Source organism: Lissotriton vulgaris, chromosome 5 (genome assembly GCF_964263255.1).
Source record: "Lissotriton vulgaris chromosome 5, aLisVul1.2, whole genome shotgun sequence".
NCBI classification, from domain to species: domain Eukaryota; kingdom Metazoa; phylum Chordata; class Amphibia; order Caudata; family Salamandridae; genus Lissotriton; species Lissotriton vulgaris.
In genome coordinates, this window is record NC_141693.1 from 1705304756 (window position 1) to 1705376844 (window position 72089).

The window sequence follows — 72089 nt, forward strand, 5'->3', positions numbered from 1 at the left end:
AGCTACCGGGGACCGGTTTCTGGCATTTCAGCCGTCTTCGGCCCGGCTTGCTTGAATCCTGATGGTGCAATGAGCAAGGGACTCACATCTGAGTATACCCTTCCACGCTTAGGGTGGACAAAAATATTTACAACAAGGGGTGGTGAGGGACAGAGTCTCTGAATTAAACAGAATACTCTCACCCAGTCAAAAGATCAGTGCTAGATCCAACACCGTTTTTTAGCTCACTGCACCATCCCAGTTTCAGATCCTGGCTGTATGCAAATTAGTCTGTTCCTGTCCCAGTGCATGATGGGAACAGGGCAAACCAAACTACAAAAGCCAATTCTTACACTGGGAAGGAAACAAGCTACCGGGGACCGGTTTCTGGCATTTCAGCCGTCTTCGGCCCGGCTTGCTTGAATCCTGATGGTGCAATGAGCAAGGGACTCACATCTGAGTATACCCTTCCACGCTTAGGGTGGACAAAAATATTTACAACAAGGGGTGGTGAGGGACAGAGTCTCTGAATTAAACAGAATACTCTCACCCAGTCAAAAGATCAGGGCTAGATCCAACACCGTTTTTTAGCTCACTGCACCATCCCAGTTTCAGAACCTGGCTGTATGCAAATTAGTCTGTTCCTGTCCCAGTGCATGATGGGAACAGGGCAAACCAAACTACAAAAGCCAATTCTTACACTGGGAAGGAAACAAGCTACCGGGGACCGGTTTCTGGCATTTCAGCCGTCTTCGGCCTGGCTTGCTTGAATCCTGATGGTGCAATGAGCTAGGGACTCACATCTGAGTATACCCTTCCACGCTTAGGGTGGACAAAAATATTTACAACAAGGGGTGGTGAGGGACAGAGTCTCTGAATTAAACAGAATACTCTCACCCAGTCAAAAGATCAGGGCTAGATCCAACACCGTTTTTTAGCTCACTGCACCATCCCAGTTTCAGAACCTGGCTGTATGCAAATTAGTCTGTTCCTGTCCCAGTGCATGATGGGAACAGGGCAAACCAAACTACAAAAGCCAATTCTTACACTGGGAAGGAAACAAGCTACCGGGGACCGGTTTCTGGCATTTCAGCCGTCTTCGGCCCGGCTTGCTTGAATCCTGATGGTGCAATGAGCTAGGGACTCACATCTGAGTATACCCTTCCACGCTTATGGTGGACAAAAATGATTCAGAAAAGGGGGTGGTGATGAACAGAGTGTCTGAATTAAGCAGACCAGTCTTACCCAGTCCAAAGATCAGGGCTTTATCCATCACCGTTTTTTAGCTCACTGCACCATCCCAGCTCAGAACTTGGCTATATGCAAATTAGTCTGACCCTGGCCCAGTGCATCATGGGAAGCGGGGGTTTCTAACTTCTGCAAGGACCCCTATTACTAATGGAATGAGTCTAGAAAACCTGCTGAATGCACTCATGCTACCGTTTACATATGCCACTGTGAAATATGCTGACCATTAATGTATGCAAGATGAAGTGTCCCCAGGAAATGCATTCTCAGGCCAAGTGACTCGAGAGGCTGCACTATCTTCCTATAGAGACACTACAATTTATGTTTTGCTAACTGCTTAACCCCTTCGATGCTGATGACGAGCTCAGCTCCCCAGTGCACTCAATAACAATTATTCAATGAAATTAGGAAATCAATTAACGTGTGTACGCTGTAGCGTGTACCAGCTAAATTTAATGTTAAACGTCTTTAGTTTCCTAACGCTACGGGACTCACCGAGTGAAACGTTCACGACGTGTTGTCAATCCGTCCGTTCAAAAGTCGGCGCTTGGCCGGTGTGCTGCGTTCTCAGTACAAATACGGAGTCACATGACTCGTGAAACTGTGAAAACGAAGCTGATTGGCGGGAGTTTCACACGTTAATTGATTTCCTAATTTCCATGTTACAGAGTTATTTTCACCCGCAATCAGCGAGGAGCCCAAAGCGTCAGAATAGGTTTGAATCTCACGTTCTTTAAGGCACTTTTGAGCACCGTCGTTGCCGACGCCTTCTATCACCGCACTTTTATAATTCACACTCCTTTGGAACATATCACATAACACACATTAAATACCCCGTTTATGTTAGTGAAAATGGCATTCTGAATAGTAGCATTGAAATCGCTCTTCCGTTGCATGTGTACAATTGTAGGAAATGTACATGAATGTTTAATAAGACATGTTTATGAATTCTTTGTTGTTGAAACTGTACTTAACTATTTTCACAGAATTACACAGGGCCCCCGAAGAAGGGCTAAGCCCGAAATGCATTGGGCCAACGAGTAAAAAATTTTGCAAAACATGAGATGAATCATGAAATGAAACCAATATGAATAATTAAAAAGACTTTTTTCGAAACTGCACATAAGCATTTGAATTTTCATTGAATAATTGTTATTGAGTGCTCTGGGGAGACACTTTTTCTTGAGGAAACAGTGCGTCAATACAATTTTCTCCAACCCAAGTACAGAGGGTTTGACCCCACGGGCACCACCCACTTTTCCAAGAAAATCTTGAGCACATCAGATTACCTAGGAGTGCGCATCCCAACACCGAGACGAGCTCAGCTCGTCATCAGCCACGGGTGGCGTGTGCTGATGACGAGCTGAGCTCGTCATGTAACGCGGCTTTTAAAAAAGAGCAGCACAGCGCAAAAATCGCCGCAGCAGCGATGCGGTTAATTTCCTGTGCCTACTCTTAAAGACCTTTTAGTGTTACAAGAACGGGCATCCAATGTTAAAGGACAGATATTTATCAAACAGAACTATAAAAGGGACCCGAAGGAGTGTGGAGGAACAGCAACGGGAGAGCGGTAGTCCAGAAATGTTTGCTTCCCAACCTGGTCTACCTGCATCGCTGTATTGGCCATGTTGAAAGAGATGGTATAATTTGTTCCACAGCAACCCATAGTACTGGAAAAGGGATTAAGACCATCCCTGCTCCGCATCCTTTTCAATGGATGCCAGAATGTTGTTCCTATTCTTATGTGATTTATACACATGTTTTTGGGGTAGATTGAAACTTACCCCTGCATTCACTGATGCTATCAATATGGTCATAAAGCTATTGAGAGATTTAAATCTGAGGTTTAGTGTGCACCTCCACCTTTCCACTTTGTCTCCTGTGTAGGTCAGGAAACTTGCAGAGCTTGAGGGATTAAGCAACATTTCCTCTGTAACACCCAGAATCAGCTGCCAATGTGGAAAGGCAAAATTGCACCTTAAGGGACAAGTTATCCAAAATATGTTCAGATACACCTGAAATGGCCTGATGCTCTATCCTTGGCACGCTGGTTAATCCAAGTTATTCCCTCACAAAGAGCTGGACTTGAGCCCCTTCGAAGTGGTAACGGGCTGACCCATGATGCTTCCTTCAAATCCCCCAGTTCACCAACAAAAGTCTGTCACAATGGAAAGAACACTACAGGGTGCTGCTCACCACCATCTCTGCTGTGAAGTGACAAGGACTCCCCACCCGGGTGTGTTGTTCCCATTGCAAACAAGCACCTGCACCACTGGATACCATTCCTGCCACCTCTGATGCGCTTCCGCCAGCCAGCCTCCAGCACTGGTCCTGCTTCTCCCAACCCCTCTGAGCTAAAATGACAGACAGGTGCTCCAGCGTCTGCATTTTCACAGCCTCAGTGGTGACCAGTTGGCTATCCATTACCTGATCCCACTTTGGTTCTGGACTTCCTTCTGTAGAAAGCCGTGTTCTCTTGATCTCCTCTCTGGTACCTCCTTGACGCGAGGAACGACACTTGTCTAAAGAAATTGAGCACCTAATGTTGCCCACTTGAGAGACCACCCCTCTATATGCCAAGACCCCACTCATCTGCAGCTGCTGGAAGGTTACAGAAAGGGCTTGAATACTTTTTCTTGCTTAGTCTGCACTCACTTGCCCATTGATGGTCAATAGTGCTAGCCCATTATTCCTGCACCCCTCAGCAAAGAAGACACTTGTCTTGACTTGCACTTTCATGTGCATCTCATAGAGGAATGTGACCTATTCCCTAGAGACATTGCTGTGCATCATGAGGGCCTTTGATTTCAGGATTCAAGGCTGGAGAATGAAGAACTTTCTAATAATAATTGCAATACTTATTCCTTCAGTGTCCATTTACGTTTCTATACATTGTCTCACAGCAACAAAAAAAGACAATGCCCATTTATTTCCTTTGCTGAGGGCAATGAAGGCAATGAAAATACTTATGAATATACTGTTTAAATGCAAAGAAAGTGAAATTAAAATTGAAACAATTCCCATGTTTATTAAACTGCAGCCATTTTGCATGCCCATGTAATATTAACAACTGGAGTTCTCTCACCTCTGACCACACAAGCTTAATTTTTTTAAACTTAGCACAGGAAAGCAATAACTCTCAATTAAGCCAGCTCAATGTCTGAGATGTGTGGGCGTTTTTGTGCGCACGCCCTCGTCATATAAAATCCAGAATAGTGAATGAGTAGTATCAGAAACAAGGGGCCAGAGAGAGGGACCAGACACGAATCAAAACGAAACACCCCCACAAATAAAAATTCCTGGAGCCGGGCCTGCCCCCATTGAACAATGGCAGGGATATTCCTGAGCCAGTAGCCCGGCAGGGGAAGGTGAGTACGGACGACTTTTGCCAGAGATACCATTGTTTTATGTTCACAGTCAGTGTTTTGGCATCTGTTTATAACTGTGCTCTGCCTGCCATGAGACTCAAATGCCAATTGTGAGCGACGCTTTCTTTGCTGTACCAGTATTCATGTCTGCCACCTATGTCTTCATGTAATTAAACCTGTATACAACACAGTTGGAAAGGTGTTTACATAACTATGAATGAGGTCCACCATGTTTGTTTTCAGTTCATCAGTTTCTGGGTCAGCTCTGGTGTGTAATTGATTACTATAACATGTAGTTAATATGGTTAGAATATGGTTAAAATAGACTCACAAGTATACCAGATATGTTAGGTCAGTCCTTGATGCTGATTAATCAAAGACCAGTAACCAAGTGTACAATATGTGAGAGTAGCAGTGCAAACTAACTTTTCTGTTAGCTGAGACACACAAACGTCCTCTTTTCTGTGCCTGTCTAAGCCTTCTGACCTGGTCTTACACAACAGTCCTTTTTAAGCAAAAGAGAGGTGCCTAATGGTTTCATAGAATGAGCTGAGGGCTGGTTGTGGACGTTTATTTTTTTATTAAATTAACAGAGTTTTGCTTCTTCCCTTAAAAGTTGATATTCTCAATTAATAGAGCATTTGAGACATGATTTTTTGTTTTGTTTAATATTTGTATTAGGTATAAGTCTTTGTGGCATTGTTTAATCCTAGTAGTATTACATAAGTAATGTGTCCAACTTAATTACCGTAAAGTTACCAAAACAACTCATAAAGTCATACATATGTAAATGTATTGCGACTTATATAGCGCACGCATCACCCGAAGGCATCAAGGCGCTTGCCTTGGGAACCCGTCCCGGCTTTTTCCCTGTGAGATAACCCCTACTAGGCATCCCCAAGGTGAAAGCCAGGCATCCCGCAGCGGGTGGGCCGCCGTAGTGGAGATTAAGCAAGCTATTGCCCAGAGTTGCAGCGTGGGACCCCATGATTAGAATAGGCACCGAGGCGGGAATTATCGAGTCCGTGGACATTTTTGGGCTCAGGACCCTGCTGCGTCAGGAATTGAACCTGGTCCCGGGCCAGACCTCTGCATCAGGGTCTGCCGCTCTAATCAGTGAGCCACACTCCTCCACTCCCATCACTGAAGAAAACACACTTGGACCCACTAAACCCTGACCACTACAGACCGTTTACAAATGGACCTTTCGTGGGCAAACTGATAGAAAGATCAGCATTCACCCAGATGTCACAATTCATTGAAGATAATACCATACTTTCAGACTTCCCAATGGGATTCGGTCCAGGAAGAGGTGCAGAATCTGTCCTCGTTGCCATCTGGGGTGACCCAAAGAACAGTTGACTGCAACGGGGTTTCTGCGCTACTTCTCTTGCACCTCTCAGATGCCTTTTTGACACGGTTGACCATGACACTCTGATAAAAAGACTCTACGAAGCCGGCATAGATGGGACTGCTCTATACTGGATCACATCCTTCCTTTGCAACAGAACTAATGTCATCCATAACCCCCTTTCTCGTCCAAACCGTACTTCATGAAAGCAGGGGTCACTCAAGGCTCTATGATCTCGCCCATGCTTTTCAACATTTACATGAAGTAACTACCAGCACTCTGGAGCTGAGGTTTCTTTGTTGAATGTGTTTGGTGATTTTATTCCTGATCCTCCGCTCTAGAGTGGCACCTCGTGTCAAAATACCAAAATACAAGAAAAAAACATGGGAGGTACATCCTTCTCTGTTCAAGCAGCCAAACTATGGAACTACTCAAGAATAGGCTCTTCCCCACATAACCACCATACGCAAACGGAAACATACAGCATATACCTCTGTATATAAGCATTTATTTGCACTATAGTCATGTACCCATATATGTGTATTGCTTTGCATAAACATGTATTATAATTGTTTAAAAAATAGAGATATTCATTAGTTCTGCTTAACAAATGTACATATTACTGGTAGTTACATTAGTCTATGTTTTTAACATGTATATAAGTGGCTGCATAAATAAGTACATTTTTTATCATAACTATTTATCTACAATTGCTAAACTATTGAATTAAAAAAAAATTAATTTAAAGTACAACAACGCATGAAAGCCGGATTAAATGCATCTTTAATCTACATATACTACCTTGCTTATGCATATGTATACCTTCCATGTACTTATGTATCTATATATTTATTACTTTTCTTCTAATTGAACATATCCAATGCACTACCCTATTTCCTTGTCTATACCGCTCTCAATATATCCTCTACCTTAACTCTCTGACTCATCTCAAACCTCATTCTACTACTCGGTCCAATGCACTACCATATTTCTCACCCTATACCTTTATCAATATATCCTCTACCTCCACTCTCATGTATCCCAAACCCCATAGCACTACTATCAGCCCCAAAATAACCCTTTCTAGACTCTTCCCTACTCTACTCCTCTTTGCATCATCTCATACCTCTTTACTATTCAGATCTCCCAAACAAGCCTTTTTTAACCCTTCCCTCTGACTCTTGACCCTCCACCTCTCCTTTACTCTTCCCAAGCCTTCTCCTACTGCTATGAACTCCAAAAAAACCAAATCTAAATCCTTCCCAATACTATCTCTCCACTATCCTTTTCAATCCAAATAACAGACTAACATGTCCTCTACTTATAATTATTTTCATATTTCACTATACCAATTCACCACTAATCCTTTATGGGTTCTGGAGTAGCTTGCTTCTTACCGAAAAAGGCGCTTCAACACCTCATCAGGGGTAGTAAGCGCTCTATAAATGTAATAACAATACAATACACCTACGTCTTTATTGGGGTATGAGTGTGCACATGTTAAAATCATATATTAGGCGTCTTCACCAGGATCATGTAAGTATGCCTTCTATGGGTCACTGCACCCTTTTTGCTTGCCACCACCCTATAAGGTGAGGAGACCCTAAATCCGTATTACCGGATTATTATCAAACATGATGTCATCCTCTCCTTTGGAAGAGGTGTGGTGCAGCGGCCAGGGTGCCTGACTCCGGACCACGAGGTTCACAGTTCTATCCCCGGTGACGGCAGCAGGTTGGCCCAGCACCATGTGGCTCTGGGCAATAACTCGCTTAATCTTCTCGACGGCCCCCAATGCCGGGACACCTCTCCGGAGGTAGCTGTGCGCTTTACAAATGCTGGTATTTCATATTTCATTTAATTTCAAATAGTGTTGTTGACCTGCTATGTGGTCCAAAAAGGAAATATCAGTATAAACATTTATGCTGACAAGCCCAATATTTTGTGCTGCACACTGACCTTTGGAACCGAAATTAAAATGACATTAGTCAATCAGATGCATACTACATGCAGCTTATGACCTTGCACTCAAGGATGGGAAGTAGATGCAGCAGTTAACGCCAGATAAGAATTGGATAATTACGAAGTAAAAGCCCGCTCCACACTGCCAGATTGATCGCAATCGCTAAAAAGAAAGGAGGCTATTCTAGCCAAATAAGACAGTTACCGCCTGATTCATCATGCTCCCGTTTTGCGAGGCCCTAATAGCGATTCATAGCGAATCGCTATTAAGGACTCACAAAACGGGATTCATGTAGGAATATGCAAAGAAAATGCGATTCCTTACAATTCCTTATTTGCGATTAGCTAATTGCTAATCGCAAATAAGGAATAACTCCCCATTCATTCCTATGGGCCAAAAGGCCCATAGGAATGAATGGGGAGTATTCCTTATTTGCGACTAGCAATTTGCTAATCGCAAATAAGATAGCAATTTGAAGGGTGCCAGGGGTGTCCACAGGACACCCTGTAGCACCCCTCAAATGAAATTTTACACAGGTGTTGCACACACACATGTCCAAAGGACATGTGTGTGTGTAACATGCAACTCAGAAAAATGCAATTAAATGCATTTTTCTGAGTTTTCGCAATTTACCACGAGGTCTGACCTCGCGGTAAATTGCACCTAGAAATTGCGAATTCGCAAAAAAAAATAGGATGATGAATTGCATTTAAGGAATCTCAAATAGAGATTCCTTAAATGTAATTCCTCGCAAAATTGCGAGATCGCAATTAGCGATTTTTACATTTAGGATGCTGAATCCCAAATGCAAAAATCGCTCTCGCAAAGGGCCAGATTCTCAGAATCTGGCCCTTTGCGAGCGCAAAAAAGCTTGATGAATCAGGCGGTATATCCACAGTCTTCCGTCTAGAATTCGACATAAAGAAAAAAGGCCCTTATGAGATTCCAGGAACTGGTTTCCTGGTTTCGAAACGCGTCGGCAGGCTTGGCACACTTGAAGGAATAATTTGTTCATAATAGCTAGCAAACATTAGTTAGCTTAGATAGTATCAACTAGTTTCATCAATTTGATTGTATTCCTCAGTTTGCCACCAAAAAAACTCCCTTTTTTCGGATTTGTCTCTCATTTATTGAAATCAATTGTATAGAAATGTTGCTATGGTTTTTGGTGTTGAATAAGTGTTTTTTATGGATAATGTTATGTATTGTTTTCATTTTTGTAAATTGTCATGTATAGTATTGTAAATATATGTACAGTTGGTCCTTTTTTGCTAAGCAATGTGTAAAAAACTTTGAAAAGAAAAAAAAGAAATTGAATAGGCATGAAAAAAGAATACCGAGTCAGATTCAAATAATAAATCATTCTGGCCTTCTAAAATCTTGTCTGTGTTAAATAAAAGTTGTTTAGGCATATTTTGTGCTTTACATTTGAAAAAGGGTCCAGCCTACTCCACGCCCAAGTACGGACCTAACTCCTTTGTGTTCCAAAATTAGTCGAACTGAGGGCACTTAAATTTGGTTTAAAATGCCCGTCGGGCGCATTGCTGGATCAGGTCTTCAGAGAGGGCTTGAGAGAGAAGGGAGAAGACTACTTTACGCTAAATGAGGGATCAGTGGACTCGCCTGGGGTTCTCATACATTACGGAACTGAAGGTAGCTGATGGGGAGGTGGCTAGGATGCCACGGATATTTTGTCTACAATCTCCCGATACTATCAGCGCCTATACCCGTCTAACACATGCCCATCGGAGAAAGACATAACGGACTACTTAGACACAGTGGCACTAGCGTGGTTTAATGATGGGGCACGTGAATACATGAATCTGCCGATCACGGTTGAAGGCATGCGTCAAGTCATCAGTAGCATGCCGTCTGATAAAGCCCCCGGTGCGGATGGCTTGACAGCTGCATTTTACAAAGAATACATTGGTTTACTGGCCCCCCGCTTATTACATGTATACCTGGAAGCAATGGATACGGGCATGCTCCCCCCTACCCTGAGATTAGCCACGATTATAGCTCTGTTAAAACCAGACAAGGATCCTACTTCCCCTGATTCCTATAGACCTTTGTCACTAATAAATCTTGACGCAAAGACATATGCAAAACTCTTGGCGAACAAGTTGCAGCCAATGCTCCCACAGATCGCGCTTCCGGACCAGTCCGGATTTATACCAGGGAGGTCGACGTCGCACAATCTGCGCGCGCTGTTTGGAGTACTCCATTACTTAGCACCTCACGTACAGGCAGTTGTGGCATTGTTGGATGCCACCAAGGCCTTTGATTCACTGGAATGGAGATTCCTATTTGTATTGTTGGCTCATGTGGGCCTTAGCACTGCTTTCATCCAACAAATCCAAGTTTTATACTCTAACCCAATGGCAAGAGTGCGAGTCAATGGACAGGTGTCAGACTCCTTTGGCATTACACACGGTATGAGGCATGGCTGTCCTCTGTCGCCGTTGCGTTTTGTCATCGCCACCGAGCCTTTGGCGGCGAGACTTCGCCAGCACCACACACACAGGAGCATTGGATTCACATCCAGGGGCCTATTAATCTCAATGTATGCAGACGACATGACTATTTATATGATTAACCCTAAAGATAATTTTAATGCTATAATGAGAGAAGTGATCAGGTATGGGGGTCTTACTGGGATCCAAATCAATTGTACTAAATCCACAATACTAGCACTCTGACCCATGCGTAATAGACTACCCCATTCACTGGGTGGAGTCGGAGACACAATACCTGGGTATTATTATAAGTAGATCTACGCAGGACCTGTGGATGGCTAACTACAGGAGTGTTATAGACTGGATCAACACTAAGGTACAGAGATGGAAACAACTCCCCCTCTCGATACTGGGGCGCATAGCAATCACAAAAATGGTTCTGCTTTCTAAACTGTTATACCTTTTTGTCAATATACCAATGCCACTTACGGTACATTTCTTCAGATGACTCAGGACGGCCGTGCTCGAATTAGTATGGGCAGGTAGACAGCCCCGCGTTTCCTGGAATTATTTGACGCTACCTTTTGACCAAGGAAAGTTGGGCACCTCTGACTTTGAGCTCTACGTGTACAGTGCGCAGGCAAAGTTCCTCCACTTTTGGCAGCACCCAACGCCGTTCCCACCACATGTCGCAATAGAGATAGATAAAGTCGCACCGATTCCACTGAATGCGGCAGTGTACCAGAGCTACAAAAGACCCCATCGAGAAATTGACACGGTTGAGCCGACGAGATGGGCATGGCGAGGTATAGCAAAACGGGCAGGAGTAAAAGAATTGTATGCCCCATCTATGCCCATAGGCGGCAACCCACTACTGACCCCTCTGACAAATAAGGCTACCACCTTGCTGGCAAAAGCACACGGGTTGGTGACGGGTAGTGATCTATACCCGGATGCTACATTCTTAACACTGCAGCACATGTGCAAGGAACAGACGCCTTCAGTCTCAGACTCACTACTATTTTACCAGCTTAGGGCAGCCTGGAAAGCACGGTACACTGGAAACCCCCAAGAACCACAGATCCTCCCTGCGCTGGAGAATATCCTGTCTAAACTGATTACACGCATATACAGTACCACGCAAAAGACATCTCCCATAGCATCATACACTTCAAAGGTAGACTGGGAAAGGGACATTGCAACACCAATTACAGAGCTACAGTGGATATATTGCTGTTCGCAGCGGGAGCACTTATCACCGAACTACAGGCTTCGGCTAATACATTTCAACTACATACATAGGTTGTACCGCACGCCAGTACAGTTGCACCGTATCGGCCTCTACGCAGACACAAAATGCAGGCAATGTGGACACCAAGATGCAACATTCATACACTTGGCATGGTCCTGTAGACTGATAGCTCAATTTTGATTAGAGGTGGTCAGACACAATGGAGACATTACCGCCGTTCAGGTGGCACTCACACCACTGGTGACACTGTTGGGGTATGTCCAAGAGATCCCAAGAGGATCTCGTAAATTGGTATCAATGCTATTATTGTTGGTCAAGCGTCAAGTGGCAATACATTGGAAGAGAGCGAGGCCGCCTGCAGTTGCTGGTTGGCTGCATACAGTCACTTATTGTAAGGGTCAATTGACTCGATACTGGGAATTGATGCCCAGTCGATCCAGGCCAGTAGATATATGGGAGCCATATGTGACATGGTTGGAAGCGGGGGGTGCAGATCATTGTTCTGACACGATTGAATGTTGGGAGGGTGAACACTATGGAGATCATGGTGCCGCCACTGGACCCAGGATGTGCGCTAATGTTGCAGACACCAGAAATAATAGGCATTCATCAGACGTCACCAGATAAGCAATAAAGAACCAGATGTGGATGGATTGGGCAGATGTAGGCAGACGGGGTGGGGGGTGGATGGTATATATAAAAGTATTAGCTCCTGGTAAGAAGATATCAGTAGGAAGAACTTGACATCCTTTGAGATCACTTATTTTACTGTTATTGTCACAGAAGCTTTAACACAGGTTTGTTATTGACTTACGTTTGCTGCCGGGCCCCCGGGATGTCGGCATTCAAGCTGTGTGTTTCATTATCGCTTGTTGATATTTCACACTGCCGGCCCCAGGGTTGTAGGAACACTACAGCTGTGTACGATTATCCAACTGTAATAAATTCTTTTAAAATCAAAAAGAAAATTGCTTTAAAATGTCACTACTTTCTGCACAAATATCTTATCAATCTCATACCAGTGGCCACATTTGTACTTACCATTGGTTGGGCATATTTAAGAGATTTGAGAGGCAGCCCTGGACTTCGGTCCTTTCTGCTTGATGAGATTGCACTTAGTATCTAAAATGTTGTCAGCTTCTTATGTGATCAAACAGGATGCTCATTTTGAAAACAAATTCCATATAATGAGAGTGATCTCCCTCTTATAATATAGAGGCATGTATTGTTACTTGCTGAGGAGGAAGATGTTTCTTTGATAACACCAGGGTGTGTGTGCTTTCTTAGTACAGCACTCTCTTCGCTTTGTAAATGCCCACTTTCAATGTCCAGCCATTTACGCCAATGCATTGCCGTTCTCAGGAGTGGATTGGAGTTTTTCAAGTTCTCAGTGATATTGCAACAAGCCAATAGCAGAGCTATATCTATAAACTTTCCAGCCATATTATCATGTTTTGGGTGTGTGAACTGTACCAATATGCCCACCTGAAGGGGATTACGCACTCGGCAGCCCGTAATTTGGGTCCATGCAGAGGTGATATCCTCTCAGTAACATAACACAAGACAAGATAAGGTGTATTTGTAAAGTGCACACTCACACAGGGTATCTTGGCGCTGAGTAACAGATGTTTATTGTTACCCAACTCAATGGTACAACATTAGAGCAGAGCATTGCAGGACCATATGATGCGGAGCATCAAGTGGAAACAGCATTGCTGTGGATGTTGCTAAATCTATATGGTGTTAAATAAGTGTAGGAAGGTGGAATCTGACTGCATGGTTACCCCCACTTTTTTCCTGGTGTTTTCCTGGTTTTTGACTTAGTTTGACTGGGATCCTGCTAATCAGGACCCCTGTCTATCTGCTTTGTCCTATAAATTGATTGCATGTACTGTAGGTACACACCAGATTGGATTCTGGGGTACCCTTATAAGTCCCTCGTATATGGTATACTATATTCCTGGTGCATAGGTATCCCTAGAGGCCTCTCAGGGGCTGCAGCATGTATTATGCCACCCCTGGGAGACCATTCAAAATGACACAACAGGTCTGCTACAGCAGCCTGTGTAAGGTGGTGTATGCACCCCTTTTTGATACTCCGGAGCTGCAACGTTGTCATGGGGTCACCAGGGCTTTAAGTTGAAGCTTTTTCAATATTATACACAGGCCATAGTTGCTGCTTATTTATTTTCTGCAACTAACAACCATTGACAAAGTCAATAGTCCTGACTTGTTATGGGTATGATGTTACTTGTTGTATAATATATCTGGATGCAATGACAAAATAGAAAAATACTAGTCGGCAGGCACTCTTTTCAAAGCACAGTTTTTTAGCTTATGTGTTTTTAAGCTATGCCCTTAATTACATTGGCCACGCCCCTTTGAGAGATCCCCAAGTTTTTTCATCCCACTTAAAACCCTACCTATAATGTACATAATTGCAATGTTGCCTGTGTGTTGGGTTCTGTTGTCCGTGAATTCCATAAATCGAAAATTGCTGATTTAATGTGTCAATGCGTGAGGGCCACCTATGTCTTTGGTACACTTTTTGCTAGCCGCCTGATGGGTTTTTTCCAAATTGTTTTTTATTTGAATGCAAAAAAAGACGTAACAAACAAAGAAATCAAAACGAAGAAGCAAACAATTGGAATGGTGAGTTACAATCACACAGTAAATTGTTGAACCTGTCCCAGTTCCTGGTGTAAACACCTAATCGTTGCAAAGGGAAGTGACCCCACAAGTTGCGTCCCCACAGGCCAATAGGCAAACCAGGCAGAACAGCACGAAAACATATCACCAAAGATGTAATCTTTGCCGGTACACTTGAACAGGAAGCTGCAGGGAGGGCGCAGATCATCCCGCTGGCCGCCTGATCTTAGAATTTGAGACACTTGTACAACCATATCAAGCCCACATTCATGCCAAGGATATAATCTCAGGGGTGCAAGTCATCCGAAGTGCATGGGAAACCCTCCTAGAGGCTTCTATGGTACATAAAGGAGTGTAGGCCTGATCCAGAAACAGGTAATCCAACACCATATACTCACCATATACTCACCTGGGCCCATACACACATTTCACAACAACCTGGCTAAAACCGCTGGGGTCATGTTTTTATGAATTTCTTACCATACCAAGGTTAGTTATTTCTGTTTCCTAACTAATCTTTCACTGATCAAAAAGTTTTTTCCTCTGGTCGATGGACCATTAGTTGAACTAGTGGATGGTGAAATGACTTAAATCAACTTACTTGTAAATATTAAATGATCACAGAGTCAGAAAGTGTTTTAAAACTTTGTCTAAGAAATAATTTCATGTGAACCACTTACAAAGTACAGATCAGACTGTGTCTCCTCATAGGAAGTAAATTCAATAAATCAATTATCAAATGCATTCAGTTATACTACGCAATGACTATGCGTGGAAAGGAGAGGATAGAGAGAAAAGGACATAGGCACATAAACAGACATATAAGTATAATTACCCAGTATGGTGTGAAAAACAACCCCCCTGCCAAGGAGCTGGGAAGGGTCCCCCGGGAAAAATCAGGCGACAAGGGCTTCAGGACAGGAATCAGGACAGGATAGATGACCTCTCTACCACCGACGCCTGCGTAGCACCCCTCTCTGACATTCTTTTCCTCCTCGAGATTCTTCTGTGATCTTCTTCTAATTAAATTCATTTAAGATAAGTGGCTCTGCATTGGATTCTTCTTCAGCTTCTCTCGTCACTCCGACAGCATCCTGACCTCTGCAGCATTCAGCATCATCGTCTCATCGGGCAGCATCTCGGTCTCTAGCTTCTCAATGCTCTGCTTCTAACTAACTAACTAAGAAATAACCTCAATTATACCCTACAATATTCATGTACCTCCCAAAATTATTTCAATATCAGGGGAGGTGATCATCACACCATGCTTACATATCACTCTTTTCTGTTAGTCCTTTGTTAATAAATCCATCTCCTTAATTCTTTATTCAAACTTTCAAATTTCCCACCCGCATTCACATTATTTAGCAACATTTTATAATAGCTTCCACAGATTCTGCCATCCTGGTGAACTCTTCACCACTTGGTTCCCAGGCCAGGATACTCAGTGGCCTAGGCTTGTATTCAAGTTTGTAATCATTGTTCCGGATTCACTCTCAATAGGCATGCGCGGGTGAACATTTCAGTTACATGACTTAGCTTACTTCTGCCATACTCGAGTGGCCCAAAAACGCACTGGTAATAAAGTCAGAAACACAGATGTTATTTTCAAGAATAAATAATAACTTGTTTTAGTTTTCCGCAAAGCAAATGCCAAGCATGTGAGTGTCAAAGCAGCCCTCTTGTTAGCAACTGCGCAAGCTCAAGGAATTCCCTCCAAGCATAAGTACGTCATACTACGTAGATGCAGTAGACGCATGCGTACTAACGTTTTTAAGTTGCCAGCCATTTTAGAATCGTACTCAAGTTATTTGTCAGTAAAACACATAGGCAAGCTTCTTTTTCTATAGTGTAGTCTGTTGTGCATATTAATTTAGACAATACAAGGTTAATACAGGGTTAAAAGTTACGTGAGAGGATTGCGTCTGAGCAAGTCTCTTTTCTAGAGTCCTCGCTCCATCAGGCCTGATGAGTGAGTGTGCTTGCTTTAAACATGCTAATATGATGCACATGCAAATGTTGTCTTGGTGTTGGGACATTTCTTAAAGTACATTGATATTGGCAAAGTGCTGTCAGTGAAACTGACCCCTTGCAGTTCAGTTTCAGTCCCTGAGTGGCTATTAAGACATCTGCTTAACCACTTCAGTTGGGATGCTAAATAATATTTTTCTAAATTAGGAAGGCCAAGTCGCCCTGCCTCTACCGGGAGCTGCAATGTTTTAAGAGATACTCTGTGGTGCCTGCCAGTCCAAATCAGCCAGGTTATAATTGGATCTAGCTCTTTAAAACAGGAGGGGGTAGAATCAAGGAGAGCTTCATAAAATAATAGAGCATCTGAGGGAGCGCTATCATTTCAAACAGGACCGTTCTGCCCATCGCTGATATTTCTAGACTCTTCCCTCTTCTATCCCCACATAATCCTTTTCAATCCAACTAACAGACTTGCATGTGGAGAAGTGTGGCTCAATGATTAGAGCGGCAGACCCTGATGCAGATGTCTAGTCCGGGACCAGGGTTCAATTCCCCACCTCGGCGGGTCTTGTGCTCAAAATTCCACGGACCTGATAATTCTCGCCTCGGTGCCTATTCTAATCATGGGTCCCACTCTGCAACTCTGGGCAATAGCTTGCTTAATCTCCACAACGGCCCCCACAACGCTAAGGATGCCTGGCCTCCACCTTGGGGGTGCCCAGGAGTGGACGCCTCACAGGGAAAGCCAGGATGGGTTCCACAGCAGTATTCGTACAAGCGCCTTGAGACCCTTGCGGGTGAGTAGTGCGCTATACAAGTATCAATTTACATTTACATGTCTACCGTTCAAATGAACTCAAATTTCACTATACTAATCAACCACTAATCCTTTTTGGTTTCCGAGTAGCATGCTACTCGACAAAAAGCGCTTTGACGACTCGTCAGTGGTAGTAAGCGCTAAATAAATGCTATTAAAATATAATAGAATATAGGCAGAGTAGTGCAAAATGTAATTTGCGACGCGGTAACCCCTTTCTCTTTTATACACGGGCTTAGAATATTGGATTTCATTACAAATGTTATGTGAACACATGATGTTATTTCATATTTGTACGCTATTAACTTCTTTCTAAAGTGGATAAACTGACTGACATACTTTACCGCAATGTCGTGTATCTATTACAGCTTCATTACCATGTGACCGCAAATAGGGACAGGAAATTACTGTATCAGCAGTTCAAATTGATGTTCTTTCTGTATGTTTTTCTTAAATTCATTATCATTGTATCATTCATTTCACATAAGGAGTAGCTTGTAAGGTAGAAATAGGCATGACCCAATAAGTGTTCTGAATATTTTTTTTTCTAAAATAAAAGTTGAGCAAATGGGAATCAGTATCAGGACTCCCGGAGCTCAAAGACAGAACCGGCTGACCCGGTAGCAATTTCTAATGCCAAACAAAGGCGAGCTCAAAGGAGAAAAGGCAGGAATCAAAAATCGATCACAAAAAAGGAGGACTTTGCCCGCCTTATCAGGCAATTGCCACCTGAAAAATCTGACCTTTCAAATCAGACATCTCCAGCGGAAACAAACCACAATCAAGTACATTGCGTCCTGGGCAAGGGTTGGTCTCAAACTCTAATCAAAAGCCTGCCTTCACGGGTTCCTTGCAACAAATATTGTTAGGGGAAGATGGAGGAACCCGAACTCTTAAGGATTGCAAACTATCCAGGGAGGGAGCTGAACACCAATTACTGCCATGCAGAATGAAACCAGAAGAAACTACCACACAGCGTCACGCTCTCAATCAAACATCTGCAGGACCCATGGTCAAAGATAACAAATTCTCTACAACCACCATCTCTACTAACCAGCCAGACCACCAAATAGAAAGGGCGTTAAATCATCCGCCCATCCCTGCATCCAATACTGGAGGAGATGAACATATAGAATTCAAACACGGTAGTATAAAAACTAAGTCCGCTCGCGTGGAAGCTATGGAGCTGCCCTGCGCTGGGCCAGTAATAAACTTAATTCCAGATGATCAGAGCAGGGCAGAAGGAATCACAAAACCACCTCAAGTAAGCACAAGCATTCATGAGCCATCAACAGACCACAATCAGACAACCGAGGAAAGGACCTCAATAGGAGTGTGAAAACATTAGAGTTTGCACCAGCATACAGATCAAGAGGGGCTCATGACATATTAAATCTAGGGAACAGTCTTTATTTATTATCACATATACCCTCACTATCGGAGGTAAACTCAACTGATCTGGGCTCAGTAGAGTTTGTAAGCCAAAGGGACCTTTGGGGGGGTGGGTGGGGGGTGGGGGTGTGAGGCCACTCGAACAACATGGAGGTTGGAAACCATTGCACTAAAAATATTACTGGAAAGTACGACATTTGAAAACTGGGGCATAAAAAAAAAAAACCATCAACTCACCTGGTTATCCAGCACCACTAATACAGTAGCAAGGGGACAGATGGATAACAGAATGGTCCAACACCTCTAAGTCAATACTGAGAGGGGCAAGGGGTTCCTCGCCAGTCACCATGAGACAGCCACAGGATTCAGGGAGACATCTCCTGAATCATTTAAATTGTTGAGAGAAGCAAATATGATCACGCCACTCCAGTTTTATGGGATCTTTACTGGCTACCTCCACATGTAACATCATCACTAAACATTCTTCCATTCTGAAAAGGTCGAAAAACGTAGGCTTTCCTTGGCATTCTAGGCTCCAAGACAACCCCTTGTCATTAAATTTGGTTTGTTTCCGTGGTCCTTTGCATTTAACTTTACGCTCAATGCTATTTCCCTTTGCCTCAAATTCACTGCTAAGCAAACAGGTATATATAGTTTTTCCCATGCATACAATACCCCCTCGGAGCCACTCTATCCCATTTATATAGGTGTTTGCTTCTGAATGAGCTCTTGGTTCATTTCTTCCCCCTGAAGTAATATTTTTCGCTTTTTGGCTCACATATGTATCCATCTCTTTAATGTAAAGCTCTCTATTTCAGTTTGGCACGTCACCACTATATACGTAGGGGGAGATTTACTATTATTAAATGTCCTCTACTTAGAGCTATACTATAGAGCGGCGCAGTGTTCAGCGGCGTTCCATTGGTTACCTGGCCCACAAGATTAGCCACATCTGCATATAGAACTTGATGCTGCCTATCCACTCGCACTACCCCAAGACGCTGTTACACAACTTGTCACAGTATCATGGTATTTTCGACTCACTTAACACTCTAATACATGCTTGGAGACTACTACTTAAGCAACAGGCTGGCTCCAATACTATACACCCCCCATATCCCAGGGGAGTGGTGCCACTGGTTCCTGCCGTGTTGGGAGAAAGGCGTAGTAATTGCATTACACAACTTGGGGGTCAAAGAGATGGGGAAGTTATTCCAAGAGGTGAAGGTAAAGGACTGGGACACTTTTAAAGATAAAAAGAGTGCGCAAAAACCATTTGCCCGCTTTCAATATTTCAGATTTCTTCACACCCAGAGGGAATTCTTGGGAGAAGATATGCAGGAACCCTTGGCCCTCCCTGCCCAATCAAACAACCCTGCTGGGCTGGTTATGAAAATCTACGCACTAACACAAAGCATGCAGATCCGACGTCACATTGGTGAGTCAGGATTGGCAGAAGGACCTAGGCAAGACCATAGTTGATAACGAGTGTAGAAACTGTTTCTCTGTGACCAAATCGGTATTGCTGAATGGGCAACACAGGTTCATACATTTAAAAAATGTAAGTCCTGTATACAATATCCCAGAAAGACTTCACAGATATGGGTTAGGAGAAACCGTGGAATGCCTGAGATGCCACATAGCTCCTGAGGCGGAAGCCGGGAGACTAGTCCTGATTTTAAAAAAACTTACTGCATTTGTGCTGCTTTTTAACTGTTGTCCTCACTCGGCACTGAGCACTTTCCCCCTCACCTCAGTCTTGCCGACTTCATCGCGCAGCCGACATAAACGCTGCCGCGGACTTGACAAAACTTACTCTGGCCGCCATTACCGAGGCCACATAGGCCACGCCCACCTGACGGAGGCCACGCCCCCGACCGCTATATAAGCCGCGCCAGCCCACGCACGCATTAGCCTACAGATAGCTCCTGAGGCGAAAGCCGGGAGACTAGTCCTGATTTAAAAAAAACTTACTGCATTTGTACTGCTTTTTAACTGTTGTCCTCACTCGGCACTGAGCACTTTCCCCCTCACCTCAGTCTCGCCGACTTCACCGCGCAGCCGACATAAACGCTGCCGCGGACTTGACAAAACTTACTCTGGCTGCCATTACCGAGCCCACATAGGCCACGCCCACCTGACGGAGGCCAAGCCCCCCGCCCTCCCTCCCCCCTATAAAAATGTGCCTTGGTCGGACGCGCAGCGGATGTGCGCAGCGGGCGCGCCGACAGCGCGCCGAAGGCGCGCCAAAGGTAAGCCCGTCTGCGCCCGTCATCGCCAAGACATCACCTCTCGCCTGTCCCCCTGGTCAATCTCCAAGGGAATCCCACTATTACGATAGGGAGTCACTCCTCACCCTGAACCCTGGCCAGAGCTGCCTCGGACAGACATGCCTACAATGTAAGTCATGTAACTTCACAACTCCTAGCCCCTGTCTATCTGGCTACAGTGTTAACTCACCTAAACATACCCCTCTTACTGTCCTCCAGCTGAACATTAGGTCGCTCGTGAAACACCATCTAGAGATAAATACCCTCCTAACTGACGAGACCCCTGACATTCTATTTCTATGTGAAACCTGGCTCCGTGATGATATGACCAGTTTTCCGAACCTCACGTTGCCAGACGGCTTCTCAATGAAGACTCTTAACCGAGATGCGAGAGGTGACGGCATAGCAGTCATCCATAAAAAGCAATATACCTGCTTCTTCACCAAGGAAGATATCTGGGGTTGCGAAAGTGCCCGCTTTAAGATCACTACGGGCCCCCACTTTACCCTGTCAGGGCTTTACATCTATCGACCCCCTGGATCTGCCTCCAAGTTCATCAAAGCACTCCTAGAAGTGGCAAACTCCTTAGTGGTGAGTTCGGCAAACTCCACCATACTAGGAGATCTTAATCTCCACTTTGACTCGACACTAGACCCTACCATTAAAAATCTCTTGGAGGACTTTGCTGCCTTACAACTAAACTCTCTAATCCACACTGCCACTCACACAGCTGGACATATATTAGACCCCGTCTTCACTAACATCCCGGAAGTCAGGTCTGACCTGCCCAAGCCTATGGGTTGGACAGATCACTATTTCATCAAAATCACTATGATGGTTAGGGAACTGCCCAACAAAGAAGAGCCAACTCGTCGCCTAAAAAGACCTTGGCATAAACTCTTAACCAGCGACCTCCAGTCTACCCTAGGAGAATTCCACCACGAGGCAAATATGAATATCAACACCACATATGCCGCCTTCCATGACTGGATTACTAGAGGATTAGACACTCTCATTCCAGCCAAATGGACTAAGTGGCGCTGCTCCCCCTCTAACCCATGGTACAACGACACTCTGAAATCCATGCGGCAAGAATGCAAAAAAGCCGAGCGAACTTGGAGAAGGGAGTACAACAATACGGATAAAGTATCCTACCTGTCTAAATTAAAACTCTACCACAAAGCTGTTCGCTCTGCGAGCGCCTCCTTCTACGCTGAAGAAATCAATTCCAGCCTGAATCCCACCAAAGTCATCTTTAAATTGGTGTAAGAACTGCAAAATAGTAGAACCCCTGCCTCCTGCATTACCTCCACGCAACAGTGTGAGGACCTTGCCACTTACTTTATAGAAAAAGTGCAAAACATCTACAGCTCATTCCCGCAGCACTTCCCTGCTCCACCTAACTCCATTAATGCAAGCAGAAATGGCACTATGCTGGCACTTATTCCTGAAATCTCTTATGATGACCTAAATAAACTTTGCAGGAAAGTCAAGTCTGGTTCTCCAGCCGACCCCAGAGACCATCCCAATTTCTTGAATCCTTGGATTTCTTCATACCCCCCCTAGCCTCAATACTCAATAGTTCCTTTTCCTCGGCTGCGGTCCCAGCTGTCTGAAAACAAGCATGGGTTTCCCCCATCATTAAGAAGCCGACTCTTGACCCTACCAAACTAGAAAACTACAGACCCATCTCACTGCTCCCATGGGTGTCCAAAATTGCAGAGGCCTATGTAAACAATGTGCTGTCCCACCATATGGCTCAAAACAACGTCTTGGACCCATCTCAAAATGGGTTCAGGCCGGGACATAGTACTGAGTCGGCCATCCTGTCCACTACCGAACATCTCCGGACTATCCTTGATGCCGGTCAGAGTGCTGCGCTGATATTACTTGATCTCAGCGCAGCCTTTGATACGGTTTCTCATAACATCTTGCTAACCCGTCTGGAGACAATAGGGATAACCGGTCTTGCCCTGGAGTGGTTCCGCTAATTTCTGAAGGACAGATCCTTCCGGGTATCAGCTCCCCCGTTTCTCTCCCAGCCCCATTCCATCGGCCAGGAAGTTCCCCAGGGCTCTGCACTTAGCCCATCCCTTTTTAATCTCTATGTGCAGCCACTTGCCGCAGTGGCTAAGGAGTGGGACCTAACGCTGGTGTCATACGCAGATGACACGCAGCTGGTCATCACCCTCACCGAAGGCCCTTCGATCTCGGCCTCGAGATTTAGGGATGGCTTGGCTGCAGTAGCCCAGTGGATGACGGACAACTGCCTGCAGCTTAATGCAGGCAAGACGGAGGTGCTGCTCCTCGGGAGGAATACCAGCTATTGGAATGGAATAACCAGCTGGTGGCCCTCTTCGTTGGGCGCCATCCCGCCACCCAAATCCTTGGTCAAGAATCTGGGTGTCTGGATGGACTCCTCGCTCAATTTCCAGACCCCCACGAAAAAAGTGGCTGCTACCTGTGTGGGCCTGCTGAGGAGCCTTAACCCGATACTCGGCTTTTTTGACCCAAAAATCCGCTAGCTCATTGTTCAGTCCATCATCCTTTCACGACTGGACTATGCCAGCATTCTACTTCTAGGCGCCAATAAAGCGGAGATAGCTCGATTCCAACGCGTACAGAACTCAGCGGCCAGAGCCCTGGTGGGTCTCCCCCTCAGGTGCTCAGTCAGAGCTACCATTCGGAAACTACATTGGCTGCCCATTGAATCTCGGATACAATTCAAAACCCTGACTTTGGCCTTCAAGATTCTCAAATCCGGATGCCCAGAAATCCTGCGCCCGCTCCTAACACCTTATGCGCCACAGCGCAACCTACGCTCTTCTGGCCAGCACCTAGTGACGGTATCACGTACTAGGCTCTGCCATATTGGTGGCCGATCCTTTAGGGTTCTGGGAGCTATGCTCTGGAACTCCTTGCCGCTAAACATCCGTTCCCTGGATAATCTGTCTGCCTTCCGGAAGGCTATTAAGACCCATCTGTTCCCCCCCTCCTAGGGCTTCCTCCCCCTCCCTTCCCCTTCCTTAGGATAGCTTCTGTGGTTACTCAGCGCCGGGACGCCTCGTTGCTGGGGCAGCTGTTTGCGCTTAACCAAATAGATAACATAACATAACAGATGTAGCAGATTTTATGCATGTGGCATGGTACTACGCAGAGGCGGCAGTGTTCTAGGAAGAGGTATTCTGAGAGATGAGTGTGATTACTGGTTCCCCTTTGAAAGCTGACCCCATGCTGGATCTTCTGGGATTTAACAAAGGAGTGGATATATCAGCCAGACCCGTGGTAGCCAGAGGGCTCCTATTGGCCAAGCGCTGGATAGCGATGCGCTGTGTCAGGCGGCTGATTCCTTACTGAGTGGCATGCAGATATGACCTACTGTAACACTCTGTCGGATCTATACAAAGAGCTTCTTCCTCTGCAGAGTCACCCTAAATGCATACATCTCAGGGTGAGACATGGATGAACAGCAAGCCACTTTAGGTAAAGATTAGATGAGATAGAATGGTGCTTATAGCCGGAAAGGGACGCGGCTCTCTGGGATAGCTGACCCGTGGCCATTGTTGTGCCGGGAGATGTGTATAGGGAAAGACCGCAAGTTTCTGGGTGAAGACATGGCCGTGAAATACCCCGAACCTGTATAATGTACAATGTGTCATAATATGTTGGCATGCTTGGGGGTCTGCTTACCCGCTATTGATGAATGTGTGTATTCTTAATAAGGTTATGATGTCATTGAGAATTCATGTACTGTTGTGTTTCAATAATTAAAAAAAAAAAGTACTGCATTTGCATTAGTAAGCACCAGGGGGCATCCCATGGGTGGAGCACGGGCATTCCCAAGGTTTCTGACGCTAAACCCAATTTCTTAAATAAAGTAGACAGGGTTTAGCATGAGAAAACTGCGCCCTTTTGAAGAAGGCGTAAGGAAGGAGAAATGCTTTCATTTCTCTTTCCTTTTCCGACTTTGCCTGTGTGCTCCTCTGTATGGCATGCATACAAAGAGGGAAAAGGCTCCAAGTCAGCCTAAGCAGAGTATTTTGCCCTGGAAGGGTTCCCTTCAAGAACAAAACCCAAGCTAGACTCACGGAAACACCCTTGCACCATGGCACAAAGCTCCCTTCAAGGGGCACGGCAGCTGATTTCAGCGGCGGCGCAAAGCAGAGGGGAGGAGAGTGACTTATTTTCGTATATTGGGTGCTCTCCTCCAATATCCTTGTCTGCTGCAATGCGCTTCATGACAAAATTGTAACTCTCCCCCATGATCTTAATTTATGAATATGTGTTTCAGAGGAAAGGTGGTTCGAGAGAAAGAGCCTGATGTTTGAGAGAAAAGAAGGAAGGCAAGAGGAGAAAGGAAGGCCAGTTATCTGAAAAGAGATCGAAACGCAGAGCTAAGAAAAGCCCCAGGTCTTTGTTATTGGAAAAGTGGAGACGGAGGAGGAGTGGTGAACAAGAAGTTATTCGCGTCTAAATGATTTGAAAGGCAAGGAAGACAAACGGGAGATGGAGAGGCCTGGGGTCCAGTTCACTGGGCGAGAGGAGAGCGCCGGAGGGGAGCAGCAGAACCGGGCCTGATGCTCGCTTGACACTGATGGTACGGGAGAGCACGAGGGCCAGAAAGGAAAGCTGATGCGCGTGCAATTGGCGAAGAAAGAAGAGAGCGGGATATGAGGCGCGCGTGAAGGGTCCGGGATGTGAGAGGTCGCCAAGATGAAAAACAAGCGCCAAGGATGGTGCGGTGGAAATCGAGACGGGGAAATAATGGAGGAAAGATGTTAAGAAAGATCTGAGACAAACTGGCAAGGAAAAAGGGAGTACGAAAGCAAGACGGAGGGCACGCTGTTCTGCTGCACAGCTATTCTTTTGATAAATAAAAAAGAGAGAGCTAGTCATTAGAAAATCTGCCCACATGCGCGTGCCTGTCTCCTCCAGCGGCCGTCTCGGCCCCAATCTCTCTGCACCCGTCACTGCGTCATTTGCCGGAAGTCTGTGGTACGGGTTTTGTGACAACAAGGTAGGCCTGGATGCAAAGCATGTCTTGTGCTAAAATCCGGGACCAGCCTTCTCTCTGCAGCAGGCAGGGCCAGCCAGCCCCGAGCGGGCTCATCTTTCAGCACCAGCGGCTGACGCTGATGCGATCTGACGCAAGCAACATCAGTCACAAACTTGCCAACATGCTTCTCGGGGTCCCGCCTGGAGACGTCACTCTAGCTTGGGATTTGAAAGGGAGCTGTCAGCCTGCTATCCTCGCGTCTGAAATAACATATTAACAATAATTCATCTGGATGTTTCTTGTTTGCTTTTTTTTCTAGGACGAGGAGCTCCCGGTGCATGGAGCGGAGGCCGGACCCGCCTACATTATTTTTAGTCGTTTTTGAACCACTGAGTGTCAGATCCAAAACGCCGTCCAAACACTGTGAAGCAATTTGTATCAGACTATATTATTCGTTCAGTGTCTGAAAGTGGGGAAAATAAAAAGTAGCACACTTTGTCACAACAGGTTGCCTGCCGAGAGCACCATGGACTTTCTTAAATCCGGGGCAGTATTCCCACCTCCAGGAAATACCAATTCCGCTGGTATTGGTAATTCTGGGATGCAAAACCTTGAAAGGAATCCTGAGAAACTCCGTAGAGTTGTCGCATTACTACAGAAATCACTGTAACTGCATCTAATTCCTGCTGTAATTTCCCTCTTGTTTCTTCACAGAAAAAAAATATTTTCCGCCAAATAGAAACCCCTTCTTCTACGCTCCCATCAGTTTTAGAGCGCTCCTTCCAGTGCATCCGAGATAGGAACTAAGGGCCATATGTATCAAGCCTTTTGCGATTCGTTAAGCGAATCGTAAAAGGCCTTTTTACCGATTTTGAAATGTAAGAAACATTAGCAAAATAAGGAGTCGCAAAAAATTGCGATTCCTTATTTTGCTTAAGCATTGAAGGAATCGCAATTTCGCGATTCCTTAAATGCTATGTATGAAGCTTTTTAGACTTGCGATTTCAGGTTTAGGAATCGCAAATTACCACCAACTTGTAGTTGGTGGTAATTTGCGATTTCTTGTAAATATGCACAATTGTGCATATGTGAGGGTGGCATATGACGCACATACATGCCCATTGGGCATGTATGTGCGCCATATGCACACACATGTAATTTACAGGGGTGCAGCAGGGTGTCCTTGAGACACCCCTGCACCCTTGCAATAATTCTCAAATTGCGATTAGCATATTGCGAATTCGCAATTTGAGAATTATTTCGCAATCATTCCTATGGGCCTCCTGGCCCATAGGAATGCATTGGTAATTATTCCTTAATTGCGAATTCGCAAAATGCGAGTTTGCAACTAAGGAAGATTAAGGAATCGCAAAAAAAAAAGCGATTTTCTTCATACATACCATTTTGCGATTCCTAAATAGCGATTCCTTAAAAATCGCTATTTAGGAATTGCAAAACAGAACTATGATACATATGGCCCTAAGGCCTTATTTATGGCAGCCCTACATTACTTTTGCACCACATAAAGTGGTACATGTGTGACGCAGGGCTCTCAGTCTGATTTTTGAATCCACACAAAGCCACCATGGGTGGCGTTGGGTGGCCTCATAAATCTTGAATAAGGCAATGCAACGCAAATCACTGTGTTGCCAAACTCTGCGCCAGGGAGACGTTCCATGGGTGTTGCGATGTGTTTCCCCAAGCAACACCCATGGACTGTGATACTGCCCCAGATTTACAAAATCATGTAAACTTAAGGAAGTGCCTAATCCGTACGCCTCCCGTGGTGAGGCATTACGAGGAGAAATGTTTGTTTCTCCTCATTATTTCCTCGTTCTATGTGTGGTGCATTGTGCAGCACACATAGAAAGAGGGAAACACCTCTTAGGATTGTTTTTGTGCAGGAAGGTGTCCACATCCTGTACAAAAACAATCCTGCATGTAACAGATGCACTCTTGCACCATGGTGCACGGGTACCTACGTTGGCACTAGGCTGTCAAAACAGCACACGCGCAGGGAGAAGGGACAGAAATGCACCACGTTGCCTAAATACAGTTCATTCTTGCCCTTTCACTTTGCCGTAGGGCAGCGCCTCGAGGTGCCTTGCTGCGCTGCCCTTCGCAAAAATCAGAAAATGAGGAGTTTAGTGCTGCACTTGAGAAACTTGATATATCCAGGATTGGAATGTGTTTGCCAAACATTTGAGAAAACACAGCTGAGATCTGGTGACGTGTTTGGGTAAATACCTGGAAAATACATGTAGTATTCCCAAATCTATAGTTATTCCGGATTTATTTATTAAAACCTTCACTAACTCCTATCAGTTACACATAATGGACCAATGTATAGAGGGCCTATGAGCCCTAGTCACAAAAGTATATACCACCCCTAAATTGAACCTAGGGTGTCAAATTGTTTCCTTTACAAATGTAAACGCATGTTTGTTATTAGCAAAACGAAAAATGAATTTACACATTAGTAGTAAATGGATTAAATCATACAAAACATTACACCAGTATGGCTCTATGCTACATTTAAGGAAATCTACTCAGAATGTGGGTGTTTTCATAAAATTACAGGTATGCTGGTTTTCTTAATTTTTTGGCAAGCACAATCAATTTGATTTACGACTGTAAAGATATCTCAGCCACTAAACATAGTGAGAATGCAGAAGGAGCACACCCAATATTGGCGTGAGGGCAGAGGCAGAGATTTCTCTGTGGGGAAAATTCTCCCTGTGGAGAACTAAAAGAAAACAAAGTTAGCGAGGACTATTAGACTTGTAAGGCACATTTGAGTATATGTAAATGTGCACTTGCTATGTTTAAACTTATACTGGAGTGAATACTTCATTTACTCTGGAGCACCCCAGAGCAATAGTCACAGAAAAAACTGAAATACTGTTATCCCATTAACATCAGAATTGCAGCTAAAACTTGATTATGTAAACTTAAAGTTAGTTTATCAACTCATCATTAAAGTTTATCAACCAAAAAGGGTCTTACATCTATTCCTAATATTTCATTTGCATACCCAAAAGCAATGTATTTACATTCCTGTTAGATTTAAATATATTCATTATGAAATGCACTAATTCGTTCATAATAAATTTAAACTGCAAAAGTTTAAAAAAAGCACATGATTACCTAAATGCAAGTTCAATATAATCAAATCTTATAGCCATCAAGAGAAATCGTAAACAATATAAAACCCCATTAGGGTTTTATCTGCCAACATAGTGAATACATACCCTCTCTTTTGTAAATACCAAGCAGAAAAAAAACTTATAATCAATATAGCCAAGTAATCTTTACAGTTTATGCTGGTTTAAAGATATCCTACCAGTCCTTGCTGCAGTTGGGATCCCGTGAAGTGCAGATGCCATATTGTTTCTCTTTATAGTGCTTCTTTCCTTTCAATGTAGTTTATAACTCAGGCTGCCAAATGTTCTTTGTGCGTTTTCGGTTTTATACTACATATCATCAGTTGGAAAATTTCTCGAAAATTAAGTTCTCATCTACAACAATATGTAGAAGACAAGAAATTGTTAGAAGAGGCGAAAATATGCTTCCGACCGGTCTAGGGCTTAAACCTGTAGAAACCTCTATAGCGAGTACAGAAATATATTACATTTAAATCTGTATGCTTGTAGAGAAGTAGTAGCAGCAGGGCGGTGGAATAGTATACTTCTGGAGGTATGTTCTCAGGGTGCTTACACATGAGTAAATCCACATGTGTAAAGTTACTCAGAAATGTCGACTTGATTCAGGAAAAACATTATATAGACCCGTAGAGTTACTACTAATAGTGACTTTACAAGTATATTTATTCTTCTGCTCACTTGGCAGAGACCTCCGCAATCGGGCAGAGCTCTCACTATGGCTAAGCGTAGAGAAGATTTAAAGTTAAAAAAAAAGTTAATCCATACTAATATAATAAAGAGAGAGCCCAAACATTTGAGGCGGGTAATCTCAGGAACCACAGCACCAATCACAACACCCAATACAGCGTTGGAAAGGGCAGGTGCAGCAGAAGGACATAGGCTATGCAGACACCCACCATATACATTTAAAAGGTAAAAGAACCGTGCCAGCAAAGTAGTCCCTTGTGGGCGTGTCTGCGTTGTGCTGTGGGCTTGTGCTGGCGGCGTGTGGTACGTTCCGCCCTTCATGCCATGTCTCATATTGTGTGCTAATCCCACCCTGCTCCCTTTAAATACCCCTGCACCCCATAATCATAACCCACCCTTACTCCTTAAAATACCCCAACACCCTTACACACTAACCCCTCTTAACCCTATAAATATACCCTGTACCCCAAAACCCAAACCTATCCCTAAACCCTAAAAATACCCCTGTACCCCAAAACCCAAACCTAGCCCTGAACCCTATAAATACCCCTGTACCTTAAAACCCAAACCTACCCCTGAACCCTAAAAATACCCCTGTACCCCAAAACCCAAACCTAGCCCTGAACCCTAAAAATACCACTGTACCCCAAAACTCAAACCTACCCCTGAACCCTAAAATACCCCTGTACCCCAAAACCCACACCTAGCCCTGAACCCTTAAAATACCCCTGTACTACAAAACCCAGACCTACCCCTGAACCCTAAAAATATCCCTGTACCCCAAAACCCAAACCTAGCCCTGAACCCTAAAAATAACCCTGTACCCCAAAACTCAAACCTACCCCTGAAGCCTAAAATACCCCTGTACCCCAAAACCCAAACCTACCCCTGAACCCTAAAAATACCCCTATACCCCAAAACCAATACCTAGCCCTGAACCCTAAAAAACGCCTGCACCCCAAAACCCATACCTATCCCTAAACCCTAAAACTACCCCTGTACCCCATAACCCAAAACTATATCTGAACCCTTAAAATACCCAAACACCCCAAAACATATACCTCAGTACCCCAAAACATATACCCTTATACCCATACTTACCTTATCTAAACATTAAAAAAACATGCTTTTACCATTCATGCATTTACAACGAATTTCGTTGTAAATGTATGTGTGGTAAAACCATATAAAAGGTAATGTCATGCGTTATAATGGCATTGCGGAGTCATGGTACTTTCGTAATGAAAGTATGCGGAGTGATGGTATGCAGAAAGAAAGTTGCGGAATAATGTGTGTTTACCCTCCCCCGGTAAGTACATTCGTGGCACGGAGGCCCACATCTCCAGCAACATACTCATATTTTTTCACCACCCATTTGAAAAATGCACAGGTCTCTCTTATTGATGGCCAGCATACACTTTTAGACACACCTCCCGCCACAAGTTCTAGAATTGCGAACTTTAGAGCTGGGGAGCTACGTTCGAATCTCGGCATCAGCTCAACATACTGTGATTCCAGGCAAATCGCTTTGTCTCCCCGTGCCTACCACAAATGAATGTGTTCTTCTGTAATGTTAATTGTGCTCATGCCATGTTGTCGAGTTCGCGCTATATAATATTGCAAGGAAAAATAAAGTAGGGAAATTGGAGTTCACACACTACTGAACGCGCACTCTTAAGTGCATCAGCAGTGCACTGTGAATCGGAGCGTTTCACAGGCCTGTCACAGATAAGAAATGCTATCAAAACGAAATCCTACAAAACAATAGGCAGCAATTCATACCCGGCCAACGTCGGGACGGGCTGCTAGTTTAATATTTAAATTTGTAAGTTATTGTAAATAAAAAAAGCCACAGCACTATTAGCTTATTTCTAATAAAAATATTTAGGGGCCAATTACGATGCGGTCGGAAAAGGCTCTGACCCTCGGTCAGAGCCTTTCTAACCGCATCGTAATATGCCAGTCGGATTCCTTACTGACCGCCTCATTACGATAGAGGCGGTCGGAAAGGAATTCGACCTGTCAATCCGGCTGGCTTCCGACGGGATTCAGAATGCAGCCGGTAATCCCAGTACTATGCCAGGTTTCGGCAGCCTTTCCATGCCGACCTTTCCGACACAGAATGGCTGTCTGAACTCACATTTAGAGGCCCCCAGCAAGGCCCCTTTTGGTGTAATGCCTCCGGTTGGAGACCCCTATTCATCTCTGCACCTCCCCAGGGTGCATTGATGAACTGCACTTCTTATTTTACAATGGAAGAATGCATTCCGGTCGGTTTACGACCGGAATGTTTGCTCCCATTGTAAAATGTGGGAATGCTACCGAACAGCGTTCGGTTGCATCCTAATGTGCCATTCGGGGCCACCGACTGGGTGTCGGTTGGTCCCATGACCGAGATGATGTCGGGCAGAGGCAACTCCCCCCGGCATCATAATCAGCCACTTAATTGTTTTAACTAAAAAAATGTTTTTTTAAACACATTTTTAAAAATTATATTTATTTACTCTGCATTAAATATGACTTAAAGTTATGTATTGAATAATTTTTTTTAAAGTTGTTTTTATTGTATTTGAAAAGAAGGAAACAGATAGAGGAGAAAAGACACAGAAAAAACAGGCGGCAATATTTCAGTATCACATATACAGTCTTGGTAAGAATCTCCGACATAAGCATTAGCAGCGATGGGCTACGGCCAACCGAGCAAATCGGAGGGGAGGAAAGCCAGTGACGGCCAATGGACTTACTGTCAGTCATTTCCCAATGCCTCAGCTGCCTCCTCCAAGAGGAAAGTCAATCCAGCAGTACCAAGTATCTCGGAAGTTCGCGGGTAGGCAAAATCCTCCCTTAGCCATGTAGTGCTGCAACAAGTACATAACCCCCCCCAACTGTACCCCCATCCCACCCACCCGTTGCCCCCCCTCCCCGGTGGTGGCGCCAACATACACTCTCTCTCTCCGTCACATACTCACACCGCCCAAGTAATTAAACCTGGAAAAGGTGAAGGGCTCGAAGGGCTGATGGACAGACCGCAGACGGCAATCCACTCGATAAGAACCGGACCAATGGACCCCACCGAAACTTAAAGTTCTTAAAGTTACCCAGGAAGATGTCCGCCATTCTCTCCATGCTCATCAACCTCCACAGCTTCGCGTGCCATAATGACATAGCCGGGTCCGCCGATTTCTTCCAGGCCGCAGCCAGTGTAAGCTTAGCCGCACCCAGACATAGCCATAAAATTTGTTTGTCCGCTTTCGTCTGATGTTCCAATAACCGATCTCGTAGGCCCAAGATGACAAAGGACAGGGAATCCGTAATCGGGTATCTCAACATGTCTTTGATATGAGATAGAATTTCGGTCCAAAAGGGCCGTATGACTAGACAGTCCCACCAGATGTGGCGGAAGTCTCCCAACAAGCCACAGCCCCTCCAGCAGCGGTCCGAGGTCGCCGGGAATATGCGATGAAGTTTCGAGGGGTAGAGGTACCAATTGAACATAGTTTTAAAATGGGCATCCCGTAGGTCCGCCGAGTGATTGTGATTCCTAATATCTCGCCAGAGACCTTGCCATTCTCCTTCCGCTATGTCCCTACCCAGAAGCCCTTCCCAGTGGTCCATGTAGAGGGGACGAGGAGAGACCACCGTACTAAGCAAGAGTTTATATAGAAAGGAGATCGTTCCCTTCATCGTGGTGGTTCGTAAAAGAAAGGCCTCGAAGGGCGAGAACGGTCTTGTAGCTGCCTCTCTCAGTCCGGGCGAGGTCGCCCAGTTGATCAGCTGGACATATCGGAAGTGTTCCGTGGGTGGAAGGCCATAGTCCCGCATGCAGTTAGTGAACGAGAGGGGTTCCGTGGAATATATGCGTAAGGGCCCTACAACCTCCCTCTCTCCAAAGCCGAAATGGTCCCTCCTGCAGCGCCGGCGGAAAAGCCGGATTAAAGTGCAAAGGAGTGAAGGGGGAGGGGAACGAAGTCCAGCGGTCGTCTCCCGACACCGTGTCCCATACCTTCAGGACAGTGCTAGTGGGTGTGCTTATGTAAGCATTCCTAGGTCTGTCTAGTTTGGGTTTCCAGGCCAGGTCCCAGATCGACCTCCCGGCCACACTCCTATCCATGTGCAGCCAGTGTTTTTCAGACTCTTGCGGCGAACATTCCACCAAAACCCGCAGCTGTGCGGCTTTATAGTACAGGTGCATATCCGAGAGACCCACTCCTCCCTCCTCCCGCGGGCGCCGCAGAGTCGCATAGGAGAGGCGCGCCCGGCCACCTTGCCAGATGAATTTCAGCAAAAGAGTCTTAAGGCGCCGGAAGAAATCCATCTCCATGGGGATGGGGAGGGCCTGGAAAAGGTACAGAAACCTAGGAAGGAGGACCATCTTGATGGCATGGATCCTACCCAGCCAAGAGATGTATTTCGGCTTCCACCGGTCTAGTTCCTCCCGCACCGCCGACAGCATAGGCGGAAAGTTCGCTGCGAATAGGGAACCAATAGAGGGTGTCAGGCGGACACCCAAGTAGAGCAGGGAGACTGGTGCCCATGCCAACAGCGTAAGCGGGCGCAGTCCCTCTAACTCAGCTGGCGGAAGCATCAAGTTTAAAATATACGATTTATCAAAATTAACTTTGAACCCGGCCACTTCTTCAAAGCTGGACAGCATAGTTTAAATGTGAGGCAGTGATTGCGCCGGATCCCCCACCGAGAGCAACACATCGTCCGCAAATAGGGAGATTTTATGCTGTTCACCCAAAAAGGGGAGTCCCTTTATCTGCTCCCGCTCACGAATCGCAATGGCCAGAGGTTCGATGCTTGAGGCAAAGAGAAGAGGTGAAAGAGGGCAGCCCTGTCTCGTTCCCCGGGTGTGAGCGAAGCTGGCAGAGCGATGTCCATTAATCACCACTCTGGAGCAAGGAGCGCTGTAGTTCGCGCGGATCATGGTGATGAATTGGTGCGAGAAGCCAAAGGCTTCCAGAGTGCGGAACATGAACCCCCAGTCCACACGATCAAAGGCCTTTTCCGCATCTAACCCCACCAGTACCGCTGGGAGTCGGAACCGAGTGGCCTTCTCAATGAGGTGTATAACCCTTCTCAGGTTGTCGTGCGTCTGATGACCCTTAATAAACCCTGATTGATCCGGGTGAATGATGGCCGGCATCAGGTCCTGGAGTCTACGCGCAATGATTGTGGAATATAATTTAGCATCTATGTTGAGTAGAGCTATCGGGCGGTAGGACGAGCAGTGAGAGAGGTCTGTCCCCGGCTTAGGAATCACGGTAATCATAGCCTCAGCCATGGAACCCGCGGTTCGCCCCGTGGCTGCCATTTCGTTGAAGAGGGGTACCAAAAACTCACAGAGCTCCGAAGCAAAGGATTTGTAGAAAAACGCCGTGTAGCCATCAGGACCGGGCGCTTTGTGGAGCTTCAGATCCCTGATAGCCTCCAACACCTCTGTTCTAGAGATGGGGGCCGCGAGGAGTTCATTCCACTCTTTCGACACCCGTGGGTTGGGAAGGTCAGCCAGAAAGCGATCCTGAGCCGCTTGATTTAGGGAGTCACCCTTATAAAGTGCCTCATAGAAATGGCCGAAGATGTTTGCCTTATCCACATCTCTATGGTGTAACGACCCAGAGGAGTCCAAGATGCCACCAACATAATCCCTCTCCCTTTTATCTCGGAGCTGACGAGCCAAGTGCCTGCCTATTTTATTCCCCTGTGAGTAGGAGACACGCCAAAGCCGAAGTAGGGTAAATTCTGCACGATTGGTATAGTGGGCCTTCAACTTGCCCCGCACTGCAGTCAGTGGCCTAAGAGTTAGCCTAGACGGGTTAGTTTTGTGGCGTGCTCTAAGGCAGCCAGTTCCGCTTCTAGATCTTCTCGCTCCTTCCTCCTCAATCTATTGAGGTTGGCGTTGAGGTTGAGGCATGTGCCCCGCAATGAGGTCTTACATGCATCTCAAGTATTAAAGAGGGAGGTGTCCGACGCCGGGTTGAGAGTCAGAAACTCCCCTATCGCCTTGCGCAGTGCCTTGCAGGAGGTGTAATCCCGGACAAGCGCCGGTGGAAAATACCATTTCCTCACCCCGTCCCCTCCGGACGGCCAGTGTAGCCCTAGCACCAACAAGCTATGGTCAGACACAGACAGAGGGAAAACACTAGAGTCCCGGACATCCCCCCTAAGGGCCTGGCTTACAAAAATATGGTCGAGCCGGGAGTAGGAATGATGAACATGGGAGAAGAACGTGTAATCTGGCGTTTGTGGATGCAGGAACCTCCAACAGTCAATCAATCCAAGTTCACCAATCAGACCCTGATTTTCAGTAGAAAAAACACCTGCACCCGCCCTCTGAGCTCGTGAGCTGTCCAGATCTTTGTCCCAAATCATGTTAAAATCCCCCATATGAACCACAAGTCCCTCAACAAAGTCCCCCGCCCTGTCCAACAGATCTCGGAGAAAAGCATTGTGCCCCGAGTTGGGAACATACACCACCACAAATGTACAGGTCACGCCATGAAGTACTCCCTTGACCATTAGCCACCTCCCCTCCTTGTCACAGTTGATCCCCAAAGGTTGGAAATGTAGGGACGCTCGAAACAGGAGTGCCACCCCTCTATGTTTAGTAGATGCAGAGGATCTATAGATGAGTGGAAAATGCCTATGACGCAGTCGGAGCTCATCTTTACGCGCCAGGTGGGTCTCCTGGAGCCCCACAATGTCTAAGTGGTGATCAGTGAGATATTTCCAAACTTTTTGGCGCTTCTGAGGGGAGTTGAGGCCCTTTACATTCCATGTCCCAATACTAAGCGGCATAAGGGATAATTAGAACCCACCCCTGCCTGCTCAACGCAACTACCTTCCCACTCCCCCACCTCCCCAGAGGCAGCCAAGCCGGCCCCCGGGCCCCATTCAGCACTGGGACTCCACCGAACACTGCACTCCTCTCGGGGCCCGGGGACTCAAGCCCGGCAACAGCTTCCACCCAGCTAACAGTCCCTCCCAAAGGCCTGACAACCAAGATCACAATCAACTCAGAAGAAGAGAGAGAAAAACATACTACACACTCATTCCAGATGCCACCACCTCCCAGTCCAACCACCCCTCCCCCCAAAAGCCCCCAACAACTCTCCCATCTCCCCTCCCCCCAGACCAAAACCAAAACCAAAATCAAACAAATATACTTAGCAGTCCCAGTGGATAGTCCCAGATCGGTGCAGAGCACGGAAAAGTCACTGGGAAGGGGACGGGAGACCCCTGGCGGAACTCCCAAGGCCTCGGTCCGGGGTGTCTTCTCACAAAGTACCACCATACCCACGGAACCTGAGTACACGGGCCCCTCCAGCGCCCTCTGGCCATCGGCCCGCAAATCAGGCTGCCCCGGAGATCTGCTGCAAAGACATCAATGTCGCTGAAGCAACGGAAGCCACCGCGTCTCCTCTCTCCTGCAGGCTGGTTGCTCGGTCAGGACGACCGCGATCCGACGCCGACCCCACTCTATGCCAAGAGGAGGATCGATGCCACCTCCTCGTCGAAGGGCTGCCCGCCCCTGAGGCCGGAGATTCATCCTCTATGCCCAGAAGTTCTTTCGCCAACTGTAAGGAGCGGATCATTCTGCGCCAGCTTATTCTGCCACCGGAAGACTATGCGGAAGGGATGGCCCCGTGAGTAAGGAATGTTGTGGTTCCTCAAAAAGGCCGTCACTGGTCTAAACTCCCGCCACTTCTGAAGGGTCGTTGCCGCCAAGTCCTGATAGAGCTGCGGGCGGTGCTCACGGAATTGCAGAGTCGGAATGTCTCGCGCCTTTCTGAGGATCCTTTCCTTGAGCTGAAAATTATGTACACAGACTAACATATCAGGGGGCGGCCCTCTGCCCCTCCACGGTAGACCAACTCTGTGGACTCTGTCCATCCGGATCTCATGCACATCCTCCTCGCCCAGGATCTGAATGAAAAGCTCTTGCACATAGCCACGCAGGTCACCCGCTTCGCCGTCCCACGGCACCGCTCGTATGCGAATGTTGTTCCTACGAGAACGGTTCTCTAAATCTTCTGCATGGGATTGTAGGTCCAGGTTCTGCTCTGTGAGCCTTAGCATGTCCTGCTGCAATTGGTGGACGTCATTTGCCATGCTGAGATTGTGATCCTCCAACGTGGCCACTCTCTCCCCGATTCCATCCACGTCCCGCCGCACCTCTCAGAGATCAGACGTCAGCTGCGCTCGGAGGTCAGAAATATCCTTCTTAATAGACTTAAAGAGATCAGTCATGAAGGCCTTGGTGACAGGAGCCTCATCATCAGACTTCTTAGGAGAGGAGCTCGGGCCAGGGGATGCCGGCTGCTGGGTGCTCTTGGGTTGGCCATCCTTACCGGTCTTCCCTTTGCGCGAGACGGTAGGCATTGCGACCCCTTTTGACTGTTTGGGAGACACCACGGATGGCACCCCCCCACCACAGGACAGAACCTCGTCAATGCAGCCGCCTCACTTCCTCGGCACGGGCCTAGACCCCCGGGTGCTACCCCCGACCTCCATAGGGGGCCAGGTAGACCGGGCTCAGCGGATGCGGCCTCCCCTGCTCCAGCCCCCACACCAATACCAGGGGTGCGATCGTGCCTTCAGCAGCAAGCGGCGAGAAGTCCAAAAGACCAGGAGTCTGTCCATCCCCTGGGGCCCCCAGTTCAGGCGTCCTCCACGACTAGCCAGGCCTCACTCCGATAGCTTCTCTGCCCCACACTCCAGTCCGGCCCAGCTCGCCTCTACTAGCCAGCAGCGTCCCAGCCCCCGAGAGGGGGGGGAACCAGCTCATCCCAGAACCTCCTCTGCGTCACCAGCCGCCCTCACGCAGAGCAGGGGTCCGTCCTCATTGCCCCCGCATTGCCTGTGCCATTGCCTCTTGCTCTGCAGCGTCCCGTGTCGGCTCCTCGCTTCCCGGGGGCCAAGCACTCGCACTGCCGCATCTCCCTGCCCACACTCGCAGCAGCCGGGCCTGTCCTCGAGCAGGTGCGTGGGGGTCCAAGCAGGAGGCCGCGGCACCCACCGCGTCTATCGCGCCGCTACTCACTGCTTCAGGGGTTGTCTGCAGCCCCCGGGGGTCGGCCTGGCGCCAGTCCACAGTCAGAGTCCCAGTGTGGCAGCGCGGGCCCCCGGAGTAGCTCTACCCGCCGTCCGCCCTAGGCCACAAGCCACGGCCTCGATTAGTCCGCAGGCCGAGCGGCAATTCCTCCGGGCCGCAGGCAGTAAGCCCCGCCTCCTCCCTGAAGACGAAGGTCGTGACGTTCACCGGGCACTCTGTCGCCGCCGCTGGGCCTCCGCAGCACCCCACGGCCGCCCCAGATCGCCCCTTCCGGCTTCCAGTCTCCACACGCCTCCAGGGCCCTCTGTTCAGCCGGCCTGCTCCACAGCTCGCCACCCCCGATCGGTCACGGTCACAGCCTCCGGCACAGCGATCTCGGGCTCCGTCTCCGCCGGGCTCCGAACCACAGCTGATCACCGCTCCTCGGGGACACCGGAGCGACCAGAGAGCCCACAGGGACGCCCGGGGCAGGTGCTAATCAAGGCTTTATATTGAATTAATTTTAATTAATTTAGTTAATTAGAAAAAAATAAAGATACATCACGGCTACATTTTAAAAGGTAATTCAGAAATGTTAAAAGTAAAATAATATTTTTTATAATTTGTTTTAATTTTTTGACATTGAACACATTTAAATGTAATTTTTTTTTTAAGTGTTTACATTAATTTCCTATTGTTTTCACGATTATAAGTCCCTACCTCCATTATTTTCTGTGAGAAGGTGTAGCAGGACCAGAGATTGGCTGGGCTTACTCCAGCTCTAAGCCAGAGTGCAGATTGGGAATAGCAATGGTACTATTTTGTGGGCAGGCACGTGTTAACCCTTCCATAGCTCCTCTGCCTTAACCCCCTTACTCTTTCCATATCCCTCCCCTATAATAATATGTATTTCCCTTTCCCAGCCACTCCTCCATAGCTCTCACATTTACGACTAAAACATATACCTACCTGTGTGGATATCTCCATAGTCAGGACAGAACTGTTTGCACATAAAATATAGGAGAGGCAGAGGGGTAGACCTCTGCACCTAGATTAGTGAATAGCATTTTGTAGTTTGTATCTAGGCTGCTCAGTCTAACCACCTCAAATTTTGGAAATAATTTGAAACATGCCTTTTGTTCAAGAAGGCTAGTTTGTATATTAAAAGTGATTGACCCTACCTTAAAAGTAAAATATTATACAAACTGAACCTCAAGTAGTACAAAGGGACCTTTCGAGAGTGATAGAGCACTTAAATAAACATAAACACAGACTTTGTTTTACCTCTTTTATTACCACCATCCGGTTATGATTATTAAGAATCAAAACACTTAGGGGCCCATTAGGATGGCGGGATGGATTGCCCCTGCCAGGCTGGTGGTAGCCACCGACAGCCTGGCGGGGGCAATCCGCCCGCCATCCGCACCTAAATTTCCCCCGCCATATTAGGATGGCGGGGGGACCGTGGGGGACGGAAAGACCGTCCGTCGCTTTTCCACCCCGGTCGCCTTGCGACCGGAGCAGAAAAGGTTTAATATGGTGGCGTGTCTAATAGACACCGCCATCCATATTATGATGGGATTGTTTAGATGCCTTTCTGCGGCGGCGATGCCGCCATGGAAAAGCATGCGGTCTTCACTCTAGGGGCCCCCTGCGGGCCCCCAGAGTGAAGGAGAGGAGGGGGGTGCACAGGGGAGGTACCTGTGGTAACCCCCTGCATTTGCATAAACAAAGCGGCAGGCACCACGCGGTGCCTGCCGCTTTGTCTATGCAAATGCATTAATGCATTTTTAGCATTGTGGCGGGCAGTGCTGAGACCATAGCCCGCCACAATGCTAAAAATGCAGGATGTGTCCGCCTCTGTGGCGGGCACATCCTAATACCCCCCACAGGACCCCGCCCTAATGGCGGGGGGTCCCAAACCCCGGTAGGATGATCCTAATAGGCCCCTTACAGTTATGATAAATTCTCGCTATTTTTCAATGTGTTTCATGTAGTAAAAGATATTTTTTAGGTCTACCTATTCATTTAATAACTACAGGATGAAAGTATTCAATGTATTATTCCAATATATTTCTTTTTGCAACAACAAAACATTTGTTTCTTCTCCTTTGACAGTGGTACATGATCCAAAATCTGGAATTGAATCTTACATATGGTAATTATATTCCCAAAAATATTTTGACACAGGGGACAGTGTATTTTATGTCCTGGTTTGTAATTTATATTTGTTTGAATGTTGTTTCACTTCTTTTGATATTTGACCCATAGAGTATAGCCCACATGGACGACAAATGATATATATTTCAAATTAAGTATTGCATGTACAGTAACATTCATCATAATCACTTTTCCAGTACACGGATGGTATATCAATTACATTTCCTGAGTGCTCAACTCCTCTAAGGTGCTGTTAAAGGTTATTTCACAGTTTAACAATCCCTCTTGTCTTCCCACACCTCTCACTACCTAACAATAGCTCTGTCCTTCTACAAACCCACCCGCCAACTAAGATCGTCCAATCAAGCCCTTGCCGTGGTCCCACGCATCCGAAAATCCACCATGGGTGGCAGATCCTTCTCCTTCCTTGCCGCCAAGACCTGGAACTCACTCCCCACTCACCTCCGCCTTACTCAAAATCACATCGCCTTCAGGAAAGATCTTAAAACTTGGATATTCGACAAATAATGATCCCCTTCCCCAAGCGCCTTGAGACCCTCTGGGTGAGCAGTGCGCTATACAAATTCCAGAACTTGAACTTGAACTTGTTTACAACTGAAATACCTTTTGTGGTTCAAAAATTTAAATAATGTGTTCATCATTAAAATCTGATGAATCAACATGCCCTTTGAAAGTTCTGGTCTCCCATGTTGCTCAGCATTTATGTGGAACTCTTTCTCCCCAGTTATAGTTGCAAACACCGTTAACGTATTGCTCAAAGCTAACCCATCTGCGTACGATGTATCAAGCCGCTCCTCTAAAAAGAACAGGCAAAATGGTGGGAGGCTACCGCCCTCTCCAAATATGTTGAATGCAATCGGATACCACGCGGTTTAAGGATTTTCATCATTCCAAATTTCCAACAGCCAGACCCTGAACTTATTGATGAATGAATGACAAATAATCATGCTTGTTCGATGAACAAGTTGAATATTTTGATTAAATACGCTGAGAAAGAATGCACCAAACTGAATGCTGAGAGTGAACTAATTATTGCTAAATTGAAAGAAAAATACACGGAGGGTGATTTTTCAGTGGAAATGACAAAAATGAAAAAACGACTAGAAAAAATTGAGGACGAAATAAAGGAGAAAAAGCAAAGGAAATTCCAAAGAGATGAGATCGATTATGACAAAGGTCAAATCTTAACTTTTGGTAAAAAATTCGAAGCATTACAAGACATAAAAAAGAACCCAAGGACTATGGCAAAGGGAGCAACTAAACCAATCGCCAAACAGGAGAATGGGGAAGATGGAGTGGTACCCTTAGAAGTAACGGACAGTGATGCTGCAGAAAGTGAAATTTCTGAACAACCAGAATCAGTTAACGTAAAAGATCGAATTTTAAACGAGTTCGCCCTAATAGCGAGGGGACGCCAAACTGGAACACCCCCAAGAGGTCGTGGACGAGGAGGCAGAGGAGGCAAAAAAGCAAGAGTAGGCAAAGCAGCAACCAGCACAACAAGCCCCGTGGGAGTTCTAACAAGGGGCAAAAAGGAACAGAAATGAAGAACAACATGACTGCGGTAAATCTTCGCAAACATATTTTATCTGTAGATCAACTTGAGGTTTTGTCACGGGGCCTTTCATTTTGTCTCACAGCAAAATTTAATTTCACCAGTGCACGTATTGACTTATTTCGCTTCACGAGAAAGTTGAAGTTAAGAAAATGGTTTGCTACCAAACCTCGGTTGAAAAAGGATTCTGTTAAAGAAAAAGAAAGTCCATTCACAGTAAATGACATTAAAACATTACATGTTGTACATGAATTAGCTGAGTATGAGGACTTTATTGATGATCCCTTTTTAAACCTTGTGAACACAGATATTAATATTGGTTTGAGCAGTGCCATTGGTTTCAGGCCTAGGTCGGTCTTTGTTCCACAAATTGTCAATAATAGCATTGATTGTTTTGAAATGGGAATGATTGGTGAACTGAGAAAAGTTGAAAAACGCAAACCCAAGCTGAATTTAAATTTTAACAAAAGGCAATTTCAGGCCCTAGAAGAATTGCAGGGATTTACTGATGTCGTCATCAAAAACTCTGATAAAGGGGGCAATGTTGTGGTTTGGCCTTTGAATATGTACCTACAAGAAGGATTAAGACAATTGACTGATAATGATAAGTATAGTGTGGCAACTAGACAAGAGTATGAGGAAGCTAAACAAGAGTATTTTGTGAAGCTAAGTGATTGGAGGGACCAGGGCATCATAGAAGATGAAGAGTACCGATATCTTCTTTGTAAACACCCACAAATTCCAGTATTATACTTGTTACCGAAATTACATAAGAATCTAGAGGTTCCCCCTGGAAGACCAATAGTTTCTTCTACTGGGAGCCTCCTTGAGAACACCTCGAGGTACATTGACTATTTATTGCAGCCCTTTGTCAAATCACTACCATCCTATTTAAGGGATATATCTGACTTTCTGAGAATTATTAATGAGATAACTTGGAATCCTGATTACTTGTTACTCAGTTTTGATATAACAAGTCTATATACATGTATACCACAGAGTTCAGGCATTGACGCCCGTAAACATTTTCTCAGAGGTAGATCTCTTTCATTTTTGATGCATACTAATAAGATCTTAGATATGATCTCGATATGTCTAAAAAACAATTTTTTCATCTTCCACAAACAACTATATAAACAGACCCAGGGGACGGCGATGGGAACTTGCTTCGCCCCCAGTTTTGCAGGTTTATACCTGGGCTGGTGGGAGGACCAAGTGGTGAATAACATCTCCCATTTTAGTGAACACGCCGTTCTCTGGGTCCGCTACATTGACGACATCTTTTGCATCTGGAATGGTTCAGAAGAGCAAGCGAAATAATTTGAAATCATCCTGAATGATAATTCATATAACTTACAATTTACCAGTCACATGGATAAAAAAAACTGGATTTTCTGGATGTCAGATTGGAGGTTATAGACAATATACTTACAAGTGTCCTGTTTCATAAACAAACAGCTGGAAATAGCCTGCTTCACGCAGAGAGCTGCCACCCAACCAATTTAATTCGAAGCATCTCGCTAGGTGAACTGATTAGAGCTAAACGTAACTGCAGCTCACAGGCAGGATATGAGAGTGAAAAAAGCACTATGCATAAAAGATTCATGGAGAGAGGATACAGTAAAATTGTGATCAATCAAGCGGAGGCAAAAGTAGATCAGGTGGTAAGAAACGATCTGCTTATCCCTAAGCAAAGGGACAATAAAGAACAAATAAGATTCATCACTAATTATGACTGTCAATCCTGGGAGGTCAGGAGAAGCTTGAATACATTTTGGAATATCCTAAAATTGGACAAAAACTTGATAGAGGTTATAAGTGACAATCCATCTATAACTTTTAGAAAGGCTAAGTCATTAAAAGATACATTCAGTACTGCACTTATTAAAGAACAAGGCAACTCTAATCCGATACAAGGATTTTTTGTTTGCAAGAAATGCAAAGCATGCAAGAATAGCACTAATTGAAAAAATCTCAAACTTTCTGAAGACCTACCTCCACATAAAATAATGAAACATGTGGGTTGTAATACAGAATATGCGATATACGCATTACAATGTCCATGTAATAAATTGTATACAGGGAGTACCATAAAAAAAGCCAAATTGAAAGTATTAGAACACTTGAGAGCTATCAAAAATGTGAATCAGCAATATCCAATTGCACAACACTTTGCAACAGAACACAAACAGAATCCAAATCTACTTAAATTCTATGTACTAGACTGTATTGCACACCGGGAGAGGGGAGGTAATAGATTGTTGGAACTGCGAAAACTTGAATCAAGATACATTATCAAGTATAACACTACCCACCCCACAGGACATAATTTGGATGAGGAACTGGCAGTTCATTTACAGACCTAAATTTGTATGATGAAGAGAAAAGGCTGTCTTTTCAGGGAATTCCATTCTTTGAAATTTAATGTGTTTTTAATTTAGAGTGATCAATATATGCTTTGTTAGTAAATATTGCCTTTTTGTCTGTTTGATTCACAGATTACATCTGAAGATGTCATGTGCGGATGAAACGGGGTAGCCCACTGGGGCATTATCCCATGAAGCAGATATTATTGTGCTGAACGTTGAAGCACACCGCGTAAAATTGCATGTCTTGTTATATTTAAAAATTGCTGATTGTTATTCTGTTTCACTCAGAACTGAGTCATTCTTATTTGCCCACTGGGGCTTTATTGACGGACTTGAAAACCATATCGAAATATTTTTTATAAATATTTTTCAATTAAGAATAACGTATTGCAATATGTATTTGATCAAATTAGGATATGTTTCACTGAATTATGTGACTGCACGGCAGACATCAAGTGATAACTTTATTGTTTTCAGTCGGACTGAATTGGCAACAATGTAACTTTTCTATGTTTATTGATCACGTGCACATTGTCAACCAAACACTGTATCTTTAAATAGAATGGCCGTGAATTCCACCTCACCCGTGAGCAAGAAGTCCGAGTACTTCGAAACGCGTAGGGTGTTTTTTTCTTGTACGCCATTAGAATTATTGAACTGAGCACTATCTGAGCCTCGGTTCTGGTTCTTTACATGTCTGGAGAAGTAACGTGTGTACCAGGAGTGTAGAGTAATTTTCAGGGGTTGGCGTCCCCGCCGAGTGCCCGCCGTTTTAAGAGGCTTAAGCACGCCGCTAATTGGTGTCTGGATTTCAAAGTAAAACACGTTTGCCCGCCGTGAATGAGTGCAGAACATAAAAAGTAGTGGAGCAGTACACCGGCCACCCGGAGCAGAGGTAGTCGGAGGACCACTAAGCTCTGGGATTTGTCTGTAAGGTGAGACCGGGTCTGTAAGCAGCTTGACCCGAGCACGAAGGGACTGCAGTATCGAAGTTTTCACGAGCTAAGCGGCTTTTTCAAGGGATTTGTGATTTACCAAACGTACAAATCCAACGGATGGGGCAGTGCACTCAGTGTTGCAGTAGTGTGCACGCTGAATAAATAATACGAAAAAATGGCTGATACAAGGAATAATAGGAGGAAAGAGGCAGCCTCCAAACTCTTCACTAAAACTGTGGGTGATGTTGGAAGTAACAAGAAAAGACACACTAACAAGGTGGATGATGTTAAAAAAATGTGGGATGCATTATGGAAAATCCTTAAAAAAGAACAGGCAAAATGGTGGGAGGCTACCGCCCTCTCCAAATATGTTGAATGCAATCGGATACCACGCGGTTTAAGGATTTTCATCATTCCAACTTTCCAACAGCCAGACCCTAAACTTATCGATGAATGGATGACAAATAATCATGCATGTTCGATGAACATGTTGAATATTTTGATTAAATACGCTGAGAAGGAATGCACTAAACTGAATGCTGAGAGTGAACTAATTTGTTGCTAAATTGAAAGAAAAATACACGGAGGGTGATTTTTCAATGGAAATGACAAAAATGGAAAAATGACTAGAAAAATTGAGGAAGAAATAAAGGAGAAAAAGCTAAGGAAATTCCAAAGAGATGAGATTGATTATGACAAAGGTCAAATCTTAACTTTTGGTAAAAAATTCGAACCATTCCGAGACATAAAAAAGAACCCAAGGACTATGGCAAAGGGAGCAACTAAACCAATCGCCCAACAGGGGAATGGGGAAGATGGAGTGGTACCCTTAGAAGTAACGGACAGTGATACTGCAGAAAGTGACATTTCTGAACAACCAGAATCAGTTAACGTAAAAGATCGAATTTTAAACAAGTTCACCCTAATAGCGAGAAGACGCCAAACTGGAACACCCCCAAGAGGTCATGGACGATGAGGCAGAGGAGGCAAAAAAGCAAGAGTAGGCAAAGCAGCAACCAGCATAACAAGCCCCGTGGGAGTTCTAACAAGGGGCAAAAAGGAACAGAAATGAAGAACGACATGACTGTGATAAATCTTTCCAAACATATTTTATCTGTAGATCAACTTGAGGTTTTGTCACGGGGCCTTTCATTTTTTCCCACAGCAAAATTTAATTTCACCAGTGCACGTATTGACTTATTTCGCTTCACGAGAAAGTTGAAGTTAAGAAAATGGTTTGCTACCAAACCTCGGTTGAAAAAGGATTCTGTTAAAGAAAAAGAAAGTCCATTCACAGTAAATGACATTGAAACATTACATGTTGTACATGAATTGGCTGACTATGAGGACTTTATTGATGATCCCTTTTTAAACCTTGCGAACACAGATATTATTATTGGTTTGAGCAGTGCCAGTAGTTTCAGGCCTAGGTCGGTCTTTGTTCCACAAATTGTCAATAATAGCATTGATTGTTTTGAAATGGGAATGATTGGTGAACTGAGAAAAATTGAAAAACACAAACCCAAGCTGAATTTAAATTTTAACAAAAGGCAATTTCAGGCTCTAAAAGAATTGGAGGGATTTACTGATGTTGTCATCAAAAACTCCGATAAAGGGGGCAATGTTGTGGTTTGGCCTTTGAATATGTACCTACAAGAAGGATTAAGACAATTGAGTGATAATGACAAGTATAGTGTGGCAACTAGACAAGAGTATGAGGAAGCTAAACAAGAGTACTTTGTGAAGCTAAGTGATTGGAGAGATCAGGGCATCATAGAAGATGAAGAGTACCGATATCTTCTTTGTAAACACCCACAAATCCCTGCATTATACTTGTTACGGAAATTACATAAGAATCTAGAGATTCCCCCTGAAGACCAATAGTTTCTTCTACTGGTAGCCTCCTCGAGAACACCTCGAGGTACATTGACTATTTATTGCAGCCCTTTGTCAAATCACTTCCATCCTATGTAAGGGATACATCTGACTTTCTGAGAATTATTAATGAGATAACTTGGAATCCTGATTACTTGTTACTCAGTTTTGATGTAACAAGTCTATATACATGAAGAGCTGTCTTACGGCTACATTTGAGTGGATGAATAACAATCACCTCAAGTGTAACTCAGGGAAGACAGAAATACTACCCTTTGGATCTCAAAATCTGTTCTCCCCTAAACAATGGTGGCCTGAAGATGCCGAAGCTCCCCCTAGTACCATCTCCTCTGCACGAAATCTGGGCATCAAATTTGATGACCAATTATCATTTAAGCAGCAAGCGGTAGGTGTGGCTAGCTCCTGCTTCCAGATTATTAAATCATTGAAGAAGTTCTATGACCTTCTCCCTCTTGCAGCCAGGAAAACAGTGGCAGTAGCATTGATAACATCTAGACTGGACTACTGCAACAGCCTATATGCAGGTACCAACAAAGCAGTTCTCCATAGGCTGCAGATAGTCCAGCATGCTGCTGCCCGCCTGGTACTTCGCTGGCCGAGAAGATCATCTGCCTCGACTGTGCTTAAGATCTTACATTGGTTACCCATCCATGAGCGTGTCCTATTTAAGGTGCTTGTCATCACCTTTAGAGCCTTCCAGCTCCAAGGACCAAGATATCTGTCTAACGGCTTCAAACGTTATCTGCCAGCACGCTGTTTAAGATCTGCCAATCAAAACCTCTTGGTAACTCCTAGATTCAGATTGGCCACCAAAGGGGGGAAATCTCTTTTTGTATTAGGAGCAAGAGCTTGGAATAAATTGCCAGCTCAACTTCGGCTTACAGCCAAGGAGAGTGAATTTAGGAAATCCTTGAAGACTTGGATATTCTCACTCTCAGATGCGGCTTGTAGGGCATTAGTGTAAAGCTTGCAATACGTTGAAGTTGCCTTCTGTCCACCAACCTTTTCCAGCAGGGTGCGTTTTGAGCGCCAAGATGCTCCTTGGAGCGATAGCAGCGCTATATAAGTGTGATTTTACATTACATTACATTACATAACATGTATGCCACAGAGTTCAGGCATTGACGCCTGTAAACATTTTTTTCAGAGGCAGATCTCTTTAATTTTTGATGCATACTAATATGATCTCAGATATGATCTCGATATGTCTAAAAAACAATGTTTTCATCTTCCACAAACAACTATATAAACAGACCCAGGGGACGGCGATGGGAACTTGCTTTGCCCACAGTTTCGCAGGTTTATACCTGGGCTGGTGGGAGGAGCAAGTGGTGAATAGCATCTCCCATTTTAGTGACCACGCCGTTCTCTTGGTCCGCTACATTGACGACATCTTTTGCATCTGGAATGGTTCAGAAGAGCAAGTGAAAGAATTTGAAATCATCCTGAATGATAATTCGTATAACTTACAATTTACCAGTCACATGGATAGAAAAAAACTGGATTTTCTGGATGTCAGATTGGAGGTTATAGACAATGTACTTACAAGTGTCCTGTTTTGTAAACAAACAGCTGGAAATAGCCTGCTTCACGCAGGGAGCTGCCACCCGACCAACTTAATTCGAAGCATCGCGATTGGTGAACTGATTAGAGCTAAACGTAACTGCAGCTCACAGGCAGGATATGAGAGTGAAAAAAGCACTATGCATAAAAGATTCATGGAGAGAGGATACAGTAAAATTGTGATCAAACAAGCGGAGGCAAAAGTAGATCAGATGGTAAGAAACGATCTGCTTATCCCTAAGCAAAGGGACAATTAAGAACAAATAAGATTCATCACAAATTATGACTGTCAATCCTGGGAGGTCAGGAGAAGCTTGAATACATTTTGGAATATCCTAAAATTGGACAAAGACTTGATAGAGGTTATAAATGACAATCCATCTATAACTTTTAGAAAGGCTAAGTCATTAAAAGATGCATTAAGTACTGCGCTTATTAAAGAACAAGGCAACTCTAATCCGATACAAGGATTTTTTGTTTGCAAGAAATGCAAAGCATGCAAGTATAGCTCTAATTGCAAAAATCTCAAACTTTCTGAAGACTTACCTCCACATAAAATAATGAAACATGTGGGTTGTAATACAGAATATGCGGTATACGCATTACAATGTCCCTGTAATAAATTTTATATAGGGAGTACTATCAAAAAATCCAAATTGAGAGTATTAGAACACTTGAGAGCTATCAAAAATGTGAATCAGCAATATCCAATTGCACGACACTTTGCAACAAAACACAAACAGAATCCAAATCTACCTAAATTCTATGTACTACAGTCAGACTGTATTGCACACCGGGAGAGGGGAGGTAATAGATTGTTGGAACTGCGAAAACTTGAATCAAGATACATTATCAAGTATAACACTACCCATCTCACAGGACATAATTTGGATGAGGAACTGGCAGTTCATTTACAGACCTAAATTTGTATGATGAAGAGAAAAGGCTGTCTTTTCAGGGAATTCCATTGTTTGAATTTTAATGTGTTTTTAATTTAGCGTGATCAATATATGCTTTGATAGTAAATATTGCCTGTTTGTCCGTTTGATTCACAGATTACATCTGAAGATGTCATGTGCGGATGAAACGAGGTAGCCCACTGGGGCAATATCCCATGAAACAGATATTATTGTGCTGAACGTTGAAGCACACCGCGTGAAATTGCATGTCTTGTTATATTTAAAAATTGCTGTTCGTTATTCTGTTTCACTCAGACCTGAGTCATTCTTATTTGCCCACTGGGGCTTTATTGACGGACTTGAAAACCATGCAGAAATATTTTTTATAAATATTTTCAATTAGGAATAACGCATTGCAATATGTATTTGATCAAATTACGATATGTTTCACTGAATTATGTGACTGCACGGCAGACATTAAGTGATAACTTTATTGTTTTCATTCGAACTGAATTGGCAACAATGTAACTTTTCTATGTTTATTGAGCACGTGCACATTGTCAACCAAACACTGTATCTTTAAATGGAATGGCCGCGAATTCCATCTCACCCGTGAGCAAGAAGTCAGAGTACTTCGAAACACGTAGGGTGTTTTTTTCTTGTACGCCATTAAAATTATTGCACTGTGCACTATTTGGGCCTCGGTTCTGGTTCTTTTCATCTCTGGCGAAGGAACGTGTGTACCAGGCGTGTGGAGTAATATATATATAGGTATATATAGATATATATATCTATATATATATCTATATATATATATCTATATATATATATATATATATAGATATATATATATATATATATATATATATATATATAGATATAGATATATATATGAAAATCGATATTTTGTACAACTATATTATTTAGATCAACATTTTTTTCCGATATTTTTTTACTTACCTGTTTAAGTATAGGTAGTTGATATTTTTGCATTCTATATTTTTTTAAACAATATTATTTACTTCGATATTTTGTCAGTGAACTGAACAGCCTCAATGTTGTGGGAAACATTGTTTTTGGGTGAATGCTGCAGTTGGTCATTTACACCACTATTGTAAAATGTCAAATGTACCATTCCGTCTCCTGCTGTAAAATAAACATCTTTACTTGACAATAATGTAAAAATGCATACTGACACTTTTGAATGACTTTGTTGAGTTGTTAAAGAAATTATAAATGCAGTGATGTGTTTTGCTTCACTCTTGCTCTAGCAAGACTACCAGGCTGGCTAAGAGGTACTATGCGAAATTTGATGTACCGTATTTTCCGGCGTATAAGACGACTTTTGAACCCCTGAAAATGTTTTGGAAAGTCGGGGGTCGTCTTATACGCCGGATACAAAATGAGACCCTTTGTTTTCATGGATTTTTCGACTACTCTTGGGTGCGAGTTCGAGCTGCACCATTTCCCGCCCACGCTTCCGACCCAGCGGGAGCGTGGGGGGGCTCTAAACTGCTGTCCGACACAAACGGGTAAAGTCCGCGCTATATAAAATCGCATGCCATCTAAAGATTGCAGCCAGCCGTCCGACACAAACGGGTAAAGTCCGCGCTATATCAAATCGCTTGCCATCTAAAGATTGCAGCCAGGGATACCGAGCAGCTTCCACAGGCGTTTCTGTAGGCACAACTACCGTACGAGCATATACCGGTAATAAACGTTAAGTTACATGCATCAAAAGTGCCTAGACTGACCTGCACACGCGCCTCCACATCCCCAGGCAGATGAGGCAGCAGGATGAGGCAGCAGGAGGTCCTGAAACATAACAGGCAGCTCTGAAGATGGCGGCCCCCACTGTGTTCCACATGTGCTGATCTCTCTCTCCTTCCAGAACTCTCATGCTCATGGGAAGGAGGGGAGTGTCAGTACCACGTGATCTCCTCAGTCCATGGAGATAGAAAGTTGGACTGCGCTGGAAGTGGGGGTCGTCTTATACGGCGAGTACAGCATGAAACCTAAAGTTTATCAAGCAAAGTAGGGGGTCGTCTTATACGCCGGGTCGTCTTATACGCCGGAAAATACGGTAATTAACTGAAATGCATCTTGCACACAAACAATTTCCCGAATGGTCTGTTCTGGTAAATATTTACCTCAAAAATGTAATTTCGAGTTTATTTCCAGTTGCTCGAATTCAAAACACTGCTTTTCACATTTGAAGTTGTAGTTTTGCACTCAAAAATTGCCCAAACAGTCTGCTTGGGTAAAAAATCTTCCTGAAATGTTTGTTGACCACACAAGGTAAAGGAACTGCCATCAGATTCAGAACACTGGTGTTCGCATTTGGATGTGTAGTTCTGCGCTCAAAAATTACCCAAACATCGGTTTGAGCAAAAAAAAATCTACATGAAATGCTGCTTGCATTGAAAAAGGATACATCACACATTAAAAGTTCTCCCCGGAACTAGACTGTGGCTTAATGGCATAAACTTGCTTCAGTTTCGTCAGGCAAACCTACACCAATAACTCCAGCATACCTAAAATCTTGCCAGGCATAGTTATGTTCTCATGGACCGATTTTGTATTAATCTTTGTCAGAATCCTTAGACCGTGTGCTATATAAATTCCCCTACAAATAAAAATACATCTCTTTACTCTTGATTATATTACTTCGAGGACCACATAATGAGCATGGAAATGTTACATTCTGTTTTGTTTGTGAGAATGTGTCTTTGGATTTGCCTTTCTCAGCTTTGATCAATTTATTTCTAAAGGTTCTGTCACATTTATGCACAAGAAGCTTGTTCACAGATGCACAATTGGATCCCTATGTCAATGACTTTCCCGTTTCTCGAGAATGAGTTCTAAAATTTTCTTGACGTGTGTCATACTGGGGAATATAGAGATAAGTGACCAGGATTACTCATGTGACAAGTTGCTGAGTCAGACATGCCTTTGATATTGTATTTATATTTTTGTATGTGCATGTGTAGTATGTTTGACTCACTGCCCTAAAATGATATTTCATATGCATATCTCTAGTGTTGTATATTGTAATGAAGTATTTGCTCCAATACAAATACATTTTATTTTTACACATGTAGGCTTCATACGCTAAATACCAATGCACATGATTTGTTTAAATAGGCAGGTAGTGTATGGTACTAAGTACCTGCACTTCTTTAATTTGAAAGGGAGAGTACCTGCACTTCTCAGGAGCAAACAGGTATCCTGAACAATGAGTACCTGCAAGTTTATATTTCAATTTAGGCACTGGTTTCAACACTGGTTTTATTGGACACAGCATTAATCTGCAGGATAAATCAGCATGTTAAGTTAGCTGTTATTTTTCCATTGTATAAAACCACCTCAAGTGGGCATGTCAAAGTGATTTGCCATAAGTCGCGCTCACAACACAGGTCACATGTTGCCAGTAGCATTTTTAAAATATATTACTAGTATACTTCTTTTGGAGGATGTAAAAACGATACCAACATAAAGATACCCAGGGAGTAAGAAATAGAAATGAGATTTACAATATATTACATAACATATTCAGATCTTACCCAGTCATACTTTCAAATAATTATATGCATACATAATAAAACAAACAGAAATTGAAAATCTTTTTTTTTTTTATTTGTTTAGGAAATATGCATTCAAGAACAGTAACCCCCCTTCCCTCCCTCTCCTCCCACCCCTCCCGACCAATACCTCTAGGGACACCCCTCCATCCCTTATGGAAAACGACCGAAATGAGTGCTAGTCCAACCGAAGCGTCCATTGTTCAGTGCAGATGACATAGTCCAGGATTGTGCACATCAGGCCATGTATTGTCTCTGGGGCATGTGTTCAGGACCACTATCGAACCGAAACCACCCATCCCACTCTCCTCCGCCCACGTAATCCTCTTCGTCCCCACGAACCACGCACCGCACTCCCATACATCCTCGCAACACAGGCTCACTCCTCACCCAGAGCCTCATCCCTATTGTTAACAGAGTCACTAGCCGCTTGCTGAGCCCATAGGTATGCCCTCAGAGGTCCCCATATGTCCCAGGGCCTTGATTTCAATGGCAGCTGCTCTGCATATGCTTGTAGATGTGTCTGCCATGTCGTCATATCCTGTATCCAAGCCTTAAATTTGGGTGCCCTGCCCCTCCCCTATCTGCATGCCACCTGTCGCCAGGCCAGGAGTATACCCATCACAAGAAATTTACGGTGTTGTATAACAATATCAGTAACTAAAGCAAGTAGGGCTCTGACAGGGGTCAGTTCAACGGGGACATTCAGCATGGCCGCTAATCCTTCAAAAACCTCCCTCCAGTAAGTGGCCACCTGGGGACACGCCCACGCCAAGTGTATAAAGTCTGCTGGACCCTGGCCACATCGAGAACATCTGTCATCATCCCTAAGGCGAAGTCTGTGTAACCTAGCCGGTGTATGATATAGTTGATGCAGGAACTTAAAGTGGATCAAGCGCAGCCTGCTGCTACCCGTCACCGCCGCTGTCTGGAGGCACGCTATCTCCCACTGGTCGTCAGTAAGTGGTGTGTCAAGGTCCGCATCCCACTCCCTCCTGGCCCGCACTATGTGTATATAACCTGGATATTACGTGTGTGGGGGCATCCTACTGCAGCATTAAATGGACGGACGCAAAGTGTCAGGCTCCGTTGGAAAGTCTGGAGTCTTGGCACGGATGCTTTGTTTAAGCCTGGTGTATAAAAAAAGGGTCCATAAATGAGTATGCGTCACTCCCAAAGAATTGCTCAGTCGTACTGAACTCGCCCCCTATGTACAAGTCGCCCCAAGTCGTGTATTTCAGTCTATCGAGCATATTTTGGCATATTTGTTCATTCCTGACAGGAAGCAAGGGACAATCGCGCAGGGATAGTTTAGGGGAGTATATCTGGGTCACTCCTCCGGCCCGGGCCAACTAGGTCCACGCCCTGACCGTGCAGTCCTCAGTAGACGGGTCTGCTCCTCTCTCATTATGTGGCGCAAACACTTATCCTGATGTGGGGATGGGGGCCATGTAGCCACCCTCCACTGCTAAATGGGCCATGTATGGGGAGGGTGGCACCAGTACACTGCAAAGTGAGCCTGTGCACTGTAGTAATATTGCTCAAAGTCGGGTATGTCGAACCCCCCGAAGCGGTATGGTAGTGTAAGAGTATCTAATTTCAACCGCGCCTGTTTGCCCTCCCATATTAAGCGCACCAATTGAGTTTTCGGCATTTTAAAGAAGAATGCTCCTGGATGGTAGGGGATTTTTATGAACATATATAAAAATGTGGGCAGTAAGACCATCTTAATTAAAGATACTCTCGCCGCCATCGAAAGGGGCAGCCAAAGCCAGTTAGTGATATTGTCCGTTACTTTGGTTATGGCGCGCCCATAGTTTGTTCTCATAAGTGCCTCTTTATTTCTGGTCACATATATGCCTAAATATGTAAAGTCATCTGTCACCCATTGTAGCGGTTAGTCTAGTGAGTGAGAGGGCATGTGCTCCGTTAGGGGAAACACGGCTGACTTTCCCCAGTTGATTTGCACTCCGGCAATAGCCCTAAATTTAGTAATCTCACGTAGGATTGGGTTGAGATTATCCTGTGGCTTGTGTATGTACAGCGTGATGTCATCCGCGTAGAGGGACACCAGTACCTGCCTAGAGGGGTATATAAGTCCCCTATGATTATGGTGTTGCCGAAGTTTAGCTGCTAATGGTTCTACTGCAATGGAAAATAAAACCGGGGATAGGGGGCATCCCTGCCTTGCCCCCTGGAAATGTGAATGGCTTCCGACACAGCCCCAATCAGTAGAACCCTGGCGCATGGCGCAGTGTATAACAGTTTAACCCAACATAGGAAAGATTCCGGCATTCCCATACGCAACAGGGTGCCCATCACGTAATCCCATTCTATTGAATCAAACGCTTTGGTGGAGTCTAGGCAGACAGCCACCGCTGCGCTATTGGGATCGATGTCTTGTATTATCACCAGGAGAGTCTGGAGATTATGCGCCGTAGCTCGGTTTGGCACAAACCCCGCCTGGTCTGGTAGGACCAACTTTTCCAGAAGGAGATTTAACCTTGTGGCCAACACTTTGGCCAGTATCTTAGTATCGCTATTAAGCAATGAGAGGGGCCGATAGGAATCGCAAACATCAGGAGGCTTGTCCGGTTCAAGCAGGGACATGATGTTAGCCTCCCTCATAGTGGATGTAGACTGCCTTCCTCAAGGGCTTCATAGAACCCGGCCTTCAGGATGGGTGCCTGAATAGGGACATAGGCTTTGTAAAAGTCAATGGGTATCCCGTCAGACCCTGAGGCCTTCCCGGACCGCATGGACATAATCGCTTCCGTGATCTCATCCACTTCTAACTCCAGGGCCAGAAACCGGCGCTGGGTGTCTCCTAGCCAGGCCAGGGCTACATCCTCAAGGTATTCCCCAAGTTGCAACGTGGTCTGTCGCTGCGACGTATAGAGGTTTTTATAATAGCCCGTCAATATAGCCAGCTGATCCGTGAGGGTACTACGGGGCATGTCCTGCTCACCCTGCAATGTTACTATATAATTACTGAAACTGGGGGGTCGCACCGTGCCGGCAAGTGCCTTCCCCGGCCTGTGACCCTCCCCATACTTCCGGGCTGTAATATGCTGTATATGCTTCCCTCTGAACTTACATTCCCTTTCCGCCATATACATATATTCCGTCAGTTTCTCACGTTGCTGAGCCTTGAGCCCGTCCGACCCCTCACCTCGGAGTACCTTTCGTTCTAGGTCCCGTAGTTCGGTCTCCAGTTTGTTAAGGTCGCGGCGAAGAACTCTCAATATACTCCCCCCTTTGGAAATACACAACCCGCGCAGGGTTACTTTAAATGCTTCCCATACGTGTTTCTGGGGAAGAAATCCCTAATCTCTTGCTCCATCTCTTCTCTAAAAACTGCATCTTGCAGGTGCAAGGGGTTCAGTCTCCAGCTTAGGTAGGGGGAAAGATCCAGTGGCGGTCTTGTCTCAACGAATATGGGGGAGTGGTCGGAAAGTGTTCTGGCTAGATGAGTCGCCTTGGTGATCCAATGTGCCGCACCTCTCACTACAGAGACATAATCTAGCCTGCCCAGGTATCATGTACCACCGAGTGGTGTGTCCCCTCCCTCCCAGCAGGGTGGAAATGACGCCATGTATCCAGCAAGTTATCTGATGTCACAGTGTCGCGCAGTGTTTGTTGGGTGGTGGTGTAATGTGCTGCAGCAGCATGGAAGCGGTTCAGTACAGGGTCAACTACAGTGTTGAAGTCCCCCCCCCCAAAAGACATATGTATTTTCAAGCATATGTAGTTTACCTCGGAGCGTAAGTAAAGGGTGAGCATCATCTGTGTTAGGCCCATAGTAATTTGCAAACACTACATCTTACGAATTGAGTCTGCCCCATAGCACACAATACCTGCCATCCGGATCTAGCTCCTTCCCTCCCTCTATGAACCTGACTCCTCATTTAATAAGAATAGCGACCCCCTAGAATAACTGGAGTAGGACTCATAGCAGCTATGGGAGGCCCAGCGGGATGCAAATTGGGGTGTGCGTGGCTCCCCGTGCAAGGTGGGTTTCCTGTAGCATAACCACCTGAGCGTGGTGGTGCTCCAGATAGCCCAGCACCTGTCTACATTTCCTGGGGTCATTCAATCCCCGAACATTCCAGGATACAAATCGAAGTACATTGCCAGTAGTGTTGCCCTCAGTCATAACTATCGTGTAGCACAATCAGTGTGGATTTTCGGTCGCACTCAATCGGTCTCATATCATCCAGCATTCCGTCTCTTCTAAGAAGCTGCTCACCCATCCCTCCCAACCCTCCCACACCGGCTTCCCCAACTCGCCAGGAACAGACTCCCCACCCCCCACCCCTAAGTGCCCCAACAACCATCATGTGAACTTTCCAAGAGCTCAACATGCAAACAAAAACGTAAGGGGAATGCCCTCAATTGGGGATCGCCAGGGGGCCACCGACATGCCCACTCAAACTCCTTATCTCACCCATCACCAACCTCCTGAGCTCCAGGGGCGGCTCGATGGGACGGAGGCGAGTGCCCAGGCGGCCAGGTAGATACACATAATACAAACTGTGGTTATACATTACCAATCCGCAAAGCGTCTATTAAGCCCAGAGCTACAGGAGATTCCGATGTCTGGAGTCACGCAGTATGTCATCATCAGCCCGGCTCTGACAGCGGCGAGGATGTACGTTGTTACAACGTATGCTTTTACCACGCGTGCTGTTACAAAGCAACTTTTACAACGGAAGCCATTACAACGCATTGCTTTGGGGGGTGCTGGATAGCGCCAAGAAACCGCTGGTATACGTGCGCTCAAGAAATAATTTTAAATCAAATCAAATCAATAGTGAATAGTTTAATTTACTATTCCAACTCCAGTCCCCGTGGATAGTAGGGAAGGTGCTGAATAGTAAATTAAACTATTTCTTATACTAGAGCGCCCCCCAGTGCAATGCGTTGTAATGGTTTTCGTTGTAAAACCTGCGTTGTAAAAGCACTGCGTGGTAAAAGTTGCGTGGTAAAGGATGTTTCCCCAGCGGCGAGTGGGACCTGGACCTCCTCCTCTCTGCTTCTTCTTGCGAAGTCGAGCGGTGATCCCGCTTAAGGAACTCCTCCGCTTGCTGTGGGGTGCCGAAGATATGTTGTTTCCCGCGATGATGGATCCTCAGCCTAACGAGGAACAGCATGGCGGGAGTACCTTGTGTTTGCAATTTCTTTTTCACTGCTGCGAACTTGCGGCAGGCCTCCTGGACATTTTGGGTGAAGTCAGGATAAAATGACAGGACCGTATTTTCGTGCTTCACTTCACCTTTCTCGCGTGTCAGGCGCAAAACTATGTCACAGTCGCAGTAGTTTAAAAACCGCATGATTATCGGCCGTGGTAGGGCTCCAGGAGGGGGACGGACCGCTAACGACATATGCGCCCATTCAATAACCATGTGGGCTGAGAAGGATTCTTTCCCAAACAGTTCAGCCAGTAGGCGCTCCATGAAGTCTTCCAGCCTCCCAGTGTTGGTGGATTCTACCAGACCCAGCATACGTACATTATTTCTTCGAGAGCGGGCTTCCAACTCCCCGTTCTTGTCGGCTATAACTTTCAATAATTTATCCATTTCCTGTAGGTGTTGTTGTCTGGTCCCTGCCCCATCTTCCAAGCCAGATACTTTATGCTCCACCTCCTTCAGACGTTCGTCATGTTTGTCTAACTTTGCCACAACAGCCTCCAGTCTGGTACTCATGGCATCCATCTTCGAATCAATGGAAGTCAGGCTCTGCTGCATCCCAACCAACAGTGCTTTCCATCCCTCGTCTCTGGTCTCTGGCGGATCTTCATCCTCGCGCTTTCTGGAGTGGGTGCTAGTGGCTTTGCGGGCATCAACGTCAGCTTTGCCTGTCTGGGATCAGTTCTGCCCATAGTTGCGTCGGTATTGCAGTCAGAGCCAGCCGCTCGGCGTAATCAACAAACTGCCTCTGGGTGCTTCAGTCAACAGTCCCCTCCTCACCAGCTGTCCCACCAACTATAGCAGAGTCTGCAGTAAGCAGGAGTGTCCCTTTTCACCTACTTGCAGTCAGTAGTGCAGCACCTCCGCACCTAGACCAAGGGGGGTGACCGTGCGTCGCGTTCTTCCCTTGGAGACTTACAGCAGGATTCTGGTGCCGCTCGTATCACAGGCTGTGTGTCGCACCAGCGGCCACTTTGCGCCCAATGGTGGGCCACAGCGTCTCCCAGTGCGTTATATGGTCCCAGCCTCAGGCACTCATAAGATGGCGGCTGCAAGAGCACAGGTCAGTGCCCGGTGTCAACTATCTCCATCTATAGGGCCACTCTTCCATGCAGGCCAAGGTTCGCACAGGTGTGGGGGCGTCTCCGTCGCTTACTCCTGAAGGGCCTTCAGCTACAATCGCTTTGCTCCTTGACTCGTTCCCCCATCAGTTGGAGATGCTCCACGTCCCGCAGCGTCACAAAATGGCGGCCCGAGTCCTACCACCAGAAGTGTTGTGCCCCCAGGTCAGAGAGACGGGCGCTTATTACCCCTAAGCAATTGTGGGCCTCCAATGCTGCCCCTCACTGTGGCGGCCGGGTCTTCCGGTGGCTGGCTCTGCCGTTATCGAGCCCCCGCCCGGTCCTCAGGGTCTCAGCGGCTGTGCGGTGGTGTCAGGGACGCAAAATGGTCCGACCGACGGGGTCGCGTGCACTGCGCTCTCACCTCTGTCAGTGCATGGTCGTGCACCGGCGGGCAGTGCTGTTCAAAGGCCCCTCCGCTGCTCCTCTCAGTTCGGGCCTCGCAAGCAGGCCTGGTAAGCCGCGGCCTCTCGTGACTCTTCACGCCGACCCGGCAACCCGGGCCAAATACGTCCTGCTCAGCCTCTGGGTTCTGCCGCTCGTCTCTCAGCCGCCGTGCATCCCCCGGGCCCCAAACTCGAGCTGCTGCCTCAGGAGACCGTCATCTACACAGTGGTGATGACAAAGGAGCGTTTTTGAAAACAAAGATGGGGTTGAAGTATAATAAACCGCCCGTGGCTATGGGAGCCTCACATCAGTGCAGCCAATGCGGTCTGGCGCCACCTAGCGCCCCAGAAATTGAAAATCTTTTTATTTCCTGATCTTAATTATAGAATGTACACCCATGTGGGGAAAAAAGTAACTGGTGACAATATGTGAAATGTATTAATATCCTAATAATAATTAGAGTGGAAATGCCAAAGTAGACAAAAGGCAGCTCCTTAAAAGCTTTGCATGCATGGTGAATAATAATACCCAGTGGGCAAGGTAGACCTTATAAACACCTGAAAATATATAAAGTACCTGAGCTGCATCATAGAGAATAGTAAAAAAGTTTAAAGTTGTCTATGTGATAAGTATTATATGAAAAATGTTTCTGAAAAAGAAACTAAATAAAACATGCACAACGGATACCTACTTTGATTTGTAAAAACAAATGTGACCTTAAAAGAGCACCACCTTTCAGGAGCTCATTTAACAAATTATATAATGTGACATATACAGCTCGTCAGTGAATGAAATAGCATTTAAGATTTAAAACAAATTATGTCACAGTTAAGTATGTACTGAAGGCTCTTCACTATTTACACCAAAGGTTCCCAAATGAATAATATGTCTGGATTCTAGATGATGTAATTGTTGGACACAACTTTCACCTCTATTTTGTTTCAGAACATAAATAACACAATAAGGGCCTGATTACGACCTAGGGGCCAATTACGATGACGTCGGAAAGGCTCCGAATGGCATTCGGTTTGTCTGAATCCGATTCAGAACCCATCTTACTTATTGAATCTGAAAGCCTTCTGACCGAACAATTACAATAGTCGAAAACCATTCGGACTTTCCGACTTGGTTCCAACTTTCCAACTCGGTTCCGAGTGGCATTCGGAGTAACCGAGTTGTTCAGAGCCGACTCGTGCAGGTGTACGGACCGCATTTCCGACCAACATATTACGATGCCGAATTCGGACATCCTTTCCAAATCGGTTGTTCTGACATGGATCGGCTGTCGGATTCCGAGTTTAGTGGCCCTTAGTGGGCCCTTCAACCGGAGCTTCCGAACGGGGCTCATGGGGGTACCCAGGGGACTCCTCTTCAATACCGTGCAGAGTGTGGCAGGCACTATGGGGTGCCTGCCACACGGTGCACTATTTTCCCCACCCACCCGACTACCCCTTTCTTCAGTGGGAGCCTGTGTAGGTATTCGGGACACGGGCTCCCATTGAAGTCAATGGGAGTCTGACCGAATGGTGTTCGAAATCATAGCAATTGGACGGTGGGACTCGCTGAATCTCCATTCAGTCGGAAACCATTTCGAGGCTGAGTTGGTCGACCGACATAATTAGGCGGTCCCTAGTTGGAAAATTCACTATTGCCAAATCCATGTTAGAGCATAGGTCAGAAAATGAATGATGTAAATGTAAATGTAGGCGTATTTGTAAAGCGCACTGTTACCTCGGAAACCAGTATGTCCTGGCGCTGTACTCATACCGCTAGGGAACCCATCCTGGCTTTTCCCCATGAAATGTCCACTCCTGGGCATCCCCACTGTGCAACCAGGCATCCCCAGCGCTGTTGGGGGGCGTTGTGGAGACTAAGCAAGCTATTGCCCAGAGTTGCAGCATGGGACCCATGCTCAGAGTAGGCACTGAGGCGAGAAATCAGGTCCGAGGAATTATGAACCCAAGAACCACCGAGATTAGCCGAGGCGGGAATTGAACCCTGGTCCCGGGCCAGACCTCTGCACCAGGGACTGCCGCTCTAACCAGTGATCCACACTTCTCCATGTGATAAAGTACACACCCTCACAATTTCCTCCAGGTACAAATCGCCACAATCAACCTGTGTATGTATGTGTATATAGTTCTATTCGGAAAAATAACTAGTAAATACACCATTTGCAGAAATTGGTACAGAAAGTACCAACATATACTTGTTACACTCAGTTTTAAAGGGCAAAACTTCTAAAAGGTGCTAATTACTACACCCATTAGATTTTGACCCCCCGGAGTATTGGTTTTTAGTGGATGGGGTAAGTACCACACAACCTTCTGGGCACTCATAATTAGGACCAACACCTTGTTAAGTTATGTTATTTATGTTTAATATAGCACACAAATCATCCAGCGCTGTTACAGCAGCAAGTATCAGTGAAGGGGGAAGGATTCAGAATAGATGAGATTTTAGTATTTTTCTGAATTTACAGAAGTTCGGACAAGAACGGACATAAAGTGGAAGCTTATTCCAGTAATAGGGATCGAGGTAAGAAAAAGCCTTACCTGCGCTGCAAGTCAGGCATACGCGAGGAACACACTGTAAGGCTTTATCGCGAGATCTTAGGCTCCGGCCCGGTGTGTATGCTTTAATCTTGTGTAGCAGACACAATGGGCCTTTCCCTTTTAGAGGATTATAGGTAAGGGAGCACATCTTAAAACAAGATTTTTTCTTCACTGGCAGCCAGTGCAGGTCCTTCAGCAATGGAGCCGAAGAAGTACCGGAAGGCCAATTGAGAACAAGCCTGACTGCAGTATTTTGAACAACCTGGAGTTTGACAACTTAGGTCTCATTAGCATCCGCTAGAAGGGCGTTGCTGTAGTCAAGCCTGCTTATTACTAAGGCTTGGACTGAGGTTAGAAGACAGGGGAATGTGCTGCTCAGAAGGCGCTTTGTGTGGTAACATAGTCCTGTGGTAGCCAAGATGTACTCTTTCATCATTAGGGCCTGGTCTGTTTTAATACCCAGATTCTTTACTGCTTGTTTGGGCACAGGAATAGACTGCAGTTGGTGAGGCCACCGATCATCTGTCCAGATAGAGGAAGCTTTTCCAAATAGCAGGATCTCTGTCTTATCTGTATTCAATTGGAGATAGTTCTTATTCATCCAATCGGAGATGGCTAACATGCCCTCGGCGAAACACTTTTTTGTCGCTGTCAGATCAGGGTCAAATGTAAACATCAACTGGGTGTCATCTGCTTATGAGAATATTTCAAAGCCAAAACACTCTGTGATCCTGTCAAGGGGAGCCATGTAAATATTAAACAGAATTGGGCTCAGGCAGGAACCATGCAGAACACCCTTGTCTAGGATTGACTTGCGAGGGGAATATGGGCCCAAGATCACAGTTTGAAGTCTAACTTTCAGAAAATGATGGAGCCATTTGAGTGCTGGGCCTTGTATGCCGATCTCTCGCAGCCCTTCCAGCATCTTCGTGTGAGAGACTGTATCAAAGGCTGCAGAGAGATCTAATAGCACGAGCATGACTGGGTTACCTGCATCCAGCCCAAGGCTCAGGGAATCTGTCATGGCCAGGAGCGCCGTTTCCATGCAATGGCCTGGGCGAAAGCCAGATTGGGAGGAATCTAGGATTTGGTTGGATTCTAGATAGGCAACTAGTTGTTTGTTAATTAGGCTTTCAAGATGTTTGCCCAGGAGAGGTAGCAAAGATATAGGATGGTCATTGGCCAGGAATGCTCCATCCAAGCTATGTTTTTTAAAAATAGGACGTACACATGCCGCATTCCACTCAGGCAGGATGGTGCCTGTTTTCACCGAGCAGTTGAAGATCTCTAGGATCACCGGGGCAAGACAGTTTGCCAGTAGAGACATTGTTGTAGAGGAGGGAGGTAGATGTCCACTAGTGAACCTGACTGCAACCACTACGGATTTCCTCCAAGGTGAAGGGTGCAAAACTATCTATGGTGTTAGGAATATCCTTAAACTGGTCTGCATCTGAACCAGTAATCCCTGGTCCAGGAGAAGGGGGGATGTTAAATATTGCATAGATGTGGGAGATTTTCTCCTGAAAAAAATTGGCCAGTGAATCAGAAGTTTTAAGGGATTCAAAAGGGGACTGAGTACATGCCCGAGGGGTGGTAAAGTCATGAACTATTTTGAAAAGAGCTTTAAGGGAGTTGCCAGCCTGTTCAATTTGATTTATAATAAATTTGCATCTTGCCATTTTGATATTATGATGATAACAAGATAAGGCTTGTTTGTAAAGATCCTTATCTTGAGGCTTTTTGCTTCTGCACCAGCGCCTTTCTAGGTTCAAACACCTTAATTTTTCTAGTGTTAGCTTGGAGGAGAACCAGGGGGCCGAAGGTTGGCGTTTAATGGAGCTTTCATTTTAATAAGGGACGGTTGCATCCAAGGGTTCGGTTAAGGCAGTGTTGAAGGGCTCCAGTAGGTTTGTGACCTCAGGATTAATTTGCGGTAGGCTGAAGTGAAAGGCTTCACTAAAACCCTCAGGAGTAAGTCAATGCCAAAGTCTGTAAGTGTTTAGTGGGGGTCTGTTGTTACTCTTTGTGATGGTAGGTTGGAGAGACTGAATATATAAAAGTAATTAAGAAATGATCTGTCCATGTGAGGGGAAGTGGAACCTCACATTCAAGAAGTTCAGTATTAGAGAACAGCAGGTCAAGTGAGTGCCCCGCTATGTGTGTGGGGCCTCTGCTTCGTTGGAAGAGTCCAAGTGTTTCAAGGTCCATTAATAGCTTTGTCACTTCAGAATTAGTGTAATCTTCCCTGTAGTAATTAAAGTCACCTAGGAGGAGATTTTTTTTAGGCTCGGACAAAGGTGGCTATTTCTTTCACCAGCTCTTGACTGAAATTAGCCTGAGATCCTGGGGGCGATAGATCAGGGCTCCATTCCAGCTGTTGGTAGCAGAGAGATTTATTTTAAAAATACCTAACTCCATTGAGTCAGAAACAGAGGTCGTGATCCATGTTACTTGATTGTATTTTTAAAGACTCCACCTAATTTAGATCCTCTGTCAAGTTTAATTAAATTAAAGTTGTCCGGAATGGCTAGCGTGATGGCTGGAAGGTTGGATGAATTTAGCCATGTTTCTGTCAGGAAACAAATATCCGGTGACTGGGAGGTGATAAATCCCATATCTCAGTCACATTTTCAGGCTAGTGACCTTACATTGCAGAGGAGGCTTTTTAGGTCATTCTTAATGAGTATGGGGCCGGAGTCATTCCCCATGAGGTTCCCTAATTAGATGTTGTTTTGAAGATGGCAATTGTAACATGCCACTGGGCCCTCTAAGATATAGGGGAAACTATTGGTGCATTGGAATTCTTGTGGGGGGCTACCATTGTTCACAGCCGCAGTCGGTAGTAGGAGTTCCTGCAGGGTGGTGACGTGGGGAGGGGGAGGGGCACGGTGGGGGTTGTAATGTATGGATCACGGAGTTTAACAGGTAAGTAAACATATAAAGAAATAAAACGACTTTCGTATTGCGCACTGCATCGTATTTGGTGATGCAGTGCACGTAACGAAATTCGTTGTATTTATTTATATGTTTACTTACCTGTTAAAGTCCGTAATCCATACATTACCAGCCCCCCCCCTGACCCCCCCCCCCCCCACGTCACCGCCCTGCAGGAACTCCTACCACCAACAATGGCTGATTGTTCGGCGCCCTCAATTGATGGAGGGTAGCCGATGAATAATGGTATTGGTGGGATCTTTTATCTGTTACCCTAGGAGAACCAGAGGTCCTAGCTCCTGGCGACGTCCAGGCACGGATGGGCATAGACGTGCTAGCCTTTCGTCCGCCAGCGGAGAGCCCGCTGCGCGTGTCCTGCCCATCATCGGCTTTTATGGCCGGGTGCACCAGAGCCCTAACTGCAGCCCTGCCAGAAGCGGGTCCAAAAGCTTTGCCTGCATAAACCACTACTGAAGCTGCGGCAGACGGGAAAGCGATGGCTCCATGGGCTCAGCGCTGCAAGAAGGATTAACTGAACAGTTTTAAATACAGTAAGTGAAAGGAGTAACTGAGCAGTTGAAAAGCAGTAAGTGTTGGCGCATGATAGACCAAGTGGTTTAAAAGTGGATTCTCAGTTAGGCCTGATACTCGTGCACAACAGAAGCACGTAAAAGCATCTAGCAGATGGTGGCTAAGTGCGACCTGGTAAATGGCGTCATGTTACAACATGCGAATTCAGCTCCTTGATCCGCTGTGCGTCCGGCCTGGCATCGGCTTTCATGGCCGAGTTCAACGTTCCTTATTATCGCGCAATAACCACTCCACGCATCAGTTAGCGTAAAAGGCCATTTTATTAGGACAGGCATGACAGCCACAATCAACATAACATAATTAACAATTAACAATCCTCCCAAGCATCCTGCCTCTCAACCATAATCCACTTACGTACTCCAATAGCCACTCCCAATTCACACCACGACCTCTTCACGTATACCATTCACTTCCCCCTTTCACTTCCAAACTCCTCCATCATCTCCATCCATCGCACTCCCGTCTACCACACCCCCATCCTGCACCTGTACCCCCTCCCCGGAAGGGTGATTCTGCCCGTCATGGACTCCCTGCCCCTCCCAGGTCCCGCAAACACCCCCGTGCCATCCTGTCTTAAACTGGCTTGCCTCACAACTTGTCGAACCAAAGCGCCCAGTACCTCCACTCCTTTCAAACCTTGTAGTGTGGGTGGGTGGACAAACTAACCTATTCCCTGAGGCACTGGGGACAGGAAGAGGAAGTCCTTCCCCTCCTGTCCCCTTAAGTAACCTCCTAACCCCCCACCCCCTAATCCCACCCCCTAAACTAACTTCCTGCCCGCCCGTCCTATCGCGCGGGGACCGCATCGCGCAATAACCACTCCACGCATCAGTTAGCGTAAAAGGCCATTTCATTAGGACAGGCATGACAGCCAAAATCAACATAACATCATTAACAATTAACAATCCCCCCAAACATCCTGCCTCTCAACCATCATCCACTCACGTACTCCAATAGCTACTCCCGATTCACACCACAACCTCTTCACGTATACCATTCACTTCCCCCTTTCACTTCCAAACTCCTCCATCATCTCCATCAATCGCACTCCCGTCTACCACACCCCCATCCTGCACCTGTAACCCGATCCCCGGAAGGGTGATTCTGCCGTCATGGACTCCCCACCCCTCCAAGGTCCCGCCACCCAGGGAACCCCTTGAGGGCGGTTACCTGCCCCACCAATCGTGCACCTTTCGCACTCAGTCACGCCTACACCATATCGGCTCCATCAACAGAAAACTGATCAGGTCCCGCAGTTCCATAAGATAGTACGCATTTCCCATGTGCGGAAGGTGCACACCATCATCACGAAAAAGAAGGGGCTCCTCCAGCCTGAGCCTGACATGAGCCAGCACTTTAACCCCATGATCAGCACAAAAAAGTCTCATTGCCCTGTTCAACTTTCTGCGGGCCCTTTCAACTGCTGCGGGCTTAAGAGCACCCCTCCATATCCGTCATGGTATGAACTCAGTCCAAACAATACAGGCGCCAGCCAGATTGCTCCTCATTGCCTCCATGTCCCGCTGCATCAGGTGTAACAAGGACACCCCGACTGTTTCACCAAGTCATTCTCCCCCAAGTGCATAACAAGCATGTCCGGGCAGCCCAGCTGTGACACTTTCTTCGTGAGCCATGGCAACAATTCGCCCCATCGCATTCCGCTCTTACCCCACCATTGGACCTCATGATGACCGCTCCTCAGGCCCAGGCTACGACCATATACCTGCCTGTCCGCATACTTTGAGGCCCAGTGTACAAAAGAGTGTCCCACGATCCAGGTGACCGTCTTGGCCCCCGAACGCAACCTACAAAGAGAAAGAGATTAGTGCCACAGCAAAGCAAGAGTGTAACAACCACCGCAGCCGCCAAGGCTATCCCGCACCCCCTCTCTACTTGCGCACATAGCGTTCACAGCAACGAGACCGCCAACGACCAATCCACAGAATCTCCTCCCATGACCAACCTAACCCTGCCGCGGCTGCCCCAATCCGAAACGAGTGCGTGCCAAAACGCGCCGGATCCCTGTCAAGCCTCCGCAACGCCAACCTCAACACCGCCAGCAACTGAAAGGACGTCAACCGCCTCAGGGAAGCACGCACGAAGATCTCACCATCCGACCTCTGCACTCGTCCACAGAACCCCTGCCACTCACGTACCGGGCACACAGCCACACCCATTTGCCACGACCAACCTGGTCCGTCTTGGAATGTCCCAACCATATGTCCAGCCGGGCCCCATCCAACCGCACATCCGCAAACACCCGTCCCGGCGCCCCACGAGCCCCCAACAACTCTGACACCCAAAACGCTCCAAAAAACATCCATACCATGCATAAACGGAACAACGCCACCTAATCCCCATCATAACAGCAAAAAGGCAACTCCCCCAAAATTCTTTCCAACAATTCAAACGTAATTGCCTCGCAAGGCAACTCCCGCCCCTGCCTCCTCCGCCCTCACCCGTCCCCAACCTTTCAACATACGACTCAGCAGATCCGTCCTAGCCGGATCAAAACCCAAATAGACCATGCTGTAAAAAGGAACACATGCCAACTTGCCGCCAATCGTCGTCTGAGACAATCCTCTGTCCATGCAGTCCAGCACAAATCGCACCACCCCCTGCTCGCATGCGTCCCTGGGCATCCGCCAAGCACCCTTCTTCCAACCCAAAAAGCTCCAAACTCAGACCAAGCCAACCTGTAGGACCGCCTAGTGGACTCAGCATAGACTTTTCAACCAAACCCACCACTCACACTCCCCCCATGCCCAGATACCCTCCGGCACCTTGGTCTTGCAAGCTTCCGCTCCCGGCGCCAGCTTCCTGCAGCGCTGCCATTGCGAACGAGATAACGCATCCGCAATTTCATTACTCACGCCAGGCACATGTTGCGCGCGGAACATCACATTAAAACGCAAACACAGCAGCATGAAACTTCGCAGCAAGACACCATTGAATTCTTCCAAAAACACCAACCAGACCCGCAAGTCAGACCGCACTCCCAGCGTGACCCTGACCCTGTGGTGAGGAAGACCGCTCCCGACATGGCCATGCCGAGGCGCCTACAAAACATCCTCCCGGCCCTCACCACCCTGCATGCAAAGTTCAACTGACCCAGCAAACGCTGCACAGACCTCAACTCAATCTTGCGGACAACGAGCACCTGTCTCAAAACCTCCTGCATCTCAGCCACTTTCTGCAACGGCAACCGCGCCTGCCAAGCCACCGAGTCCAATTCGAATCCCAAAAAGGTGAGACAGCAACTAGGCCCTTCCGTCATCTCCGGCGCCAAAGGCACCCCAAACTCTTGCGCCATCTGCTGAAAATGGCCCAAGACCGCACCACAGTCTCTCGTCTGCCCCACTCCAACAAACAAGAAATCATCCAAATAGTGAGACACCAGCCGGTGCCCACTGCGGTCCACAAAGGCCCACTGCAAAAAAGAGCTGAAGGTCTCGAAGAGCGCGCAAGAAACCGCACAACCCATCGGCAACACCCTGTCGATGAAAATGGCCCCATCAAACTGCATCCCCAACAAGGAAAAATCCGCCGGATGAATGGGGAGGAGGCGAAAGGCCGACTTGATGTCACACTTGGCCAACTCTGCCCCCATCCCGCAGGCCCGCACCAAACCGATGGCATCATCCACCGACGCATACAAGACCCTGGAGTCCTCCTCCACGATGAAGTCATTCACCGAACCTCCTTCTGGCCACGACAGATGATGAATCAACCTGAACTCCCCCGGCTCCTTCTTGGGCACCACCCCCAGAGGGGAGACAATGAGATCCAACATCGGACACTCATCGAACGGACCCGCGATCCTGCCTTCCAAAACCTCCTTCTTCAATTTGCGCGCCACCACCTTCGGCAATTCTTTGGCAGACCGCAAGTACTCAGCCCAACGCTGCACCCTCGGCCCCTGATAGGCAATCCGAAAACCCTCCACAAACCCCCAGTACAGTCTCAACGCAGCCTCTCTATCAGGGTAACGGGAAAGCCATGGGCCCATGGCCTCCACCCTAACCGGAGTATGGGCCCTTTGGCCCAGCCTGTCCCCTGCCTCTTGCAATCTTCCACTGCTCTGAGGGTGTAGCCAGCGTGAGTCATTGCGTGACCGCATGACGTCCCCCACACTTGGAACACTCATGTTTAAATTTACAGGAAGGCCGATTGCAGAATCCCTTGTTGAAGCCCCAGCAGGCCCCAGTGGATCCCGGCTTGTACTGCTGTCCGGCTGCCCCTGACCGCACCGCCTGAGCTCCGTGCCCTTCGGCAACACCCGAACCACCCGCCCCAGATTGGGCGGGGCGCGACTGAAAAGACTGATAGGCGACCGGAAGACCACTGGCCGTATGTGTAGAAGCCGCCGCTTGCGTCGATGACATCCACTGGACCCAGAGATCTTGGTCAATGTCACCCCACGGCTTGTCCGGGTTAACACTAATCCTGGCCCTGAACTCCTCGTCATAGCTCAACCAGGCAAAAACCCCGAAATGCAACTGCGCCTTCCTAATCACGTCCATATGCTTAAACAGCGCAATTGCCCGATCCGCGTGCTTCTCGCAATAGATACTCGCATAGATCAAAAAGGCCGACGACCAATTTTCCATCGTCACCGGCACTCTCGGCCGCCTGGTCAACTCCCACTCCTCCTCCTTCGACCCCTCCTTCGCCTGAATCTCCCTGTGCAAGAGTTTAAAAACATCAACGTATTCATGCTTCCAAAGCCGTGCCTTCGTCTTCTCCGATAAATGAGACCCGAGAGGCATCGCCAGACCCATATACGGCAATTTCTTCCGCACTTTCTCAACCCCATCATCCTTTCGACCATTGTCCTCCGTCTTATTAGTCTGTGCACTGGCCATCAAGCCCTCTTTCTTACCATCCATCGGAGCCGGCCCCGCTCCACCTGAGGCCCCAAACTCCCGCACAGACCCATCCCCCACACCCACCGACCGGTAGGCCTTCTTCCTCCCTCCTTTCGCCCCATTCCCCCAAGCGTCCCACCAGGCGCCCTCACCTGATAGAGTTGCAGGGACGTCCCGTTCAGTCCTCCATGTGTCCGCCGGCTTCACAGCCCCTCTGCTGGCCCGACTGGTGCCATCCCGTGCCTCCGGGAAAACTCCAGGCTTGCCCATTGCCACTCTACCCTTCCCAAACTCTCGACCTCTCACACGTCACCTTATTCCAACTCTTCCTCCTCATCCTCATAGTCCAACATCTCATCCTCCATCAACTCACGCACCTCAGTCACCACTTTCTTAGCACCTTTCCCTTTCACTCCAGGCACAAACTCGCACTCCAACATCGCCGGTGCCCGCTCCCTCGGTGGAGGGCAGGCCGCTGCGGACCCCCCTGCTGCTTCGTCCCCACGTTTCGAGGCCATCTTGCGCCCCGCCGGCCTAGCCCGGCATCTGCCAGCTGCACCTGCCGGCCTGCACCCACCCCCTCCCGAGCCGTATGCGCCCGGGGAGGCCCCAGTGCCACCAGGTCTCTGCGCCACCAAGGCGTTCCTGCCCCCTCTATCCAAACCCACTCCCCAACGGCCCCAGGAACCCCTACATCCGGGCCTGCTACAGTCCTCCCCCTACGCGCAGGTGCCGGGACCCCTTTGCCCCTGGGCAACCCACCCGCCTTCGCCTCCCTGGCCGCACATAAGCGCTGCCACTCACCCTCCGCCTCTTCAATAATGCGACGCTGGTCGCGAATCCGCTCATCCTCCAACATAAG